Source organism: Pinus tabuliformis, chromosome X (genome assembly GCF_031772625.1).
Source record: "Pinus tabuliformis cultivar Carrire ecotype Pingquan chromosome X, CPIR1, whole genome shotgun sequence".
Taxonomy (NCBI): domain Eukaryota; kingdom Viridiplantae; phylum Streptophyta; class Pinopsida; order Pinales; family Pinaceae; genus Pinus; species Pinus tabuliformis.
This window is the reverse complement of record NC_142308.1, coordinates 529,750,998-529,823,086: the sequence shown is the minus strand read 5'-3', so window position 1 is coordinate 529,823,086 and position 72,089 is coordinate 529,750,998. Positions and strand designations below refer to the sequence as shown.

Here is a 72,089-nt window from a genome sequence, read left to right as displayed (position 1 = left end):
CTCAAGACTTCTGCTCAGGGAGTCCACCATTATAATGTATAAGAAAGGAGAGAGAGGATAGCCTTGTTGTAGCCCCCTTGAACTCTGAAAATATTCACTTGGTCTTCCATTGACCAATGGTGCAATCCAAGGACCCACAATACAGGCTTTTATTATATTTATTGCCTTTTTTGAGAAACCAAATCTCTATAGGACAATCGCAAGAAAACCCAGGCTGACCCTATCAAATGCATTGGCCATGTCAAGTTTGAAAATCATTCATTTTTCTTTTTTCATTTGGCTAGAGTGTAAAGCTTCCTGCACTATTAGAATGTTGTCCAGAATTTGTCTTTTTGGGACAAATCCTCCTTGGTTTTCTAATATTATTTCTGGAAGCAATACTTTGATTCTATTTGCCAGGTTTTTTTGTGATTTTGTAGGAGGAGTTACACAGAGAAATAGGCCTGAATCTACTAAAGGGGTTAGCATTTGACTATTTTGGAACAAGAGAAAGAAAGGAAGAGTTTGTGAATCCTCCAACCTTGAATTTCCAAAAAAAAATCTTATCATTCTTATAAAATATTTTTTAATAATGGTCCAGTTGTTTTTATAGAAGGAAATAGGGAACCCATTTGGGCCAGGAGCCTTATCTGGATGCAAATCCCAAACAACATCTGCTACTTCCTTTTCTTCAACTGTTCTTGTGAGTTCATTGTTTTCTGCTTCACTGATTTTCCTGGGTATATGTTGAAGATATTCTTCATACTCATTATTTGATGCTGGGGATGATAATATATTTTTATAGTATCTGTAAGCCTCCTTCTTTATTTCCTCTTGACCTCTGACTTCTTTGCCTTCATTATCTTTTATGCTGTCTATTTGATTTTGATTTATTCTTATCGTGGCCACATTATGGAAGAAAGTTGTGTTATTGTCTCTTGCTTTGAGCAATAGACTTTGCAATTTTAGTCGCCACTCTTCTTCCCTTTTTGTTTTGTCTATACATCTCCCAATATGATTTTTTTTCCTGCCATATGCTCTCCTGCGTTTCCTCTTACTGCTCCTTTTCCAATTGGATTCTATCTATTTTTTTCTGCTATTTCTAACTTTCTTTTTTGTGTTTCTAGATGGTTAATCCTTGCCCAATGTTTTAGCTCTCTCCTCAGGGCTTTTAATTTAGTTTCCAAAACATAGCTAGGAGAGCTAGTAATTGGTGTTGTCCACACTTCAGTTATGATTTTTTTTACTTCTTCTCTGTTGTTCCATGTGGAGCTGAATCTGAAAGGAATTGGGCCAAGATTTTCTAACTTCCCAAGGGTGATAGCCACCGGTTTGTGATCTGATGCTATATTGTGGATGATTTTGGATTTTATCTCACTGAACGCATTGGAAACTTTGTCTTGTATTAGGAATCTATCCAATCTTTCCTTTATGTTATTTTTCCCAATTCTTTTGTTGCTCCATGTGTACTTTCCATTGCTAGGAGGCATGTCCATTAATTTGCATGCTTCAATAATAGATTCTAACATTTCCCTATAAGGGTCAGCATTGTATTTTCCCCTGAATTTTTCCTCTGCGCTCAATACCAAATTGAGATCTCCTCCTATGATTATGCCTCTATTTTGGTCCTGCATAAGATGATTTTTTAGGGTGGACCAACAGACTTCCTTGTCCCTGTAATGGTTTGGGGCATAAATATTTATAATGCAATACTTCTCTTTTGTTTTTTTGTTTTCCAATTCTGTTTTTATCCAGTGCAAGTCTTTTTCCGCTGAAAGAGCTCCCAATTTTCAGTTTTCCATGTTGTACATATTCCTCCTAAGGCTCTGGTCACTGGGATTGAAGTTCCTTGATAATTTTTGGTTTTTTGTATCATTGTTTCCACTTCCTTTTGCCTTTGTTTCTTGGAGCATAAGGATATCGGGTTTCTCTGAAGTTATGATATCTTTCATTGCCTTAATTTTTGGCATACTTCCCATTCCTATACAATTCCAAGAGACTATTATCATTATCACTTGATGTTAAGGGTTGAGGGACCTTTCCCTTTGTTAGGGTGGGCGATTTTCTCCCTATTTTTTTCCAAGAAAGTGTCCAGAGGTTGTTGGATTTTCTATTTCTTCTATTTCCTGATTTTTAGTACATCTATTTGCAAAATGACCATATTCATGACATACCTTACATTTGAATGGTATTTGTTCGTAGTCTAGCTGTTGGATGTGAACCCAGTTATCCACTTTGATCTTGACTGCTTCCGGAAGTCCTTTCCCCAGATCTACTTCTACACATATTCTCGCACAGGCATGCATGTTTTCCTTTGGCTCACTTCTGTCAATATATTTCCCCACAACATTCCCTATTGCTTTAACAGATTCATCTCCCCAACAATGAAGAGGAAGATGAGGGAGCCTCACCCATACTGGCACTGCATTTGGCACATCCAACTCTGGATCGAAGTCCGGAGTCCATCTATTGAGATAAAGCCCTCTTGAATCCATGAAATATGGCATGTTTTTGAAGATTAAGTCTTTGTCCTCTTTCGTTTCAAAGTGGAAGGTAAAGTATCCTCTTCCGTAGAATCTGATGGAGATTTTCCCCATGATAGATGAGGCCCAATTTCTTTCTACCCATTTGAGGACCAAACGGGGAGAGGGCTAGAGACCAGTGAACTGACCCACCAAACCTCACTTAGAGAGAGACAGAGTTGCACGGTGAGGAAGAGCAGGAGGAAGGATTATTTCAAGAATTTCATCGATCTTCTTAACAAACTTTGATATGGACGGTTTGGGACAAGACGGTCCCAAGGAGGAAAGCAGTAAGGCAAAGACTTCCATATTTTCTCCCAGCTAAGCTGAAGTTCCTGCAGATGGGACAAGGATCGAGGCACCCTCAGGAGGAGGCTTCGCTTGATCATCACATACAAGGCGAGGGTTGAAATCCCTGGGAGCTGAAGGAAGAGGTCGCTCACAGAGTTTGAAATCATTTAGGCGGAAGCAGAGTGCGCAGGATGTGAGAAGATGACACGCAGGACTTCACATACTAGTTAATGAACAATGTGTCGTAGCAAGTTGTAACTGAAAAAAAAAAAAAAAAAAAATGAATATGTTTCCCGACACCCATTTTAATATTTTTATTAAAGAAATATATCCATTAATTGACAATAATCCAAAAGAAATATGATGCATATAAAATTACTTAAAAACTCTTTGGGTTTAGGGTTTACATGATACCACATACTTGAAAGGAAATACACTCGCCTCGATGCACAACACCTCCACTTTGTCTTTGAAAATATTGAGTAGCGCTTGCCAAAGAAAGTAAAAAAAATAACAACAAAAAAACAACTCTCGTAGTCAACCTCAAACAACTAAACAACTGATAGGATGCTCATTCTTAATGGAAAACATATGCATAAGTGGTAGGAGTACCCTATCTTTCGCACACACAATTATCTCATCCCTAGGACCGAGGGTCAATTTGAGGGGTTGTATTCCCACGAATGTCCAATTCTCCACTCATTCGCTCACAGGAAAAATCACACTGAATATAGGTAAAAAAATTTGATTGCTATCGTTGGTGGCCTGTGCCATATCAGGTTGTTACTGAAAACACACAAACTGAATATCTTGCCCAACACCCATTTTAATATTTTGATTCTAGAAATATATCCATGAATTAACAATAATCCAAAACAAATATGATACATCTAAAAGCACTTAAAACCTCTTGGGGTTTAGGGTTTATATGATACCACATCCTTGAAAGGCAATCCACCTGCCTTAGTACAAAACACCTTCACTTTGTCTCTAGTAACATCAAGTAGCCCCATAAATAAAATAAAATAAAAAAAACAAAAATATTCCCGCATTTAACCTCAAACAATAAAACAACAAATATGACGCTCACTCTTAATGGACAACATACGCAGAAGTGGTAGGAGTACCCTATCTCCTAAGCACACAGTTAACTCATCCTCGATACTGAGGGCCAATTCTGATCCGGATTTAAACAGGACAACAAATTACAGATATAACCATAAATACAAAGATGCAGTGGAAATAACTCTTCATTTCATTAATATTAAACACTGAAATATGCTTACAAGCAAAATGGAAATAAGACTAGCTCAAGCGATGGTAGCTTATCTCTAAGAGAGATGTGGTGGCTACATGCCTCTGAACTGTGTTACAATGAGGCTCAAAGGCCTATTTATTATTGAGAAATAATGGAAAACCCTAAACACCCAAAAAGCTAACCCTAGGAGATGAAGTGCCAAACTATGGGCCCCGTTTGGGTAAATTGGTACATCAACTTCCCGGGGTCGTAACTCTAGCATAGATTTCCGTTTGACACAAAAAATACCTCATTAGAAAGATCTATTTGAGGACTACAACTTATGAATGACCAATGTTGGTCTTGGTTTTCACAAAAAGCGTTGTTTAGGGCCTTAAAACGGCTCCAGAAATTCAAGACCCGAAAACTGCCAAAGATAGTAAACTGTGCTACAAATAAGGAAACTGAAAAATAGAACAAAACAATGGTGGGGGTCCAAGTGGAATAGGCGGGTGGCCACCAATATCCACTTGGATCATTCCTCCCCCCTTAGGAAGCAATGGTCCCCATTGCGTTGAGTTCCTTTATGAGATGAGGAAACTTTTGATGAACTTGGTCCCTGGTGAGCCACTTTCCTTGGTGAAGGAGTTGGACTGCTTTGACAACTCGATATAGTTGGATCCTTTGCTGTCGGGTGTTCTTGATCTGCATGTCCATGATCTGATCAGTTGTGGCTTGTTCCATGCAATATGGGTTTAACTCTGTAGGATTGAGTTGTTCTGGAATGTCTAATGTGTCTAGCAATAGTGGGAAGTATGGTCGAAGGCGGTCCACATTGAAAACTAGGTGCAGGCCAAGGAATGGGGGAATGTTGAGCTCAAATGCATTGTCTCCAACGCCCTTGGTAATGGTGTAAGGACCATATTGGAGTGGTCTGAGTTTCCTATAGGCTCTGGTAAGGCGTTCCTTTTGCAAATGCAACCAGACTTTGTTGACCACTTGAAACTTGTGTGGCACCCGATGTTGATCATGTCGCTACGTGTACTTGGCATTTGATTTCTCCCGAATGTCGTGGACCTGATGGCGGATATGTTGGATGTGCTCAATGAAGTTGTTTGCCTTATTGGCTTCGGACTGGACATGAGCTAAATCTTCCTGAGTAGCTGCAAACGATATGGCCACATCAATGGGACATAGTGGCAGGAATCCCAAGCCCATCTAAAAAGGGTTGTGGCCAGTCGAGCTGTGGAGAGACCGTTATAACTGTGTTGAACATAGGGGAGGCTCTCATCCCATGTGCATGGATGCTTTGAGTTGTACATCCGCAGAATGTGTACGATTATCCTGTTGACGACCTCTTTCTGGCCATCAATTTGGGGATGGAAATATGTGGACTTAGTGAGCTTGGTGTCCAACATCGACTAGAGACTGGACCGAAATGTACTAAGGAACCTGCTGTCCTGATCTGCGATGATAGACTATGGGATCCCAAAGTGTACCCACACTCGTTCAAAGAATAGTTTAGCAGTGGCTTCTATTGTGATATTCTTCTTGCACGCTGCCATAATGGCCATCTTTGAGAATTTGTCAACGACCACAAAAACATAGTCATTGCCATGCTTAGTAGAAGGAATGCTTGACATGTGATCCATGGAGATGGATTCCCAAGGTCGAATAGGGTAGGCAGCGAGTATAAAGGCCTTGCTTCTTGATGGTTGGTTTGGCAATGGCACAGGTAGTGTTCTGATGTACTTCTAGACATCCTCTCGAAGGTTCGACCAACAGAAATAGTTTTGGAGTACTTCCACCATTTTATCGACCCCGAAATGCCCAGTGGATCGACTGTAGTGTGCTTCTCAAATCATCTTGGCATGCTCGCTTGAAGGAACACAAAGGTGTCCTAGGTGGCATAATAGGGCATCCTGGAGGTAAGAATATGGAACTTGCTGACCTTCCAAGAGCGTTTGGTATGTGTGGCCGAATTCTGGGTCACTTTTGTAGAGAAGTGGCCAATCATAAGTCTCATGCCCATAAGAGTTGAGCATGATGCTTAACGCCATGATTGGTGGTCGGCTAAGGTAGTTTGCAACATTATTGGTGTTGCCCTTCTTATACTTGATATTCAAATGGAAATGTTGCAGGTATGTGGACCACTTCTTATGGCGATCATTCTGCAACTTCCCTTGCATCTATATGAACTGCAAGGGTCGGTGGTCTATGTGGATGACCATTTCCTTCCCCAAAACATAATGCTTCCATTGTTAGCAGCCCTGCACAATAGAATACATCTCTTTGTCATAAGTGGGATACTTCTGGACTGTGTTGGAAAGTGTCTCAGTGTGATATGCCATTGGATGCCCCTAATGAGTAAGGAACGCCCCTATAGCATAGTCAGAGGCATCTGTCTCGATCTCAAATCGTTGTTGCAAGTAATGTAATGTGAGAATTGGTGTAGAGAAGAGGCGATGTTTCAACTCTGCAAATGACTTTTGTCAAGATCCAGACCAAAAGAATTTTGCTTTCACTCCTCCCTTGGTAACTTAACTCAAGGGCCAAGTGATATGAGAGAATCCCAACACGAACCTGCGATAGAAATTGGCAACACCCAGAAAGTTGCGGAGCTCTATCAGAATGGTTGGGGCTGGCCAATCCTGAATGACTTGGATCTTGGTTGTATCCACATGCACCCCTCATTCATCAATAATGTATCCCAGATACTAAACCTGGGTCATGCCAAAAGTGCATTTCTCCAGATTGGCACACATCTTGTGTTGTCGCAGTGTTTGGAGAAGCTGTCGGATGTGGTGGAGGTGCTCTTCTCAACTCTGGCTAAAAATCAGGATGTCATCCAAGCATACCACTACAAATGAGTTGGTGAATGGCCACAAGATGTCATCCATCAACCTCATGAAGGTTGTAGAAGCATTCATCAACTTGAAAGGCATAATCAACCATTCGTAAAGGCCCTCCTTGGCTTTGAAGGCAGTCTTCCACACACTGGAGGGTTCAATTGGTACCTGGAGATATCTGGACTTCAAGTTGATCTTGCTAAAATATTTTGCCCCCTTGAGTTGGTCGAGAAGGTCATCAATCTGTGGGATCGGGTACCTATTCTAGACAGTGATCTTGTTCAGTGCCCAATAGTCAATACAGAGTCTCCAAGTCCCATATTTATTCTGTACCAACACGATTGGGCTCCCACAGGGCGATGAAATCGATTGGATGTGACCTTTCTGCAACAACTCCTGAATCTGCCTCTTGATTTCTTTGCTCTCCAGAACGGAGCGCTAATAGATTGGTCCATTGGGCAACAATGCACTTGGGGTAAAATCGATGGAGTGCTTGACGTGACAGTGCAGAGGCACCCTTGCGGGGGAGGTGAATATGTCCTCGTACTCCTCCATGACCTTGTCCATCGGTTGTTGTCTAGAGGTCGTGGCCCTGTCTAGAGGTCGTGGCCACCGTCTTCTTCTTTCCCTGAGGGCGTATCATCGGGAAAACAAATTTCCCGATTTTGGAAATGAGCTTACTGTATTGTTTTGTAGTATCCAAAGAGATGAAGGTAGGTAGTGCTACCTCCGATATCCTGTACAACTTATTTCCCAAAGTAACAGTAACAATGCGAGGCCTTGACAACACGTCACTTCCACAAGTATGGTTGGCCTAATAATACATCACAAACATTAAGGGGAGTAACATCACATAATACCTCATTCGTGAAGGGCTTGATGTCGTATGGAAGGCAACATTGCTGGGTCACGCGAATATCCCGTCCTTAGTGAAGCCACACGATAGTGTATGGTTGTGGGTGTGTTGTGGTTGGTAAGCCCATCTTCTTCATGACCTCTATCGAAACGAGGTTCTTTTGGCTCTTGTTGTCAACAATGAACTATAGCGGGTAACCATTTACCCACATCTGGGAGTGGAAGAGGAGTTCCTGCTCCTCTGGATCTTCATGGTGGCAACGGTGGTGTTGGGATCCGCATCGACAATTTGCTTCCCTTTGTCATTCCCCTTGTCGGGTTCTGACTAAGAGTGAGAACATGCATTTGATTTTGAAGCCTTCAACTTGACCACTAGTGGCTGCTTGGCCCGACACTCACTTGGGTTGTGAGTGGAGCTCTTACAGAACTCACACCACTTTCTCGTGTCCTTCTTCGGCTTCGCGGCGTTGTTCTTTGCTTGCGGCTTTGGTCGGTTATCCTGGGTTGCCCCGCTTTGCCTTTGTCCTTTGTTCTACGGTTTTGGGACACCTTTCCCTTGCTTTGGATTCGCAGATCCAAGGTCTCGCTTCTTCTGTTTAAACTTCTACTCGATCTTGACGGCGTATCGGTACGCCATGCTAAGCGAGAAGATGTCCAGGAACTCCATCTCATCCTGGATGTACTTGTGTAGGTAGCCACGGTACTTGAGTACCAAAGGTTTCTCAGAATCCTTGATACCCAACTTAATTCAAAGGGTATGAAAAACATTCGTAAACTCCGACACATCTTGGTCCCTTCCCTGTCGCAACATTGTCCACTTTATATATTTATCCTCATAGCTCCCGATAGGGTAGTACTGCTCCTTGATGGCATCCCAGAATGAATTCCAAGTGGGTGCGACTGAAAACAGTGAGGTCGTGCTTTCATCCTTCTGCTCACAGTAGGTTCCCACCAGTCCTTAACGTGGGGGGCGGCTTTGAGAAGAGCTAAAGTAATATTTTCTCGGCTGGAAAAATCATGAACAAAAAGATATCATTCTAATAGATTTAACCATTTATCTATGATGTCTCCATCTATTTGGCCCTCAAATATGGGAATGTCAAAGTTTACTTGCACCTTAAAAGGAGTGGAGCCTCCAGAGTGGTTGCTGGATGTGGATGCATCGCCTGTAGGCAACTGTTGAAGGATCTGGGCAAAGTTATCCATCATCATGTTCCTTTGTTTCTTGAGGGCCTCCTCAAGAAATATTTTGATAGGATCTCTTGCCCCCTCGTCTTTATTTTCTTCCCCCATGGGCGGTCGTCGAGGTTTGCGAGGCTGATCTTGCAAAGGTTCAACCAGTTCGAGCCCTAACTCCTTATATCCTGCCCTCGTTGGGGACATGCAACGACAAAAATAGAAAGAGAAAACCCCTCTGATACCATCGATCCAAAGTTAAACAGGAAGACAACAAATTAAAGATATAACCATAAATATAGAGATGCAATAGAAATAACTCTTCATTTCATTAATATATCAAATACTGAAATATGCTTACAAACATAATGAAAATAAGACTAGCTCGGGCGATGGTATCTTATCTCCAGGAAGAGAAGTGGCAGCTACATGCCTATGAATTGTGTTACAATGAGGCTCAAAGGCCTATTTGTTATTTAGAAACAATGGAAAATCCTAAACATCCAAAAACCTAACCCTAGGAGATGAAGCGCTAAACTATGGGCCTGTTTGGGTAAATTGGTACATGAACTTCCCGGGGTCATAACTTTGGCATACGGTCTCCGTTTGACGCACACAATACCTCGTTAGAAAGATCTATCCAAGGACTAAAACTTTTAAACGACCAATAAGGGTGTCCATCCCATGTTGGTCTCGGTTTTCCCAAAAAATGTCGTTTAGGGCCTCAAAACGGCTTCAGAAGTTCAAGACCCGAAAAACTGCGAAAGATAGTAAATTGTGCTACAAATAAGGAAACTGAAAAAATGAAAGAAACAATGGTGGGGGTCCAAGTGGAATAGTCAGATGGCCACCAATATCCACCTGGATCATTCCTCCCCCTTTAGGAATCAAAGGTCCCCATTGCATTGAGTTCCTCCATGAGATGAGGAAACTTCTGCTGAACTTGGTCCCTCGTGAGCCACTTGCCCTGGTGAAGGAGTTGGCATGCTTTGACAACTCGATATAGTTGGATCCTTTGCTGTCAGGTTTTCTTGATCTGTGTGTGCATGATCCAATCATTTATGGCTTGTTCCATGCAATTTGGATTTAACTCTGTAGGTGTTAGTTGTTCTGTAATGTCTGATGTGTCTAACAATGGTGGGAAGTATGGTCGAAGGTGGTCCACATTGAACACTGGGTGCATGCAAAGGAATGGGGGAATGATGAGCTCAAAGGCATTGTCTCCCACAACCTTGGTAATGGTGTAATGACCATATCAGAGTGGTCTAAGTTTTTGATAGGCTCTGGTAAGGCGCTCCTTCTAAAAATGCAACCAGACTTTGTCGCAAACCTGAAACTTGTGTGGCACCCAATGTTGATCATGCCGCTGCTTGTACTTGGCATTTGATTTCTCTAGAATGTCGTGGACTTGTTGGCAGATATGTTGGATGTGCTCAATAAGTTATTTGTCTTATTGGCTTTAAACTGGACATGCACCAAATCTGCTTGAGTACACAGCATGTCGCGTACACTCATACACAACATGTCACGTACACTCATACACAACATGTCGCGTACACTCATACACAACATATCACTTCCACAAGTATGGTTGGCTTGATAATACATCACAAACATTAAGGGGAGCAACATCACATAATACCTCATCAGTGAAGGGATTGATGTTGTATGAAAGGCGACATTGTTGGCTCACACTAAGATCTCGTCCTTGGTGAAGCCACCTGATGGTGTACGGTTGTGGGTGTGCTGTGGTCGGTAAGCCCAACTGCTTCATGACCTGTGCCAAAATGAGGTTCTTTTGTCTCCTGCTATCAACAATGAATTGTAGCGGGGAACCCTTTACCGACATCTGGGAGTGGAATAGGCGCTCCTCCTCCTCTGGATCTTCGGGTTCCTCCTTTTGGATCTTCATGGTGGCAACGATGGCGTTGGGCTCCACATCGATAATATGCTTCCCTTTGTCATTCCCCTTGTCGAGTTCTGACTCAGAGTCAAAACATGCATCTGATTTTGAAGCCTTCATCTCGACCACCAGTGACGGCTTGGCCCAACACTCACTTGTGTTGTGAGTGGAGCTCTTATGTAACTCACACCACTTTCCCGTGTCCTTCTTCGGCTTCGCGGTGTTGATCTTTGCTTGCAGCTTTGGTGGGTTATCTTGGGTGGCCCCGCCTTGGATTTTTCCTTTGTTCTATGGTTCGGGGTCACCTTTCCCTTGCTTCGGATTCACAGATCCAAATTCTCACTTCTTCTGTTTAAACTTCTGTTGATCTTGACGGCGTATCGTTACGCTGTGCCAAGCCAGAAGATTTCCAAGAACTCCATCTCGTCCTGGATGTACCTATGTAGGCAGCTGCGGTACTTGAGTACCAAATGTTTCTCAGAATCCTTGATACCCAACTTCGTTTGAAGGGTATGAAAAACATTCGTAAACTCCGACACATCTTGGTCCCTTCGTTGCTGCAACGTTGTCCACTTTCTGTATTTATCCTCATAGCTCCCAACACGGTAGTACTGCTCCTTGATGGTATCCTGGAATAAATTCCAAGTGGGTGCGACTGAAAATAACGATGTCGTACTTTCGTCCTTCTGCTCACAGTAGGTTTCCCACAAGTCCTTCATGTGGGGGGCAATTTTGAGAAGAGAAAATGTAATCTTTTCTCGGCTGGAAAAATCATGAATAGAAAAATATACTTCTAGAAGGTTTAACCATTTATCTACGACATCTCCATCTATTTGGCCCTCAAATATCAGAATGTCAAAGTTTACTTGTACCTTAAAAGGAGTGGAGCCTCCAAAGTGTCTGTTGGATTTGGATGCGCCGCAGGTGGGCAACCATTGAAAGATCTAGGCAAAGTTATCTAGCATTGCATTCCTTTGTTTCTCGAGGGCCTCCTCGAGCAATATTTTGAGAGGATCTCCTGCCCCTTCATCTTTCTTTTCTTCCCCCATGGATGGTCGTCGGGGTTCGCGAGGCTGTATTGATCCATTACCTAAATGATAGCTCAAATTTCAAAGTGTTCGAAAGAGTGTCGAACCTGAGCGACCATATAGATCTTGTTTTCCTGATTCCAGCGCCGCAAACGGTTCAAAAAACCGACACCGTATGAAAGAGTTATCGCAATTTGAAAAGTCCAACAAACTGTAATTTTTGGACATTTGACCAAGAATAATTTGGTTTTTGGAAATACAAAAATATATATATTCCTTGGAATATTCCCTTTTGGGGTAAGCACTAAACCTTTCCTTAAACGTATTTCTTTAAGTTCCGTATTTAGCACGTGGGTAGTATTCGGAAAGTGGGAAACAATATCTCGCGTGGACAAAAAGTTGTAAATGGTATTCTACAATTTCATGCGATTAACCTTAGCGGTCGACACATAGCACAGGAAAACTACTTTTCTTGCGCGCTCTCAACCTGATATTGGTCGTGTAAGAATCTGCGTGAGATTGCACGACAACCGTTCGATTGGACAGGTCAATCGACGGTGGAGATCGTCTGGTAGTTGGTGAGCGGAAGACGCGATATCCGTTGGATCGAGCATGATAGATCGACGGTGGAGATTCCGCTATTTGAAATGCTTCCGATGTATACGTGAGCCCATAACCTACAGGTCCACGCGATTGCAGATTAATACGACTACTAATCTTATCCCTAACGCCAAGGATTAACCGCCCCATATGCGCGCTAGAAAGTTATGGTAACGGCTCACCTCCGACGGTCAGCGTGGCGGAGCGGCTAAACTTAGGCGGATATGCCAAGTTTAACTGGAGTTAGGTGCAGTTCACCAAATTAGGTGGAGTATCCCTAGGGGATATTGAGTAAATGCACTCCAGGAGTAGTTCTCGACCAGAGAGAGTGAAACAAGAGGCTAGTTAGGCTAACTGGAACCTTCTGAAGCCAATGGAATAGTCCAGAGAATTTGATGAAGTCATCTTCATAGAGATTTTCATCCAGGGAGATTTTGGAGCTCAAGGCCACCAAGGGTTGGAGGCAGTTGTAGGAGCTACCAATACTCGTTCTTAGCAAACCAATAGTCATTTTGGATTGGAATGAGCAATCTGAATCCATTGTAGAGATTTGCAGAAGAATTTGGAGACTTCTAAAGGTGGAGATGCTACAGGGAAGTTTCAGGTAGCCTAGTGCCAACCGTGGAGGAAGGCGTAGTTTGGGGATGCAGTGCTCATTTTGAGAAAATGATCAGTCTATTTTCAGTGTCTGAGATGTGTTGGAGATAGTGGATGGAGTTTCAGTGTCAGTTAAAGAATTCTAAAGGAGTTAGTGCCATCAATAAGCTCAAGGTAGCTCAGAGCACTGATTGAAGGAATAAAGTCTAAGGGAGCTTAGATCTATTTGTAGAGTGATGACAGCCATGACAGGGATATAGATGGTATTCTAAGCCCATTGGTTTAGTTTAGTAACCTTTGGAGTTAAGTGTGGAACTTGTAAAAGAAATTTTACCATAATCCCAAAGAGCCGAGTCAAGATGACAAAAGCTCAAGGAGATGTAGCCTACGATATTCGGGTGAACTCCTAGATTAAATTTGTTGTTATGTATTGATGTTTATTTGCTACATTATATGGTTTTTATATGTGTTTAATATCAACAGAAACAAATGGACTTAAAGCACTTAAATAGTTAAAAGAAACATACACCTGTTTCAAGTATTTAATTCCACAAATGTCATATATAAGCTAGATCATTTATTTGTTTAACTGAGTGGGAGGTTCTAGTAAGCATAACAAGTTATCAAACCCCCATTTCAGATTAGGTGGTATCAGAGCAGGTTGCTTGATTGATCAGAGTAGGTTGCTTGATTGATCAGATCAGGTTGTTTGATTGACAGAGCAATAGGTTGCGTGTTTGACTTGAAAGGTGTTTAAATAGTACAAAGAATTTGACTGTTTAACTGTTTGTAAACTGTCTGTTGTTTGAGCTTGCAAAGGTGTAGGGAAATATACTAATAGCTAATTCCAGGAGAGGACAAGAAGGAAGAAGCACTGAAGGCATTCTCCTTACCCAAAGGACCTCAAGGCAACCCTTGAAGCACAAGAGGGTTTGTTTGCAAAAGGATGCTTGAATAAGAGTTTGACTCTATAGCCATTTAGTTCAGAAGTTTTGTCAATAGATTTTGAAAGCTTTGTGAATTTTGTTGAAGTTCTTTTGTTCATTTTTATAATGACAACTTCTACAAGTGAGTTTTCAAAATCCTCCTCCTTCACAAGATTCTTTGATGAAGACATGAAGCGATACTTGTTCATCATGATGGATATGGTGAAACAAATGTATGAAGATGAAAGGAAGAGTACCAAACTTCGAGATCAATTGAATTCCATGAAGGAAGAGAAGCAATTGCTTTTTGACAAATTGTAGGAAATGGAGAGACAACTTCATATTGCAAATATGAACCTAGAAAGGATGCATGAGTTGGAGACATAACTCCTTGTTGCCAAAGAAGCCTTAGTCAAGCATCAGTTTGAAGAAGAGGTAAACAATCCTAGTTTGTCTTCAATTTCCTCTAAGAATGTTTATGTTGGTTCTTTTGAAAAACATACAAGAGGCATAGGGTCCAAGTTGATGTCAAAGATGGGCTATGAAGGAAAGGATTGGGCAAACATGCACAAGGCATTGTTGAGCCAATAATGGTTGACGGAAGGCCTAAGTATTTGGGTCTTGGCTATGGACAATCTTATGGAGAAAGTTCCAAAGCAGCTATGAAGGCAATTGAAACAGTCCCTATAAGGAGTTTCATTTTAGGTTCTCTACCTCAAGTTTGTAAAGATTGTATTCATGGGTAATGCAATAGTTTGAAACATACTTTGCAAGGAGAATGTGTTCATAAGCATGCACTCGAACAAGGGAGTTGTGAAATCATTGAAGATATTGATGGTGTTCCGAAGGAAGCCAATTCTTCATTCAATTCACCTTCTCAAGAAGGCAACAAAAGTGAAAGAGGAAGGTATAAATCTGATTTCAATCACATTTCTTTTGATTATGTTAACCATGGTAAATTTCCACATAAGCATTGGAAAAAAATTGCATGTTCCTTTTGTGGTTTGGTTAACCATAATGTTTCTAGTTGTTGGAAGAAAATGGACGCATACAGGAAACTTTTGAAGAAAAGGAGGCAAGAAGCCAAAGGTCCATTGGACAAGGCAAATTATGCTGTGAAGAGGATGAACATGTGTTGCACTTATTGCCATAAGCAAGGACATATTGTTGAAAAGTGTTGGATTTTCAATCCAACAATGCTTCCACGAAATTTGAAGAAGGTGGAAAAAGAGAATGGCAAGAATGGAAAGGAAGTTTTCATAATTGATGTGTTTTAGGATGACTCACATGTTGATGTCGATGTGTAGTTAAAGGAAGCGCCTTTGATGTGGATTGGTAAGAAATGGTTAGAATTCTTATCCAGTTAAAGGTTGCATGTTTTTTGATTTGATACATTTCTTTGCCAATAGAATGCAAGTTGCAGGGTTTTACCAAAAAGGTGAATGAAAAAGTTGAGTATGAGATTTGCTTTATTGCAACAAAATTATGTTCATTTCAACTTTGAAAGAACATTTACATATGATTGAGGATCTTGTACTTATGATTGTGCTTGAGAGAAAGTTGAAGAATGGAATACATGCATGATAATGGTATGTATGAACAAAGGAATGTTCATGATTTCATTGTATTTGAACATGTATGTGTAATTGACTTGATGGTTGATTACTTTGTTTAAACATGCATGCAATGTCATATCGACTTGGAAAAGTTGATTTTTTCTCCAAGATTGAAAAAGGGAGATAATGATGAAGTGTTTCACAAGAGGTGGAATTCTTTCTACTTTGAAAAAGAATCGTCAAGTTCTTTTTGTACATGCTTGACTTGGAGAGTTAGTTGTTTGAAAAGGTATGTTTTTGTCGGCTTGTGATTTAGTCGATCATTTGTACACAAGATGAAAAAGACATGATGATGATTCACATGATGTGAAATTATGTTGTCAAGTTGCTTTTTTGCATTATGTTGTTTTTAACAAGATGTCAGAAGAAGATTTGCAGCAGAAAAAGTCACCATAGAAGTGGCTTGGTAAGAAGTGGTTTGACTTCTTGACACAGTAAAACATACTTTCATTGGTACATATGCAAATTTCAGTTAAGTATGCATATATTTATGATGTAATCTCACATTTTTTTGAGCCACCTTGGGTCGATGATCAAGGAAGCAATGTTCAGCTACCTTCTGTAAAATTCTCAACAGAAATTCTGAATGAGTTCAAGGAAGACAGTTCTTAACAGGAGGACAAGCGCATCCAAGAAGGGAAGTGTCGACTACCTTCGAGTTTTGGTTCAAAGGCACTATCCATGCAAGGCAATTGTATGGAGGTTGAAAGAAAAGGGTTCTATACTCTAATCTATTGTACAGATCAATATATTAGTCTTTTGGGGTCCAAAAGATTCCTAATGGGGAGGAGTGATCAGATATTGATCCATGACCTAAATGATAGCTCAAATTTCAAAGTGTTCGAAAGAGTGTCAAACCTAAGCGACCGGATAGATCTTGTCTTCCTGATTCTGGCACCGTAAATGGTTCGAAAAACCGACACCGTATGAAGGAGTTATCGCAATTTGAAAAGTCCAGTAAATTGCAATTTTTGGACATTTGACCAAGAATAAATTGGTTTTTGGAAATATAAAAAAAATAATATTCCTTGGAATATTCCATTTTTGGGTAAGCGCTAAACTTTTCCTTAAACATATTTCTTTAAGTTTCATATTAAGCACGTGGGTAGTATTCGAAAAGTGGGAAACAGTATCTCGCGAGGACAAAAAGCTGTAAATGGTATTCTACGATTTCACGCTATTAACCTTAACAGTCGACATGTAGCACGAGAAAACTACTTTTCTTGCACGCTCTCGACCTAATATCGGTTGTGCAAGAATCTGCGCGAGATTGCGCGACAACCGTTCAATTGGACGGGTCACATCGACGGTGGAGATCGTCCAGGTTAGTTGGTGAGCGGACGACGCGATATCCGTTGGATCGAGCGAGATAGATCGACGGTGGATATTCCGCTATTTGAAATGCTTCTGATGTATACGTGGGACCATAACCCATAGGTCCACGTGGTTGCAGATTAATATGACCTCCAGACTTATCCCTAATCGCCGGGGATTAACCGCCCCATATGCACGCCAGAAAGTTATGGTAACGGCTCACCTCTGATGGTCAGCTTGGCACAATAGCTAAACGTAGGCGGACATGCCAAGTTTAATTGGAGTTAGGTGCAGTTCACCAAATTAGGTGGAGTATCCCTAGGGGATATTGACTAAATGCACTCCAATAGCAGTTCTCGACTAGAGAGAGTGAAACAAGAGGCTAGCTAGGCTAATTGGAGCCTTTTGAAGCCAATGGAATAGTCCAGAGAAGTTGAGAAAATCATCTTCATAGAGATTTTCATCCAGGGATATTTTGGAGCTCAGGGCCACCAGGGGTTGGAGGCAGTTGTAGGAGCTACTAGTACTCGTTCTCAGCAAACCAATAGTCATTCCTAACTGTAATGAGCATTTTGAATCCATTGCAGGGATTTGCATAAGCATTTGGAGACTTCTAAAGACTGAGATACTACAGGGAAGTTTCAGGAAACCTAGTGCCAATCGTGGAGGAAGGCCTAGTTTGGTGATGCAATGCTCATTTTGAGCAAATGATCAGTCCATTTTTGGTGTGTAAGATGTGCTGGAGACATTGGATGTAGTTTTAGTGTCAATTAAAGAATTTTGAAGGAGTTAGTGCCATCAAGAAGCTCAGGGTAGCTCAGAGCATTGATTTAAGGAATCAAGTCTAAGGGAGCTTAAATTTGTTTGCAGAGTGATGACAGCCATGACAAGGATATAGATGGTATTCTAAGCCCATTGGTTCAGTTCAGTAACCTTTGGAGTTAAGTGTGGAACTTGTAAAAGAAACTTTACCATAATCCCAAAGAGCCAAGTCAAGATGACAAAAGCTCAAGGAGACGTAGCCCACGATATTCAGGTGAACTCCTAGATTAAATTTGCGGTTAAGTGTTGATGTTTATTTGCCAAATTATATGGTTGTTATATGTGTTTAATATCAACAGAAACAAATGGACTTAAAGCACTTAAACAGTTAAAAAAAACATACACCTGTTTCAAGTATTTAATTCCACAAATGTCATATATAAGCTAGATCATTTATTTGTTTAACTGAGTGGGAGGTTCTAGTAATCATAACAAGTTATCAAACCCCCATATCAAATCAGATATTGCAAAGGTTCAACCAGATTGAGCCCTAACTCCTTATATCCTGACCTCGTTGGGAACATGCAAAGAAAAACAGAGAAAGAGCAGACCGCTTTGATACCATTGATCCAGATTAAAACAAGAACGCAACAAATTACAGATATAACCATAAATACAAAGATGCAATAGAAATAACTATTCATTTCATTAATATCAAACATTGAAATATGCTTACAAACATAATGGAAATAAGACGAGCTTGGGCAATAGTAGCTTATCTATGGGAAGAGATGTGGTGGCTACATGCCTCTGAACTATGTTACAATGAGGCTCAAAGGCCTATTTATTATTGAGAAACAATGGAAAACCCTAAACATCCAAAAACCTAACCCTATGAGATGAAGCGCCAAACTATGGATCCCGTTTGGGTAAATTGGTACATGAACTTTACGGAGTTGTAACTTTGGCATACGATCTCCGTTTAATGCACACAATACTTCGTTAGAAAGATCTATCTAAGGACTACAACGTTTAAAGATGCACCTCAGTTTTCCCAAAAAATGCCGTTCAGGGCCTCAAAACGACTCCGGAAGTTCAGGACCCGAAAAACTACTAAAGATAGTAAATTGTGCTAGAAATAAGGAAACTAACAAATTGAAAGAAACAATGGTGGGGGTCCAAGTGGAATAGGTGGGTGGCCACCAATATCCACCTGGATCATTCCTCCCCCCTAGGAAGCAATGGTATCCATTGCGTTGAGTTCCTTCATGAGATGAGGAAACTTCTGCTAAACTTGGTCCTTGGTGAGCCACTTGCCCTGGTGAAGGAGTTGGCCTGCTTTGACAACTCGATATAGTTGGATCCTTTGTTGTTGGGTGTTCTTGATCTGTGTGTCCATGATCCGATCAATTGTGGCTTGTTCCATGCAGTTTGGATTTAACTCTATAGGTGTGAGTTGTTCTGCAATGTCTGATGTGTCTAGCAATGGTGGGAAGTATGGTTGAAGGCAGTCCACATTGAACATTGGGTGCAGGCAAAGGAATGGGGGAATGTTGAGCTCAAATGCATTATCTCCCATAGCCTTGATAATGGTGTAAGGATCATATCAGAGTGGTTTGAGTTTCCGATAGGCTCTGGTAAATCGCTCCTTCTGCAAATGCAACCAGACTTTATCGCCCACTTGAAACTTGTGTGGCACTCGATGTTGATCATGTCGTTGCTTGTACTTGGCATTTGATTTCTCCAGAATGTCATGGACCCATTGACGGATATGTTGGATGTGCTCAATGAAGTTGTTTGCCTTATCGGCTTCGGACTGGACATGCACTGAATCTGCCTGAGTAGCTGCGTATGGCATGGCCACATCAATGGGATGTAGTGGCTATAATCCTAAGACCACCTAAAAAGGGTTGTGGCCGGTCGAGCTGTGGAGAGCCCGGTTATAGCTGTGCTGGACATAGGGGAGGCTTTCATCCCATGTGTGTGGATGATTTGACTTGTACATGCACACAATGTTACGATCATCCTGTTGACGACCTCTGTATGGCCATCAGTTTGGGGATGGAAAGTTGTGGACTTAGTGAGATTGGTGTCTAGCATCGACTAGAGACTGGACCAAAATGTTCTAAGGAACCTGCTGTCCCAATTCGAGTAGACTGTGGGATCCCAAAGTGTACCCACACTCATTTAAAGAAGAGTTTAGCAGTGGCTTCTAATGTGATATTCTTCTTGCACACCGCTATAATGGCCATCTTCAAGAATCTGTCGACGACCACAAAAACATAGTCATTGCCATGCTTAGTAGAAGGAAGGCCCAACATGTAATCCATGGATATGGATTCCCAAGGTCGATTAGGGGCATGCAACATAGTATAAAGACCTTGCTTCTTGATTGTCAGTTTGGCAATGGCGCAAGTAGTGTAGGATCTGATGTACTTCCCGACATCTTGTTGAAGATTCAACCAATAGAATTACTTCTGTAGTACTGCCACCATTTTCTCGACCTCGAAATGCCTAGCGGCTCGACTGTAGTGTGCTTCCCAAATCATCTTGGCACGCTCGCTTTAAGGAACAAAAAGGTGTCCCAGGTGGCATAATAGGGCATCTAGAGGTGAAAATCTGGAACTTGTTGACCCTCCAAGAGAGTTTAGTATGTGTGGCCAAATTCTGGGTTGCTTTTGTATAGAAGTGGCCAATCATAAGTCTCGTTCCCACAAGGATTGAGCACGGTGGTTAACACCATGATCGATGGTCGGCTGAGGCAGTCTGCAACATTATTGGTGCTGCCCTTCTTATACTTGATATTCAAATGGAAATGTTGCAGTTATGTGGACCACTTCTGATGGTGATCATTCTGCAACTTCCCTTGCATTTGTATGAATTGCAGGGGTTGGTGGTCTGTGTGGATGACCGTTTCCTTCCCCAAAATGTAATGCTTCCATTGTCGGTAGGCCTGCACAATGGAATACGTCTATTTGTCATAAGTGAGATACTTTCGGACTGTGTTTGAAAGTGTCTCAGTGTGATATGCCACTAGATGCCCCTGTTGAGTAAGGAATGCCCCAATAGCATAGTCAGAGGCATCTGTCTTGATCTCAAATGGCTGTTGCAAGTCTGGTAATGTGAGCACTGGTGTAAAGCAGAGGCGATGTTTCAACTCTGCGAATGCCTTCTGTTGAGATTCAGACCAAAATATTTTTTCTTTTGCTCCTCCCTTGGTGACTTGACTCAAGGGCCAAGTGATATGAGAGAATCCCAACACAAACCTGCGGTAGAAATTGGAAAGACCCATAAAGCTGCAGAGCTCTGTCAGATTGGTTGGCGCTAGCCAATCCCGAATGACTTAGATCTTGGCTGGATCCACATGCACCCACCACTAGTAGAAAATGGGGAAATTAGTGACTAGGTGACTAAAAAAGTTAGTCATCACAACTTTTCCGAGTAAAATACTACAAAAAATGAGCAATCTTAAGTGACCCAACTAAAAACGACCAACATAAACGACTAATTTAGTCTCGGTTTAAAATATACGACTAGCTAATAAGTAATACAACTAAAAATGACTAACATGAATGACTAATTTAGTCTAGGAACAAAAATACGACTACTTAACAAGTACTACAATAATATGAATTAGTCATTTATGTTAGTCATTTTAATTATGTCACTTCAACAATCTAAACTTACAAGTGATAGGAGATTCAAATGCTATTATAGATTGGTTGAAAGGTTATACTTCCTTAAACACTTACTTTTGATAGCCTAACTTTGCAGTTGAGCTTCAACATTCTACAAACTAATATTGACTTTAAAAATTCATATGTTCGAATCTTAAAAAACAAAGCAAAACACTACTAAAATGACATAGAAGTTAACCTCAACACATATTAACATGGTCATTATCCTTGTGTTTATTCCACATTGATACACATCCCTTCTCATTCTATGTATACTTATATATTCAATTATTAAAAACTAAATCAGGGTGAAAATGTGGTCGTGGTGATAATTGTTTAGAAGAACCATATATATATATATATATATAGAGGTGATATAGCGAAAAATGACCACTTCACTATTACCTCCTTTTTCGCTATTAACATTTGGTGTTGGTGAATAGGTCATAGAGCCCTCCATACATTACTAATTTAGTTATATTTTACTATGTTTTAATAATTAATCTAAATCTTGAAATCTTCTTCTAATATTATTAATTTAAACATCTTATTTTTGTTTTAATAATTAATTCAAATTTAAAATAATATATATAATGTATATATATATATATATATATTTATTTTAACTATATAATCATATTACCATATTGAAAAATTCTCCAAAAAAATTCTTATGTATTAATTTAATATTCAAATAAATCATAATTTAAAATTAAGTAATTAATATTATTTATATTTCATCTTAAAAAATAAAGTAACTTATCACTCATTTATTAAAAATTATAATAATTTTTATATCCAAAAATCAAATTAGATTTTTTTTTTTTTTAAATAAAACATTGACTTTATAAAATTATAATATGCCAAACGATACAATGCTAGAATAGTCATAAACCTAACATATTATTCAATTATCTATGCAATTCACGAGTTTGTTTTATTTTCCTTTTAAATTTCCCTCTAAACATTTATTAATTTGGAGGGAGCTTTAAATTTCAGAGTTTCAAAGGACTCTGTCCTACCTGACCCGGCCCTAACGTAAAACTTGTAATCCCAAATGTCTATTGCTAGATTTCGATTTTAGGCTTTTCATTTTGAATGTGGTGGAAATATCCATTTAGGGTCACTTTCTGTTGTTTTAATGAAATCTGTGTGAGTTTCCCGTTTATGTGATGTTCAGGTGAATTTTGGAGATGTTTGGAATGACATTGTCCATATATGATGTATGTTCAAATACCCAACTATTATTATATCTAGGATTGATTTTCACTTATATAGATTAACTTAAATCTTATAATGGATTCAATATGTGATTGGTTTAATGGCTTTCATCCGGGTTACTATATGATTGGCTGTTTGAAATAAACTTGTAACCACGGGCATGGTTTTTTCATTTTGGCGAAGCAGTGTTGTGAAGTGGAGCAGTATGGAAAATTGGGGGTTGAAAACTTATGGAAGGGACAAAACCTCAAGTGAGTGAATCTCCTCAGTCTTAGATCTCAGATAGTGAATGCTGGAAAGGAGTAGGGATGTTGCAGGAGAATGAACACTCAAAGAGTCCATTTGCTTCAAATGTCGATGGAGTGGTGAGTCATCATTTGATGAGCCATCATTCAACGAGCAGTACTTCTAGTACCATCCCTACTTTACTTCTGCTCGGCTTCCTTTCTCTTGGGCCTTCGTCCTTATCGCTTGGAAGGTTTCAAGAGAAGGAGGTGTTGTCTTATGCCAACATATTGCGATTGGGGAATACGTTTGCAGATGTAATTGGTCTCTATGAAACTGTTTTCGAAATAGATCCTACCAATGTCAATGCTCAGATTGGAAAAGGAATTTGTCTCCCAATGCAAGGTCTCATTCCATAGAAATTTGAATGCTTTGTAGAAGCTATTGCGCTCAATCCCCAGAATGCTTGTGCTCTCATGCACTGTGGAGTTTTGTACAAGGATGAAGGGAACTTGCTAGATGCAACAGAGGTTCGTTTCTCACATCTGACACTATTTGGATTTTTTATTTTTTTATTTTATTTTTATTTATTTATTTATTATTATTTATTTATTTTTTTCTTCTGTGTACTTATTTTTTGCATTACTGGTCTGTTTGAACTTTTGTATAGTAGTAGTTGTTTTATAATGGATTCTGAAACTGAATGCATATGAATATTATTGGGATGACCAAAATATATCTACGACAATCATGGCATGAATATGGAAATGTGAAAATTACATGATCTCTATTTAAAAAAAAAACAAACAAAGCAAACTATCTCAGTCCATATACATTCTATGTCAGTCCATATACATTTGATTGGCACAATTTTTTGGATGGCACCGTTGGAACTGTGAAGTTTCAACCAAATTCAACTTGTCAAAAATGTATTCTTAATGTACCAAGCCTTTTTTAAGGAATCCCTACCTATTATCATGTCAGTCATTGATGATGACATGGCATAGACATCTACTAACTCATGGGTCACACTTCTACACACGTATGCTACAAGAAAAACCTGGAATATAAATGATAGGAGTATAAACTTGCCGCCCTTCCATCAAATAGGCATTCTTGACTCTTTGGCATGGCATCCTGACAACATTCATAGGCTGGATTATTTTAGACAAAGATATTTCTTGTAAAGTAGCGGTACTCTTTAGAACTGCCCAAATGAATCATTTTGTTTCAAGGGTACCAGATAAAATAAAATAAATAATGATGATAAACTACCAAGAAAATTAATCCAATGTGATCTATTGGTAGTTGATGCTAAAGTTAGTATAGAGTCCATAGTCAAGCAATTGAGTTGCTTTGTCAATTTCTTGAGATTGATTACTATTTGTCGTTGTTGTGCATGTGTCTCAATAACCTTGCAATAATTTTCACAAATCTAGAGTTAGTATTATTAATTTTAGGATAACAATGGTATGTTCTATGCTTAGAGCAATTTTACTTCAATTTTCTTTATTAGTCCAATATCATATAGTATAGCAATCACATCAACATGATAGTAAAATGCAGATAGAACATAAACAATAACAGTAGAAGACAAACCAACACAAGAGGACACAGGATATGGAACCAGCCAGGGACAAACCCCAATGTGGGGAAACCGTTTATAATTCTTCAAAAGTTCAGCAGAGAGAGAGTACAATTTACAATATTCACCTGCCCAAACTGATCAATCAAAACAACAGAAACAGAAGCCCTGACCAGAAAGTCAATGCGGGTCAATAGGGCTGAAATTGACCTCCAAAAAAACTCGGTCAACCTTGGTCAACTCAGCCTCCAACAACAAGATAATGCAGCCCAAAATAGTCTGAAAATAACCAGTCAAATCTGGTCAACAAAAGTCAGCGCAACAACCTGAATTAGGGCAGTCAGCGCTGGTCAACGCAGGGGTCAAACTGCCTCAGTTTTTGTGCCCAGAACAACGGCCTGTCCAAATAAAAGTCTCCCACTCAAAATTGAAGTCAAACAGGGTCAATGCTCGTCAAAGTTAGCCTCCTGAAATTTCGGTCAAATCTGGTCAATGCAGCAGCTAGAAAATACAGTCTTCCTTTCGCACGTGTGGAGAGAGAGAGGCTCAGAAATTCGTACCCAATCAAGATGAGAGAGAGAAATATGAATGATATGAGATGCCAAAATGAGGAGGAGGCACATTGTATTTATATGCAACGTTGAACGCTGGAGGAGGCTAATTTGATGGTTGGCCGACCTTGACAATTTGTCAATAATCAAAATAAATTCATAACTTCATTTGTACATGTCATAATGGGATGATCTTTAGATCAATCTTACACCTCTCGAAAAGAGGAATCCAAAAAAAATATCAGTTGCCTCATAAGAGCTGTCCAAAGTTATTTTTTTGCCCTAGTTTTTACCTTTAACACCCTCTCAACTAGGGAGAACATCACCTGCCAAAATGTCTGACAATTTGTACCATCCTTGTCGCTGCATTGCTCTGCTCTGCTGAACCATGAAGAAAGAAGAAATGATTGAGAATGTATCATACCATTCTCCACTGACCCTAAGTCAGTTTCCATTGATCCCAGATCAATATCAACATCCTAGCATAGGGAGTACGGTAGTACACGATGCGTCCATCGGTAGTACTATGGTCCCTATCCTCATTTCCCTACTCATTGGCCAGATGAGAGGTACTTCCCATGAGTCCTAGACTACATGGGTAGGATGTGCCAGTAGGAGAAGGTGAACCATTCATCCTACTCATATGTCATAGGGGAGGGTGAACCACTTAGCCTATGCATATGCCACCATGGGGTATCACAGGGGAAGGTGAACCATTCACCCTATACACAGCGCACCACTAGGGGAGGGTGAGTCACCCTATGGTCGCTCATCGCTCCAAGAAGTACCCCAAGCCCCCTGGAGCTCCTAGAGCTCACTATCCATCTCATACAAGACCCTCATAAGAGGGTCTCTCCACGACTCCAAGTGGTTCACGGAAGGTTAAGAATTTTACCTTCCCGAGGGGCTTCGTAAGAATATTGGCGACCTACTCATCGGTCCCAATATGATGGAGCCTTATTTCTCCCCGTTGTACCATATCCCGGATAAAGTGGTACCTGATATCAATATGCTTGGGGCGATCATGAAACATGGGATTCTCAAAAAGACGAATCCCACTTTGGTTGTCACAGAAGATCACGGTGGTATGCAGCACATGTCCAAACAACTCACTAAATAGCTTCCTCAACCAGACAGCTTCATAGGAGGCCAAATTAGCAGCAATGTATTCAGCCTCAGCGGTGCTTAAAGCAGCCGACTTTTGCTTCCTGCTCATCCATGATATTGAAGCGAAACCTAGAGAGAGGCAACATCCTGATGTGCTTTTGTAATCCACCACACTACCAACCCAGTCTGCATCAGAGTAACCATGGAGCCTGACATTCCCGACAATGTATCTCAGTCCATAAGTGATTGTGCCTCGGAGATATATCAAGAGATTCTTGGCGGCAATCCAATGTATATGATGACGCTCAACCATAAATGACTCAATGTGTTCACTGCAAAACATATGGCTGGACGGGAGTTCACCTAGAACATCAGGGCCCCTATGAGTTGATGACACTTAGAAGGATTTCCCGAATCGGGCTCGACAACACTTCCGCATAACTTCTTGAAGTTAAGTTCAATCGGAGTAGTCATGGACTTGCAGTCCACCATCCCAAATCTTTCAAGTAGCTTCACAACATATTTTCCTTGAGAAGGGAAAATCTCCCCTGGATTTTGCCAGACCTCCAACCCTAGGAAGTAATGCATTAGTCCTAGGTCCTTCATATCAAATTTGGAAGCCAACTCTCTCTTACATTGATGAATAAGAGGGTTTGCACCTGTCAGAAAGAGATCATCCACATAGAGTACCAAGATGAGAGGTCTATCATTCTCAACCTTAAAGTAAAGGTTCAGATCAACTTCACTTCTTGTAAATCCCAGCTTCATCAGATAGCTATCGATCCTCTCATACCAAGCCCGGGGTGCTTGCTTCAACCCATAGAGGGCTTTCTTCAACTTGCATGCATGTGTATGACGATCTTGAACTTCAAACCCCTTAGGTTGTTCCACATAGACTTCCTCCTTAAGTGAACCATGCAAGAAGGTAGTCTTGACATCCATCTGGTGTAGATTCCATCCTTGTGAGGCAACAAGGGCTATAATCGAACGGATGGTGGTGTAGCGAGCAACGGGTGAAAATATCTCATCATAATCTACACCTTCCTTTTGAGAGAAGCCTCGAGCAACAAATCTGGCCTTGAACTTCTCAACACTTCCATTAGCGCCATGCTTGATCTTGTAGATTCATTTAGAGGTGACAACAGATTTGTCTTGGGGTCTAGGGACCACATCCTAGACATCATTCTTCATAATTGACTTGTACTCTTCGTTCATAGCATCCTTCCATACTTGTTGCTTCCCAGTTTCTTCAAATGAGCAGGGTTCAGACTAAATAATGGTGCTCATAGCAGTTAAGTACCCTTGGTACCTATTAGGCTTCTTGCTTTCACGAAATGTCCCCCTCGGTGCAACTTGTCTCTCGGCATCTTTGAGAGTTTCCCTCAGCCATGAAGGTCTCCTTTTGGAGGAGGAGGGCTCATGAGGAGGAGGATCAATGAGATCCATCGGTTCTTCAACATCGGGCATTGACTCATCCTACAAATCTCCGTAATTTCCTGCATTTGCTTCTTTGTCCTTCCATTTTTTAATCTCGGTCTTCCTTGACTTTGCTTCTTTGAACTTGCATTGTTCTTCCTCTTGGCATGAGTGGAGAATGCAGTAGGATTATTCCTATTTGAAGGCATCTCCAATTCCATCATCCCTATTTCTCCTTGAGAACATCTAGTTAGCGATTATTCAAAACCTGGAATTTTGTTGTTATTGAGAATAGTAGTGTTGAACACATGCCATTCGGGAGGAAGACCTCCAAGGGCAATGAGAGTGAGCTCCCTGTTAGCTATGTTGCAGGAAACGTGGTACAAAGGTCTGTTTCCGTACGAAAACTGGTATGAAACACGCAAACGCGTTTGGTACGGTCGTGAAACGCGTTTCCGGCCGTACTACCATGTTTCCCGAAACGGAAACATGGCCAGTACGGATGGAAATGCGTTTCATGGCCGTACGACCCACGTTTCCTCATTAACTAGTGTTTTGTTTAAATTATATATATATATATATATATATATATATATATATATATATAATATTTTTTTTAGGGTATGTTAGTGACTTCTAGTTGCTTCTAGATGCGTGTCTAAAGTTATAAAAGTGAATTTTTGTCCTAGTGTTGATATGCAATTCATCAGGAAGTTTGAGGCATATGCAGTTCATGGTAATGTTAAATTCTTAAAGTAAAAGTTATTCTCCTTTATTTTTCATTTTCATCCTTTTACTTAAATTTTTAACATTACCATGAAATGACTCAGGGTGTTTGAGAGTGGTTTCGCCCTCATTAGATTTCATATGGAGAAAGTAGAATTTTAGATCTCACTCAAAATCCAACAGACTTATCTGTTTTTCAGGATTTCAGGATTTGGGGGATTGCAATGTTTCCATTGGATTTTATCATGTACTAGGGTATGGAACTTGTATTTAATCAAGAGAACCAAGCCCTCTATGCAGGGGAAACTGCCAATAATCAAGATCATGTAGGGTACTAGGGTATGAAACTTGTATTTAATAAAGAGCACTAAGGTCATTTGACTATGTAGGAGGAGACTCCCAATCAACAGTGGTCCTTCTAAAGAATGGGATGTGGATGCAGAAAATCCTGATTTGGATCTCCCTCTTGCAACCTTATAGTATTTATTGTACTTGCAGCCTCATATATTAATATAAATAAAGGCTGATTTTGAGATTTGGATATATAATAAAGGTTGCTTTTGGATATTCCGATATTTTTATTTTCATTATGTGATCATTCATGAGTAAATGTGATGTAAATTAAATCTTAATGTTTAAGTGTAATAAATTATAATGTATCATTTATGCTTTATGATTGCACACACACACACACACACATATATATTCGCATTTCCCCGTTTCCAAAATTTGGGGAGGTCGCGTTTCGTATTGCTTCCCGTTTCGGAAACTCGTACTCGTTTCGTGCAACCTAGCCTGTTAGAAATAGCTTCACCAATCGAAAGAAGATCATTTTTGATCTCAGTAATCCTCATGAAGTAGGATTGAATATCGTCACTTTTTCCCTTCTTTATATCCTTTGGCTTGTTCTTGAGGAAAAGAATTTGATTTGCAGTGCTAGATTTGAACATCCCAACAAACCTGTCATATATCTCCTTTGATGTATTCAAACCGAAGATGTAAGAAACTAAGTGCTTATGAATAGAATCCCTGATGATCTTCTTGGATTTGAATTCACCTTTCTTGTACTTTGTCTTAGCAGCAGCCGGTGCATTTGAAAGGGGTTCCGTAATCTTTCCCTGCACATGATCCATGACATCTTGCTCTTCTAAAGTCAAACCAAGAGACATCTTCCATGCATGATGATTAGAATTATCATGAAGCTTATCATCAGACTTGAAGTAGGATGTGGAGGCCATTGAGACTTGTGCTTGATCAGTGATCGCTCTTCTTAGTGATTGCTTGGGCTTTGTCTTCACCTGAGCTCTGATACCATGTTAATTTTAGGATAACAATGGTACGTTCTATGCTTAGAGCAATTTTACTTCAATTTTCTTTATTAGCCCAATATCATATCTAGTATAGCAATCACAACAACATGATAGTAAAATGCAAATAGAACATAAAAAATAACAGTAGAAGACAAGCCAACACAAGAGGACACAAGATATGGCACCAGCCAGGGACAAACCCCATTGTGTGGAAACCCTTGATCAATTCTTCTTATAATTATTCAAAAATTCAACAAAGAGAGAGTACAATTACAATATTCACTTGCCCAAACTAATCAGTCAAAACAAAAGAAATAGAAAGCCCTAACCAGAAAGTCAACAGCGCTGAAATTGACCTCCAAAACAACTCGGTCAACCTTGGTCAACTCGGCCTCCAACAACAGATATTGCAACCCAAAATAGTCTGAAAATAACTAGTCAAATCTGATCAAAATACGTCAACGCAACACCCTGAATTAGGGTAGCCAACGCTGGTCAATGCAGGGGTCAAATTGCCTCGGCTTTTGTGCCCAAAACAACGACATGCCCAAACAGAAGTCTCCCACTCAAAACCGAAGTCAATTAGGGTCAATGCTGGTTAAAGTCAGCCTCCTGAAATTTCAGCCTCTTGAAATTTCGGTCTCTTGAAATTTCGGTCAAATCTGGTCAACACAGTAGCTAGAAAAGATAGTCTTCCTTTCGCACGTGTGGAGAGAGAGAGAAAGATGAATGAGATGAGATGCCAAAATGAGGAGGAGGCACATTGTATTTATATGCAATGTTGAATGCTGGAGGAGGCTAATTTGATTGTTGGCTGACCTTGACAATTTGTCCATAATCAAAATAAATTCATAACTTCATTTGTACATGTCAGAATGGGATGATCTTTAGATCAATCCTACACCTATCGGAAAGAGGAATCCAAGAAAAATATCAGCTGCCTCATAAGAGCTGTCCAAAGTGATGTTTGGCCCTAGTTGCCAAATTTAACAAGTATTGTGCAATTTTTATTTAGCAAGTTTAGAGATTGTGTTGCACAATCCTTTTCTAGTTTGGTTAATTTGTTCTATTTGTTGTAGTGTCATGGTGGAAAATCTTGCAAGGAAATCTTTGTTTTACTAAGAGTTTGATTGCCTTTTGCATGAATTGTTTTATTTTCAATTTCAAACATCGTTGGATTGCCTCCTCCCATCACATTGTTTCTTTGTTCACTTGAAATGTTGCAAATGATAATTTATTTCTCTTTGTAAATTTCATGATATTCTTGATGGTGGTTCTCACATTGTCTGTTAGTAGTTGAACCTTTATGAATGGATTTTTTGATGTCTACCTTTTGTGGTTCTATTTCTCATGTAGCACCTTGATGTCTTCAATGTTTCATAGTAGGTCAAAAGATGTTATGGCATGTTCCACCCATTGGAGAAGTTAAAACATGTCACTTGTGGCCATTTGGTTCTAGTCATATAGATTTCTCCTTGATTTTGATTATTTGGGCCCAAAGTAGAATAATTGAGATACATCGACCTTGTTCTACATTATGGTCTTCCTTCATTTTGGATGCATACATTTGAATCACGATAGCGAGTAACTCTCTTTTGTTGCTACATCATGCTAATTCCTTTGAATTATGTTGTTTTTTCTTAGATGAATTGTTCCCACAATTGTTGATTCTTGACCTCTTTGAGTGCAAGAGACATGGAAGCACCTTTTCTAGCACACTCTTGTAATGAACCTATTTGGGAGCACTCTTTGGGGTATGAAGGAGCACTCCATGCCTCCATGGGAGGCACTCTTGGAAGTGTGCTTCTCTAGTGATTTTGGAGTGAACATGAGGAACTTAGATCACTCCCTAAGTGAGCCTAGAGGTTTCCTTGGGTGACCAAGAGTGCTCTCGCCATTAAAAAAATTCTCATTAGGCATTCTTGTGCTTAGTAAAATTGCTTTTACAAAATTTCACATTTGTATGGTTTTTTTCATGAGAGGCCCAAGGGAGGGTCTTAATAGCCCTGCAACTCATGATTAGGGTTTATGGATAGCTCGAAGGGGAGTTTAAAGGATACCATAGTCATTATTGTTGAATATATGAGAGGCAAGGTCTATGTCTGCTCTTGCTTTTCTTTTTTTTTCTTTGTGTTGAATGCTCTATTTTCATACTCTTCTCATTCCTTTTCCTTCATTCTGTTGCAGGGTTTTATCAAGAAGCATGTGGGGTATATGGTGTATTCTTCCATCTTGTAATGATGGTGTCAATTGGAAATACCAATGATGGGAATAGATTTGAGAATCTTTGTGGTGAGGATGGTCCATTTCGTGGAGAGGGAATTTTGGCTTTGTGATATATTTAATTCCATCATAGAGGTATTTTATTTGGTGTTGACCATGGAATGGAGGAAACTCCTCCTGGAATATGCTTGAGTTCATTGTTGGCCAAATGGCTCTAAGTGCAATCAGATAAAGAGATCTATGTTTTGATAGATTTATCTTCAAACCATTTCTTTTTACAGTCTAACTAGGATGCCTCTTGCCAATATTCTTGACCCTAATCCAGTGGAAGAATAGCCTTTGAGACCTCCTTATTAAAGGAAAATGATCTATTGTCTCCACCTCTCTCCAACAAGGTGTGCATCTCCTTGGATCTTGTTGTGCCCTTCTTTGGATGACCTCCTAGTTCAAGGATTTGTTACCTAATGCATCACATAAAAATTCTAGACTTCATAGGAGATTTGGATTTACAAAATATCCCTCACCACAAAGTTTCTTATGTTCCCTCTTCTTCATATGTAGCATTATCCAAGACTTGTCATGAATTTACCCAAAGAAGGGTTTTTAGAGGACCTCCTAATTCAAGGATTTATCACCTAATGCTAATCACATAAAAATTTTAGACTTCATAGGAGCTTTGACTTTCCAAAATCTCCCCCACCATGGAGTTGGTTATGTTCCTTCTTCTTCACACATAACATTTTTTATTTGTAAATTTATGTAATTCTCTGAAATTGTTTCCTGATTCTTTCAAGCATATGTGGAGACTGATGAGGTATCATGCACAGATGACTCTTCAACCTGTAAATATAGTAAGTCATGATGTTTGCATGACTCCTGCTAATTTTGGGATTTGCTGGGAGGTTTATTACCATTTTTCATTTTCAATGTTTACTACGGGAAATTGGCCTTTGTGTAGTTTACTCTCTGTGTTCACATGGAGAAAACTAGAATCATTGGCAGCTGCAGCTTTGTAGTAGGACCCACACATGTTTCTCTTGCTTCTACACATTGCTTGCACATATGAGCTTTCATAGCATGGACAAATGCAATTTTTATTTTGTTTCAGGTGACTGAGTCAAAGAATGTTATTGATCATCTATGACATTTCATCGTAAACTTTGCTATTGCATATACACATAATTGGTGACATTCTATAATGCACAGATGGCTAGAGTGCATACATGGAAGTCACTAATGTGGGGAGTGGAACTATCTTCCCATGAGTACAGTTGTCATGGATGAATCTTAGCACAACCACTTTGCAATAGTCATGGATAATTTCATCATTGTATCATCTTCTTGTTATTTGAATTGTTGATCACAGGTTTTCAGTAGGCCGCTCCCCGATGATTTCACAAATCTGGAGTCAATTCAAAGTTTTATTGTTGAGGAAAATCTTCTGACAGGACCCCTTCCATCCTGGCTTGGTGGATGGAGAAGAGTAACTTCTATAAGGTTATCCAAAAACCAGTTTGAAGGTCATTTACCTTGGGAACTGGGCAACTGTTCATCTCTCAGAACATTGTGAATTAATGCTAACAGGCTCTATGGATCAATAACATCAGAGCTTTTTCATGCCAAGAGCCTAGCCTCTCTCTTTGTCACTGAATCAGTTTACAACTAGCATAGAGGACACTTTCTGAGTGTGCATGAATTTGATAGACTTGTTATTGGATGGGAACAATTTTTCTGGTGGAATCCCTGGCTATCTTTCAAGTCTGCCTTTGGTCACCTTAGACATGGCACACAATAATTTCTCTGGAAAATTACCAGATGAGCTTTGGAGTTCACAAACTTTGCTTGGAATATCACTCAGCAATAACTTCCTTATGGGTGGGTTGTCTCTGTCCATGTCTACTGCCAGAAATCTCCAGAGGTTGCACCTTGATAACAATTATTTACAAGGATTTATTCCTAAAGAGGTTGGAAAAATGAAGAATTTAACAAATTTATCACTACATGGAAACAAGATCAGGCAAAATTCCTCCTCAACTTTTTGACTGTGTCAATCTTGTGGTTGTTGATTTGGGAAGTAATGATTTGTCTGGCACAATCCAAGAAAGATTGGGCAGCTAGAAATGTTGGATAACCTTGTCCTTTCTCATAACAAGCTTTCTGGTTCCATTCCAGGTGAAATTTGTGCTGGATACAAGGAAATATTCCCATTACTTGATTCTGAGTTTACACAACACCATGGACTGTTGGACCTTTCATGGAACAATTTGACTGGTAACATTCTTGAGCAGATTGGGAATTGCAGCGTTATATTTGAGTTAAATTTACAGGGAAACCTACTTACTGGTCATGTTCCTTGGCAACTTTCTTGGCTTGCAAATCTGACTTTTCTAGATTTGTCCTTCAATTTTCGTAGTGGGTCCATTTTACCTAATTTCGAGAGACTCCAAAACCTTCAAGGTCTGATTTTGTCTTATAACTAGTTTTCTGGTAGTATTCCTATGGGGTTAGGAAGGATTTCAGGCCTTGTGAAGCTTAATCTAACAAATAATAAATTGATGGGCACCCTTCCTACAACGCTTGGAAATCCAAAAAGGCTCACTCATTTAGATTTGAGCAACAACAATCTCGTTGGCAGTCTCTTACCATCGTCTTTTCATCCTTCATTTTTTTTTGGATTTGAGCAATAACAGATTTACTATAGGAAATCTATCTTCACTAGTGTTTTTTGTTGTTCATAATAATAGTATTAGTGGAAGCATTCCTGTAGAGATGGCTAACCTAGCCTTGCTGATGTACTTGGACCTGTCCTCGAATCATCTTGAAGGTATCATTCCTCCCAATTTGTGTAAAATATTTGGCCTCGAGTTCATAAACTTCTCAGAAAATGCATTACTGGGAGAGATTCCCGAGAGATGCGAGAGTTTTAATTTGTCATTGCTTGCCAACCTGGGACTATGTGGGCAGCCAATTGGTATTGTGTGTCCCTCAGGATCCTTCTTGAGCAAAGGTGTTGTGTGGGGCATAGCAATAGGGAGTACATTTTCATTGCTTTGCTTGATTTTGGTTGTTATTAGGTGGAGTATGTTGAGATAGGAGGCTTTGGTGAAAAATCCAGAGAAAACAATGCTCACAGTTCCTCTTGACCCAATGACTATGGCTCTATGCTTCTTGAGCCTTTATCATCCTGACATTGAGACTTCTCACAGTCTCTGCTAAGTAGACATGTACTACTTTGTGTTTCCATTTGAATTGTCTTTCACATCTGCAGTATTGATCTCTTGCACATGTCTACTTTATGTTTCCATTTGATTTCTCTTTCACATCTGCAGTATTGATCTCTTGCACATTCTAATCACATGCATTAAATGAGTCCACCTTTTTAGTTCACTTTTAACATGTGTTAGAGTGGGGACTCATATTTTATTTTGGAAAATCGACCATGCCTTTAACTTGACAATTTGCCATCATTAAGCTATTGGATTATGCTGCCTTCACTGACCATGCTTTGCTTCCTTCACAGACTCTGTCTCCTTTGCCTACAGTTGCTTCCAAGTGAAGCTTTCCACACATAGGATTCCACCTTCTCAAGGTGTTCGACTTTTGTCCAGCCCATAACTCCATGCTTTCTGAAAGTTCTATTATACGTTTGAAGTCTTAAATTCTTTCTTACCTACAATAAGAGTTTGTAGAAATAAATCATGAGATAATGGAAAGAGATCACAAATTTAAAATTGAAGTTTCATTTCTCTTATTTGTCAAGAAGACAATGATTCAAAGAAATCACAGAGGAAACATCATCTAGAATAGTATAGTTATAGAGAAAACCACCCAAAGAGGGGGTGCCGAAAACAAATACTACTGCGTACATACTATTAAGAGCTAAAACCTTAGGAGAAATTTCATGTACAAGGGTACAAGGAAGAGAAGATCATGAATTCTTGGAGCTATTATCTTGGATTTTGGAGGAATACTGAGAAAGATATTCCTCCTCCAAGTCAACAATCATTGTATATAGTATATACATCTCTACTAACATCCAAAGTTGTATAAAAGAAATCCTATATAGATGGCTGACTAGATGAACTTGTGAAATTTGTTGTTTCCTGGAAGAGGCATCTCACTAATGGTGTCTAGAGGAACTTGAATTCCTGTTGGTATGACATGAACTATCTCAGGCTCTGAGATGAAATTTCTACGGGGCCCCTCAAGAGGGTGGGGAAACTCATTGATGAAGAGCATATGATCCAATGAGGTCTCATGGATCTAGAATCAAAGAAGGTGTTGCACTTGGCTTGCCACATGGTGCCTCCAGTAGATGGGAGCATCGAGAAAAAATATGTGATTGTCCTAAGGGTCTCCCACATGAACAAAGATAGGCATATCTAATTTAAATATTGGAAGAAGGTGAAGACTGAGTTTTGTAATCCTTGAATAGACAGTAGAACCCCCTTTTGATCACATAATGAATGGGATGATGGAGTATGAAATGTCCTTAGTCTTAGTCTCTTGTAGATGTGTAATAACCTAAGTGGGTGTTACCCAAATAACCACCTGAGCTAGACATCCAATTGACAAACTGACTTGTGAGAGGTTAGCCTATGAATATACTATATTTCTTGTTGTTACAATTTTTTGGTGTCATATTATTAGTTATTTGAAAAATTCTTTTTTTTCTTTGATTCATGATAAAATTCTTGATAAACTTACTGCATTTGTCTTGTTTCAAAGGAGTTGCATCTTTGGTAGTCATTAATGTATTTCCATGCATCTGTAACCTTAAAAAAATAAATCTAATTAGAAGAGACTTTTTGGCTCACAATGTGCATGATTATTACTGCAGGGGTATATAAATGTTGGTGTTGTAGTGAAAAAGCCAAAAACGAAAGATGATTTTGAGCCAAAGCTGAAGCTTTCAAAAGAGAGTATGCAGACAAAAAATTGTGGCAACAAAGTGATTGATGGAGAAGAGGAGGTTTCTTTCATTCTTGGTCAGATTAAGGTAGAAGGTGAAAACCAAACAATATTGCTTAATGTGGAATATGTGAAGAGAAACAAACTTGCAGAGAACTGCTTTGGGTCAACAGAATCAGATAAAATGGATTATGAAGAATGTGGTATTTCTCTTATGAAAATAGACAGAGCCCTAGTGGTTGCACCCAATACAACATGGAATTTAACTTTGGAGGCTGTAAGAAGTTCTCTTGTGAAAAATGAGGTGGAAATTTGATCCAGACTTAAATAGGAACGCAATAAAATACAGAAATAACCATAAAGACAAATATGCAGCGGAAATAATACTTCATTTCATTACTGTAAAATACTGAAATATGCTTACAAATAGAAATGGAAATAACCCAGCTAGGGCGATGGTAGCTTATCTCTGAGAAGAGATGTGTCGACTACATGCCTCTGAACTGTTCTCCCAAAAACTGTGTTACAATGAGGCTCGAGGGCCTATTTATTGTTGAGAAACAATGGAAAACCCTTCACATTCCAAAACCTAACCCTAGAAGATGAAACGCCAAATTGTGGGCCCCATTTTTGGGTAAGTTGGTAAATCAACTTCCCGGGGTCGCGAATTGGTCGTACTATCTCCGTTTGACGCGCATGATAGCCCATTGGAAAGATCTCTCCGAGGACTACGACGGAAAAGGCGATTTTTAAACAGAAAAATCGCTGCTGGTGGATTTCCAAAAAAACGTCGTTTAGGGCCTCAAAACGGCTCCGGAAGTTTAGGACCCGAAAAACTGCTAAAAATAGTAAACTGTGCTATAATTAAGGAAACAGAAAAACTGAAAGAGACAGTTGTGGGGGTCCAAATGGGATAGGTGGGTGGCCACCAACATCCAGCTAGATCATTCCTCCCCCCTTAGGAAGCAATGGTCCCCATTGCGTTGAGTTCCTCCCTGAGATGAGGAAGCTTCTGCAGAGCTGGGTCTCTGGTGAGCTGTTCTGCAATCTCTGATGTGTCCCGAAATGGTGGGGAGCATGGTCGGCGACGGTCCACATTGAACACTCAGTGCAAGCAAAGGAATGGAGGAATGATGTGCTTCAAAGCATTATTTCCCGTAGCCTTGTTACTGGTGTAAGGACCATGTCGAAGTGGTCTGAGTTTCTGATGGGTTTTGGTAAGGCGCTCCCTCTGCAAATGTAACCAAACTTTGTCGCCCACCTGAAACTTGTGTGGTACCCCTCCGGGTAAGGAGAAGTTGTTCCTGTGTTCTGTCACGACTGTATCCCTCTGTTGCTGCTGCTGTGTGGAGGAACCCTTCGCGGGGGTCATGGATGTAGCAACGATCTTCCCCTTACTTTGGGAGCGAACCAGACAGAAAATAAATTTCCTAGTCTGTGAGATGAGCTTGCTGCCTTTCTTAGCAGTGATCAAAGAGGTGGCGGTAGGTGGGGCTACCTCCGGTATCCTGTATAATGAATTATCCAAAGAAATGATGACAGCGCGAGGCCTTGACTCATACACAGCATGTCGCCTCCACAAGTATGGCTGGCCTAATAGTACATCACAAACATCCAGAGGTGTAACATCACACAATACCTCGTCTGTGAAGGGCTTGATGCTGTAGGGAAGGCGGCACTGCTGGCGAACTTTGAGATCTCGTCCTTCGTGAAGCCAATCGATACTGTACGACTGTGGGTGTGGTGTAGTTGGTAGGCCCAATCGCTTCACGACCTCTGCTGAAATAAGGTTCTTTTGGTTGCCACTGTCGACAATGAATTGCAGCGGCGAACCCTTCACCCACATCTGTGAATGGAAAAGACGTTCCCCCTCCTCTGGATCTTCGGGCTCATTTTTCTGGATCTTGGCAGTAACAATAGTGGCGCTGGGATCCGCATCAATGATCTGCTTCCCTTTGTCATTCCCCTTGTCGGGTTCTGACTCAGAGTCGGAACATGCATCTGATTCGGAAGCCTTCAACTCGGCCACCAGCGACTGCTTGGTCTGACACTCACTTGTGTTATGAGTGGGACTCTTGTGGAACTCAGACCACTTTCCTGTGTCCTTCTTCGGCTTCGTGGTGTTGTTCTTTTCTTGTGGCTTCGACGGGTTGTCTTGGGTCACCCCGCCTTGGCTTTGTCCTTTGGGCTTTGGATTTGCAGATCCAAAGTCTCGCTTCTTCTGTTTGAACTTTTGCTCGATTTTGATAGCGTATCGGTATGCTGTGCCGAGTGAGGAGATGTTCAAGAACTCCATCTCTTCCTGGATGTATCTGTGTAGGCAGCCGCGGTATTTGAGTACCAGATGCAGCTCAGAATCTTTGGTACCCAATTGTGTGCGAAGGGTATGAAAAATGTTTGTGAACTCTGGCACATCTTGGTCTCGTCCCTGCCGCAGTGTGGTCCATTTGATGTATTTGTCCTCATAGCTTTTGACAGGGTAGTACTGCTCCTTGATGGCATCCCGGAAGTCATTCCAAGTGGGTGCGGCTGAAAACAGTGAGCCTGTACTTTCATCCTTCTGTTCGCAGCAGGTTTCCCACCAGTCCTTGACGTGGGGCGCTGCTTTGAGATGAGCGAAAACAATCTTTTCCCGACTTGAAAATTCATGAACAAAAAAATACCCATCGAGTAGATTTAATCATTTATCTACGACATCTGCGTCTATTTGACCCTTGAAGACGGGGATTTCAAAATTAACTTGTACCTTAAACGGTGTGGCATTTCCAGAGTAGCTGTTGGAAGCCGATGCGTCGCCTCTAGGTAGCCGCTGAAGGATTTGGGCAAAGCTGTCCATCATCGCGTTCCTTTGTCGCTCGAGGGCTTCTTCGAGCAAGATTTTGATAGGATCTCTTGCCCCCTCGTTTTTCTTCTCATCCGCCATGGGAGGTCGTCGAGATTTGCAAGGCTAGTCTTGCAAAGGTTCGACCAGTTCCAGACCTAACTCCTTATATCCCGACCTCGTTGGGGACATGCAAAGAAAAACAGAGAAAAAGCAGACCGCTTTGATACCACTGATCCAGACTTAAATAGGAACGCAATAAAATACAGAGATAACCATAAAGACAAATATGCAGCGGAAATAATACTTCATTTCATTACTGTAAAATACTGAAATATGCTTACAAATAGAAATGGAAATAACCCAGCTAGGGCGATGGTAGCTTATCTTTGAGAAGAGATGTGTTAGCTACATGCCTCTGAATTGTTCTCCCAAAAACTGTGTTACAATGAGGCTCGAGGGCCTATTTATTGTTTAGAAACAATGGAAAACCCTTCACATTCCAAAACCTAACCCTAGAAGATGAAACGCCAAATTGTGGGCCCCATTTTTGGGTAAGTTGGTACATCAACTTCCCGGGGTCGCTAATTGGTCGTAGTATCTCCGTTTGACGCGCATGATAGCCCGTTGGAAAGATCTCTCTGAGGATTACGACGGAAAAGACGATTTTTAGTCAAAAAAATCGTTGGCGGTGGATTTCCCAAAAAACGTCGTTTAGGGCCTCAAAACGGCTCCGGAAGTTTAGGACCTGAAAAACTGCTAAAAATAGTAAACTGTGCTATAATTAAGGAAACAGAAAAACTGAAAGAGACAGTTGTGGGGGTCCAAATGGGATAGGTGGGTGGCCACCAACATCCACCTGGATCAAAATTGAATCTGTTATTCCCCACAAAGATGATAAGCTAGGAACAAGAGACATTTCTGGCTGGGACTGAAAATGAAGTTTTTTTAGGAAAGGATCATGGAGTAAAAATTGAAGTGGATCCATTACTCAAAGTTCATTATGCTTTAGACCAGATAAAAAATTCTTATGGTGAAGATGAGTTTAATGATATTGACAGAGAAAAAGTTTTTCATAATTTTGCAAGTGGACTAACAAATTGATAAACAAGAATCCAAGTGAAATGCAACATCAGAGGCCAATGATGGAAATTCTATTTCAGAAAGTCGGAAAAGGATAATTGTTATTGGTGCAGGGCCTTCTGAGCTAGCAGTTGCTAGGAATTTGCAGTGGCTAAATTGTCATGTAACTGTTTTGGAAGCATGAGATAGGGTAGGTGGAAGAGTTTATATAGATTGTTCAGCACTTTCAGTGCCAATGGATCTAGGTGTTAGCATTATTACTGGCGTTGAGGCAGATGTGGCAACAGAAAGAAAACTAGATCCATCTGCATTGCTTTGTACACAGCTTGGCCTAGAGTTGACAGTGCTAAATAGTTACTGCCCTCTATATGATTCTGTGACTGGTCAAAAGTTCCTGCCACCTTAGATGAGGCACTTGAAGCAGAGTATAACATCCCACTTGATGATATGGTGATTCTTATTGCTCAGAATGGAGATGTAGCAATGCACATTTCTCTGGATGAGGGGTTAGAATATGCTCTAAAAAAAGCGACGCATTGCTCGATCAAGCTCAACTGGTTCAGAGTTGGCAAGCAGTAAAGGTCTTCTTAACAATTCTGACTGTCAAAGCACAATTCTGGATTCCTCAGCGGGAGACTTAGAGGCATTGAGTGCAACAATTGATTCTAGCATAAAGGCAGTTTCTGAAAGTAACATTTTAATAGTTGCAGGTATGGAAAATGGAATTAACATGGAATCTCAACCTGATAAACTAAATTTATCTGACAATTCCAGCATGGAATAGCAGAGCCTCAATCCACTTGAGAGATGAGTTATGGATTGGCATTTTTCTAATTTGTAGTATGGATGTGCAGCAGAACTTAGTTGGGTTTCACTCCCTTATGGAATCAGGATGATACTTACAGAGGTTTTGGAGGAGCTCATTGTATGATTAAAGGAGGTTATAGCACTATTATGGAGGCATTAACTGAAGGTCTTAATATTCAGCTAGGTCATGTTGTAACAAAGATTTCATACTCTACAAAGGACCCAAAGTCAAAAGGTGGAATAGAGAGAGAGGTCAAAGTTTTCACTGAGAATAATCAGGAGTTGTTGGTGATGTAGTTCTAATAACTACACCCCTTAGCTGCTTGAAAGCAAATACAATAGATTTTTCACTAGCTCTTCTAGATTGGAAATTAACCTCCATTCAACAACTTGGATTTGGTGTCTTGAACAAGGTAGTTATGGGATTTCCGAAGGTCTTTTTGGATGAGAGTGTGGATTATTTTGGGGAAACTCCAAAGAGCACAGAGTTATGTGGCTGATGTTTTATGTTTTGGAATCTGAAGAAAATAGTTGGTGCGCTAGTTATGATTGCTATTGTAGTTGGAAAGGTTCCAATAGATGGCTAGGATTTTAGAAACCTCCGATCATGTTAAACATGCAGTCATGATCCTTCGAAAGTTGTTTGGAGAAACTACTATACCAGACCCCATTGCATTTGTTGCTACAAACTAAGGTGGTGACCGATTCAGTAGGGGTGCTTATTATTATGTTGTCTTTGGTGCTTCTGGAGAGGACTACGATGTTTTGGGCAGGCCTGTAGAAAATTGTTTATTCTTTGTTGGGGAGGCAACCTATAAAGAGCATCCAGATACTGTTGGTGGTGCACTGATGAGTGGTCTTCGAGAAGCTGTCTGAAGCATTGCCATTCTAGAAAACATGGAGGACTCCATGGCAGAGGCTGAGGCTATGGTTGTTGCACAAAGGCAGTCTGATAGTGAAAGAAGTGAAGTGAGGGACATGGTTAAGAGGCTTGATGCAGGAGAGCTTTCCAGTGTTCTTTGAAAAGGATCTCTTAATGGGGAACAAATGACTTTGAGAAAATATGCTTTACTTCAAGACATGTTTGGAAATGCAAAGACAACAACTAGGTGTCTATGTTTAGAAAAGAAGATGTTGTAGCTACTTGCTGCTGCTATGAAGGCTTTTGCTGGCACAAAAGAAAGGCTTGGCATTCTCAACATATGGATCCTGGTATGTTAAATGCATTTTCCTAAATTTTTTTGCAAGTTCATATAATGGATTTGAAATCAATTATCAAGGATTACCTTATCATTTCATTTTGCAAGGAGATTGTAATACTTTGAGTTTATTTCAAATTTAATTAGTGGCATTCCATTATTTATAGATAAATAAATTGTGTGTCTCTTTAGAATTTGTTATGCATCGATTTTCCTCTAATCAACTCAGAGGGAAGTGTTGGATGGCTATTGTCATGTGGCATTAAATTGCTCTCATTCCCTCTCCAGAAATTTCCAATTTTCTAATTGAGTTGATAGTTCATATTAAACTGGAATGGTTTGTGAATTTAGGAACTTTTGATTTATTATCTCTATATTCTTCAAGTTTAAAAGTGTAATGAAGCCTCGTGCACCTTATTATTATAAATTTGTTTTCAGTTTGTACTCGGTTACTCTATATTTGAGTACTTCTACATCCTAAACAAGTCAAACTTTAATATAATTGTAATTGTATTTAGTTCTTGATTTGCAAATGACATTAAAGGTGTTGTTGAAAAAATATTAGAAAGAAACATGGGTGAAGAATGCAACTTTATGTTATAGTGGACTAAGGGAATATCTATTTTTTCCTTTTGCATGGGGAAAACAAGATTCCATGGGCAAATATGGGACACAACTCTTGTGCCACTGTGTACGGTTGCTACTGATTGCTTCAGCTGATATGATTGCAGTACAACAATCTGGTAAAGACACTGAAACTTCACCACATCTTGTCATTCTTTTTTGCTCTTTTTTTCTTATGCTATTGTTTTAATGATATAGTTGATCCTATATCCCTTGAATGTTTTAAATGAACAGATCAATTTTTTCATGTTCCAACAATGCTTTTTTGATAAATAACAAAGGAAATTTGCTGCTTGATTTTACAGTTAAGAGGAAAGTTTGTATTTGATTCATTATATATTTGCAAAAGTTGCTAGTCCAGTTCAAAAAAGAAGATACTCAAAGTTCTATGGTATGTTTAGTTAGTAAGAAGTCCTCTTTTCTAGTTCACCACGTAATATTTCAATCAAAAGTGTCTAGAGTTCACTTCTATCAGGGAGCCACGAAGAATCCATGGTTGGGAAAGCATAGTTATGTAGTAGAAATACATCAGGTGAGAAAGACACACTCTGGAAAATTATCTGACAAGGGAATAAATATTGCTTGAGGGGATAACATTCAAAGGTTGATACTTGATACCAAGACTTCCTAACCCATCTCGAAGCCCTACTAGAAGTGTAAATTGTGGATTGAATGCAGATAAAGAAATTCCTGGGAACCATGTGATTTCTCCTGGATAGAAAGAGAAACATGATGTGCACTATGGGAAGATAAAAGAACAATAATATTATTTTTTTATGGTAATTCCTCTCCAAAGGTTAATATAGAGGATTGCTATAGAAATAAAACCAAATCCGTAAGTGCTATACCTATTGAGGAGTGCAATATTAATGGTGAAAATAGTGAAAAAATGTTGGAAATGTGCAATACAACTCAAATTTTATCTTCAAACCTTGGTGAAAGGGAAGAGCGAAAGGAAGACTTGGCAGAGGGGACTGTTGAGATAGAAAGAAGAAAATACTGTGAACCTAGTGAGAACTCAGAAGGTACTAGTGAAGGATTCTCTATCCATTCTCAAGCAAAAACAATAACATGGATGAACGTGGGATGAATTTACTAGCAAGCATAGTTGTGACTGAAATCTCAAAAGATGAGAATGAAAATGTCGTAGGCAATTCTGTAACAAATTTCATGAGAACATGAGAGAATTTAGGGCAGGATGGTTTATCAGGTTATGGATCCAAACTCAATTCACCTCGGAGTGATGATGTAGTAGGTCAAAATGTGTTGAATATGAAGAAAGACAAGAATGATCACTATTCCATGGATCATCAAGATGCTTCTAGAACCAACTTGGATACATTTCAAAATGTGGAATTTACTGGTAAAAAGGAGGATGCTTTGAATTCCTCTATGAGGGCTTTGGAAACTGGAAATGTTGCTATGGTAGGGGATGGTATAAAGGGCCTTATTGAAGATATAATACAAGAGAACTCATGTTCAAACAGGGGTGGGGAACAACCAAGGGATGAGTTCTGTTATGATGTTGTAGAACTATACATCAGAGGAAAAGATGGATTGGATTCAGACTGTGAAAAACAATCTGAACTAGAGAGAAGAGACGAACAAGAGGGACTTGGTGGACACCAAATACAGGATGCAGTTAATTTACAACAAGAAAAGGTACATGTCAGGGACATTAGTGTATAAGGAGACAACCAAGGAAGTAGTGAACACTACTTGGAAAAGGAAAAAGAGGTTGGAAATGAAAACCAAGAAAATCCAAGTGAAGGATATGTTCCATGCACAGGGGCCTCTGATTCTGATGTTAGGGAGCCAAATAATTGTCATTCAGGCCTTTCTGACAACAATTTTGTGCAAATTACACATCAAGTGGCAAACAAGGTTGGCAAAAGAAGAGGGCCATGACAAGCAGTCTGGCTATAATAAGCTACCTGATAAAGATGTAGAGGATATAAGTTTGTCTTATGAAGAAAATAAAAGTACTGATGTGCTTGATGCCAAGAAACATCATTCTACCTATGGACTTGAACATGAATACCAAGGGAAGGGTGAACACCTAAGTCACCTGACACGGGGATTCGGGACACGTAGGATTCGGGATTCGTGGTGTCGGATTCGGGACACGCTGACCCCCGGAACAAGACACGTTAGGACACGTTATATATTATTTTATTAAAAAATATATATATATATATATATATATATATATATATTTAAACTATATATATATATATATATATATATATATATATATATATATATATATATATATATATATATATATATATATCTTAAAAATTAGTTATTAGCATATTTCTTACACAAATTTTAATTAATGATACAAATTGTAAATTTAAGTTCTTTAGAAGTGATCACTGCCCAGTGCCATCCTTTTACAAGTTTCTCCCACCACTCTGTATCTGGTGTACCTAGTTATGAGAAACTGGATTATCCTTGTAAGCAGATTGATTCTCCTTTTAACAGTGTGATAACCACTTTCTTACCTAACGCATGCTTTGCTAAGCTTTAGGTCATGCTCTCTTTGGCAGTCACAGAAACACTTGTTTTTAATAAAATTTTTGCAACATGAGTTTTGAGGTCGTACTCAATAGTGCTAAGTTTAATGAATATCTCATCTAAATACCCAGAACTTCAAACTTTTAAGTTTTTGTTGATAAGGTATTTACAGCATAACAAAACAATCAGCAAAAATCATTGCCGTAATCAGACATTTCAGAAAATTTTGTTTTAGTATAAAATAGTCGTTCTTTGTGATCTAAATTTTGCTGCACATCCCTATTGCTTGAGATGAGCTCGCCATACAATAAAGCATCGTGTCAAAGATAGCTCCCAGCACTGAATACCATACTCTGTTTATTAAAATATCCGTTTATGTAACCTTTATTATAAAACACAGTGGGCCGTGGCGTATACCTTTGTTCTGTCTATTTATTAATTTAACTATGGTTCAAACTTCATATATGTATCATGGCGTTGCTCCATACGTTGTGGTGACTGGTTCTATATACCCGTAACCCAACATTACAGTGGTTCAACCGTTCATTGATACAGTGATAAGGCGTGCCTAGTGGTTACTAACCTTGGTCCTTAAACCTGCAAATTGCAATGCGGTCCGCCGCTGCTCCAAATCGCTGTTACTCGCTCCAAATTGCAAATGCGGTCAAATGGGAATGAAAACAGCGAACTTAAACCCCGAAAAACGAATCCGAAACCAAAAATCGTTCCAAAAATCGTGACACGTTCTTCATTTTTTTGACACGCTCATGACACGACGTACCCGGATATGACACGACGAGTCATTGAAAGATGACACGTGTCAGGACAGAATCGTGTCCGATTCGTCCGATTCGGGATTCGTCCAGGGGTTTGGACGAATCCGGTTTCATAGATAAACACAAAGGTAATGAACATCTTCCTGTTGCCAGGAGCATCACATATAAGGATTCTAGTCAGGAAACTATGATCCAAAAAAGAGAGTGCATGGAACCAGAGCAGATTGCGACATCTGGAGAAGTAGAAAATAAAGGAATCGGTGTGACTACTAGTTATGACAAGAAAAATGTTACTACAAATATGGGATCTTGTACTATTCTTGATATTTGTGACATTGAAAGGAAAGTTCAAATCAAACATAATGAGATTTTAGAGGTATCTTCTAATATTAGTTATGAAGGTCCACAAAGCATTACAGTTGTATCTTCAACATTTGTAGAACATCAAGAATTATGTTTGAAAACAACAGTACAAAGTGTGTGGTGAGATGAACTGCATTCTTTTGACCAAATTATGGCAATAATCGTCCCTCTGGAAAAGTATGATGGAAGCAATGATTCATCAAAAATACCTTCTTTTGACTTAAATGAATCTATTAAACTGGATGAAGCAGGTCATTATGACACAACACTATCCACATCAGCATCTCGTTTATCAGTTGTGCCTTACACAAGTGCTTTTGTTCCCCTTACTGTATCGTGCACTGGCTTAGCAACACCAATTGTAGTGGTTGCTAGGTCAAATGGACCTTTCATTCCTTCAATAAATCCAGTGAAAATCATAGGAGAACTAGGCTGGAAAGGATCTGGAGAAACAAGTGCTTTTCGACCAGTATAACCTAGAGAAATAATTGATCTACAACATCCTGTCTCCAAAATACCAATTTCAAATTCTGATGCATTTAATTCAATTGGAAAAGGAAATAGAGCTTCATTATATATTGATCTTAATGTGGCTTATGAGAAAACATCTGAAGATGGGGTAATAACAATGCATTTATCTTCTCAAATATGTGAACCATCAATAAGCTTTGGATGCAGAGATATGATTGGAAAAGATTTTATATCTTCAATCGTTGAAACTTTTTCTCTTACCAAGCCTTGTAGTCCTTTGAAGTCGTATTTAGAATTGAATCGCATTGATGATAGTGGGGAGAATGAACTGATAAAAATGCTTCTTGGTATCAGTGCTGAAAATTTTGGATTGACTTTGAAGACTGACACCAGTGCATAGTCCCTTGGAGCTTCATGTGTTCTGACTCCTGAGAGATTTTGACTTGATTGATGGGCCCACTTTTGATGACAGTCGAGATGAATTGCTGCCTTGGAATTTCAGCTCATCTTCCGAGCCTGTAGCTGACCTGAGAATGAAGGTCGAGCTATTCAAATCATCATCTTGTTTTTCTGCTAGAGATGCCTTTCAGTCATTTACAATACCTTTGCATTTTAATTACAGGACAGATCATCAAGTTATCACTACAGTTGCATCTGCATCTCAGTCTAATTGGAGTTCATTACCTAGTCCTAATTTGTTCAGTGGTGATATACATATAAAGGGAAGACAATATTCTCTTCAGATCCTATTATTTCCTTTTCAAATGCCACTAGTAAATCATACCCATTTACTGGATTTCGTTTTGGGTCAAGTTTTCATCTTAACTCTGCTTCTTTTTCAAGTGACTCACCTTCCTATCCAGAATCATTAGGACTAGGATATTTTCCATGCACTACTCAGCCTCATCCATCCTCTCTATGTCTATTCACACACTAGTAGAAAAATGGATAAACCTTGAGACAAATGTGTCAGAAAGTATTCCAGAAAAATATTTCATTGAAATTAAATGCTTTTGAGTTCCAACTGAAGGAATGCAGATATTTTTCACAGAGGTGGTGTATCCAAGTGTTCAAATATAGAGCATGCAATGCAATGTAAGCAACCTCCAAAGGACTGGACCCCAAATCATGTCGTGTAAAAATCCCATGCATTCCTGTACTGCAGTGCGGGCACTCTAAATTTCACAGGCCTATGGTTTTCTGCATTTACACAAAACCAAAAATCCCTGTAAGATTATGACTTTCCAGTGGCAGACCTGGAATTTACCCATCATTAATGCCCACATCACACTGGTTGTTTTCCATGGAAGGGTTTACTGACATATTTTTGATTGGAATCCAGTGAGAATTTCAAGGATTGAAACAACATGATCCGTATACTCTACAGATTTATTATTTGTGAATCCATCTATAAAATCAAAATGAACAATTTTGACTCATTTTTTACTGCATGCATCATTGGAAAAAGATCTGAAATCCAAGTACCTTGGCATGGTTCAGTCCCAAATTTTTAATCCTCTGAAAATGCCACATAGGCACATTCCTACAACTAAATTATAGTAGACACCCATAAAAATTGACTCTTTAAATTTAGTTTCAGACATCATCTCTAACATCTTTTAGATGCCAATTGTGATGATAATATCACATGTAAAATATATCACATGTCAAATATCTAATATCACATGTTTTTGGAGACTGAACCTTTGGAGTTGGGGAAAGGGTTTCTGAATACTTGAATCTATACCATTGGAAAAGGGATTGTTCACGGATACTTGAATCTATACCGTTGGAAAAGGGATTGTTCACCAAACCACTCGAGCTAGATATACACAACTAGCTATTTATTTTCTTTAAAAACCATCTATATATTTAGATAAATGAATATTGTTTCCTTCAGGAAGCTAGAAACTACCATCTCTTTAGAAAACATTTATGTATTATGTATTCATGTAGATGGATGATCAACACCATATATAAATTAGAGATAGTTGCAGATTGTCAAATATTATCTAGCTTTTAACTACTTATTTCGATGGTTGAGTTGTTGATGACTGGTTCTCTGTTCTTGCTTTTGTGTACTATCCTTCCATTTCTTGCACCAGAACCCTTACGAGTAGTAAATTCTTTAATCTAATTAGAAGCTTTGCTTTGTCATGGTGTAGATTTGATGTCGTGATACATTTTTCTAGATTGAAGGTTGTTGGTGAAAGTGTAGAAATTCAATTTGGTGAAAGTGTAGCAATTCCATTACGTTATTATAAGAACAATCTAGTTGGCACTTCAAACCTATATGAGATTATGGCCAAACATGGTTGCAAAAAGGTAATTCTAAACCTTGCAACTGTTAATGATATTTATAATTATGTATATTATAGAATTGTGCCAATGTAGAGGCATTATAGTAGAGTTATCAAATGATATCAGCATAGTGCTCCTTAAGTTTATTTTGCATATACCTACCAGTTTCTGCAATGTAAATCTTTCCAAAAGAACATGTTATAGTGTGGATGCCTTTCTGCATTTTAGGATTGATTAGGCCTTTTACATAGTCTAACTTGCCTGGTATGGTATTTGGGGGGAGATGGTGACTTTTGCGCTACCCCTTTTCATAGTTTTTGTGATTTTATGTCACTCCCCTGATGTAAGGCAATGTTATTTTTGATATTGCATTCTCTTCTTCCTGCCTTCTTTGGGGATCATCCTTGCCTTTAGGAGAGCATTGTTATATTATCTCTCACTATAACCATTTATTTTGAATACCTTTGCCAAGTTTTTTAGTTCTTGCTTTGTGCTCATCTTCAAAGATCCTATTGGCTCATTACTAGAGTGTTGATTGCAACTTGTTTTTGCACTGGATAATGAGGAGAATCTACGTGCAAGTATCTAGTGGTATGGGTTTTATTCTGGTAAACTTGATGGGATAAGCCAATAAGGATCCATATTTTATGAGAACTTCAATGAAGGGAATGATCCTATTATTTTCCACCTCCATCATGAATCTGATGCTTTCATTTTGGTTGTTGAGATGATTGAGAAATTCATTCAGGATTTTCATTCCATGAGAGCATTCGATATTCATACATCTATGAATTGGTCCCTTTGATATGGTTTTAGTGGAAGGGATCCTAATACCTACTTTTCAAAGTACTTGATGTACATATTAGTGGACATTGATGACAATGGTGATCCCATGGCTATTTCTTCATTCTATTCATATCTGATTCCTTGAAGGCTGAAGTATGTGGATTTGAAATATCCTTGATTTTCCTGATTTCTTTTTTAGCTTCATTTTTTAGTAGATACTTTCTTATCTTGTAAGAATTGGATCAATTTTAGAAACAATTCCGAAAGAACTAATAAACTTGTGCAACCACAAAATGCAGTGGCTCATACAATTTGTTATCCTGGTGGTTATTTGTGGTGCCAGTTCAAGCTACTTCACGAGTTCGAATGACAGTATAGTTATCAAGGCATTATTTGAGGTATTTTAGTTGATCAAATAATCATTGTGATATTCTATCTGATTTATTACAAGTACATAAATTAGTTCCCAAATATTTTGCAAAGAGGGCATTATAAAACCAATTTGACTTGAGAATATTTTTCAAAAATTTACATTGTTTCACTTAGATCTAAATAAGTCATCCATTTGGTTAAAATGGAATCATTTTTTGTAATACTTGATTCACTATGATTACAGATATGAAATATGCAATGGTATGGATTTCCAGAATACTTGTGTTTCATAACATACAAGCACAAAAATTCTTGATTTTAAGCAAATTTCTCATTTGTTTTGATTGTGTGAAAGTTACATGTTTAATTTGATGTAGAATCTCAGAATATATTTTGTTATTTTTTCTAATTAAGATGTGTATCATCTTGATGCTTCCAATTCCTCCCTAGTGGCATAATAAATGGGTCAATAGAGAAAAAATGAAAATTATAAGGAAGAATAACATCTCTATTCAGTGTTGCTCTGAGATCAATATATAAAATGTTTTCATTGAAGCTGATGCAAGTGAGTAAGATAGTTGGGGATTATTGTGATCCATTTTAGTATGCATACAAGGATATGCGTATCGGTGTTGTTTGCTGCTCATTTATGGATTATTGTGATCCATTTTAGTAAGCCCATTGCATATAAGGATATGTGTATCAATGTGGTGTGCTGCTAAGTTATGACACTACTAGATGTTAATTTCATAAATTATTTTTATTAATTTGACTTGAAGCGTAATCATATTTTACTCAAATATGTTTATCAAATGGTTTTTTCATCATCAACTACAATTTATGGACAACCCAAGGTGATTCCTTGTGTAGAAGACTTCCAACTTTCTGCAATGAATCCCTATGGATGCACTAAGGTTTGATGTTCAACTTCATGTGTGCACCAATAGTTATATCTCCATATTGTAGTTTTTAGTTGTTGAGTGCCATTTCTATTTTAATAACTATTAATATTTTCTGAGTAGATTCTTACATTTTTTTTGCTTAAAATAATTTCATTATTAGTGGTTAGATGGACCATGTAGCTACATAAATTAATGCCTTTTCCATATGTTTCTTCAACTCTTCCTTGAAGATATAGCCCATGATATTTATAAGGTAGATCTAGAGCGGAGAATGATTTTACAGAGCTACTTCAACACAGTTGGAGCTCACCCAAGTAGCCAGATTGGAGAAGATCTAAAGGGAATTCCAAATAACCTCATGCCTTTCATCCAACAAGTGGTTGTGAGTAGGATGGCACAGCGGTAGATAGAATACTATCTTCAATATTTGATGCTATTATAAATTTTTAAAGAGATGTCAGTTTAGTTTTTATATCATATAGAAATTTGTGGTTTTGAATCTACACACATGAACTTACTAGCAACATAAGATCTTTCCCAAAATGTCATATTAGTATGCGACAGATTTAGTCTCTTAGGATAATTTATGAGACTATTATAAATTAGAACATATTGATTTCGAACTGCAATACTTGCTACTTATTGAACATTGATACTTGGACAACTTTAAGAGACCATTTTATAGGTCATAGATATTTGAACCTATTGCTTTTGAAGCTTGCATATGTTTCTGACTCTTGTCAATTCTTTTTATTATGCTACTTTAACTCACTCATTTATATGTTTATGCATTTTAGATTGTCTATTTGAAACTATTTATTTTCTTTCTATTGTACTTGCAATGGTATTAGGTTCGAGACTAATTCATGTAGTAGACTTATGGTCATTTGCGCTCCATAAGCTATTTAATGCAAGTGACATAGGTAAATTTCCCTCGAGTTTCATGATTGATATTTTTGCCATAAATTTAGATCACATGATAAGGAGATCTCAAAACTATTTTAAGTGACAATGTATCTTTTCTATGCCTAAAATAAGGCTTGTAGAGCTTTTGTGTATTGATTCCTTCATTTTTTTAATATAGTCCTTAAGTTTAGTTGTCTGATATGAAGAATTCATTGATATTTTGACATTTCAATATGTTAAGGGTCTTAGCTTAAGAAGACATTATGCCTACATTTCACATTTTCAGTAAATATATGCCCTTTTCTACTACAAGTACATATTAGTATTCAATGATCAATTAATATATGGGATTTATTTTTTTTTTTTTCATTATTGGATGTGAATTTTTCAGGTGTTCTTTTCTATGGTGACATTTTATTTGCTTTGTTTATGCAGGTCATCTGGCGACATAGTGGCTACTATCGCCCAATTGAATAAAACTAGTTTGAGTTTCTTGCATTTCTGGGGAAAAATGGCATTGACATAGTTGATGTTGAGGTATATGTTGTATAAATCTTTTATAGTCTACTTCAGTTTATATTTCAACATTCATCATATTTCATGTCTTATACTCTGTATTGTATCTTCTTTCATTTTTAGAAGATGAACTAAGTATTGATGGTAAGAAGTAGGAGTTGAAGAAAGAGGAGAGCAATAACACTAGAGCGACAAATGCAGAAAGCGAGAGAGAAGAGAACTGGTCTAGTGATACCCTTAAAGCCAATATCTCGCAAGAGACACACACATAGAGACTGATTGTCAAGTTTTTAGAGTTGGTGAATTCACCTACAATGCCTTGGAAAGACAATGATAATATTTTGAAGTGATGAAACAATATTTTATGTATAAATTGTAGTCCAACCAATATTAAGTTGGAAACTCATATTGTAATATTTGACATTTCATATAATATAATTTATGTGGTTGAAATTATTTATAGTTGTACTTGATATTATTTAGTATTGTAATTAACATATGTAATTTTGTTTTTTCATATTAGATGAACATGTACATTGTATAATTTATTTATTTATTAATTTAATTTAGTTGCAAAATCATATTAATATATTGATTAATAATGAACACACATAATCAATCTAAATCTACTAAATAAGTAGTTTATATTGATTAAAAAAACAAAAATAAAATGAATATACAATTAAATTAGTCATTTATAGTTTTATTAATGAAAGTAAATGAAATGAATATAAACTACTAAATTAATCATTTATATAATGAATATGAAACTACAAAAAAATATAAATGACTACCATAAATGATAAATTTGTGTATGAAATGACGACTAAATTTTGCATATATACGACTATTAGTAGCTAATTTACAATGTCTTATAACACGACCAAAATTTAGTAATATTTCTTTGGTCATTAATTGGTTTCAAACGATGACTAAAATTTGCATATATATGACTAGTAGTAGTTAATTTACAGTATCTTATAACACGACCAACATTTTGGTCATATTTCTTTGGTCATTAATTGGTTTTATTGTGTGATCATATAATATTATATTTTGTTGTGTATTTAGTCATTAATTGTGAAAAATTAATGACTAAATCAATGACTAAATTAATAACCAAATTTATGACTACATATACTACTATACGATAAAATTGAGACAACCAATTAATGACTAAGCTAAAAACGACTAAAAGTTGGCCGCATTATAAGATACTGTAAATTAGCTACTATTGGTCACCGACTAAAAAATGGTCATTTATATGCAAATTTTAGTCATTTTTTAGTAACTAATTAGCCATTTTGTACTAGTGCACCGTTCATCAGTAATGTATCCCGGATACTGAACGTGGGTCATGCCAAAAGTGCATTTCTCCAAATTGGCACACAACTTGTGTTGTCGTAGTCTTTGGAGAGCCTGTCAGGTGTGGTGGAGGTGTTCTTCCCAACTGTGGCTGAAGATCAGGATGTCATCTAAGTATACCACTACAAATGAGTTGGTGAATGGCCGCAAGATTTCATCCATCAACCTCATGAAGGTTGCAGGATAATTCGTCAACGCGAAAGGCATAACCAACCATTCGAAAAGGCCCTCCTTGGCTTTGAAGGAAGCCTTCCACACATCAAAGGGTTTGATTGGTAACTGGTGATATGAGAACTTCAAGTCGATCTTGCTGAAATATTTTTCCCCCTTGAGTTGGTCCAGAAGGTCATCAATCCATGGCATCAGATACCTATTCCGAACAGTGTCTTGTTTAGCGTCTGATAGTCAATACAAAGTCTCCAAGTCCCATCTTTCTTCTGTACCAACACGATCGGGCTCCCACAGGGCGATGAACTCAGATGAATGTGACCTTTCTGTGATAGCTCCTGAATTTGCCTCTTGATTTCGTCATTCTCCAAAATGTAGTGCTGATAGATTGGTCCATTGGCCAACGACACATTCGGGGTCAGATCGATGGAGTGCTTGATCTGACAGTGCAGAGGCACCCTTGCAAGTGAGGTGAAGATGTCCTCGTACTCCTCCATGATCTTGTCGATCTGTTGTTGTCATGTGGAGGGGCCATGTCTGGAGGTCGTGGCCACCATGTTCTTCTTTCCCTGAGGGTGTATAATCAATAAAACAACTTTCTCGGTTTTGGAAATGAGCTTACTACATTGTTTTGTAGTAACCAAAGAGATGGCGGTAGGCGGTGATACCTCTGGTATCTTGTACAACTTATTTCCCAAAGTAACAATAACAACGCAAGGCCTTGACTCATACACAACATGTCGCTTCCACAATTATGGTTGGCTTATTAATACATCACAAACATCAAGGGAAGCAATGTCACATAATACCTCATCTGTGAAGGGCTTGATGATGTATGGAAGGTGGCCCTGCTGGCTAACACAAAGATCTCGTCTTTGGTGAAGCCAGCCGATGGTGTACGGTTGTGGGTGTGACGTGGTCGGTAAGACCAACTGCTTCATGACTTCTACTGAAATGAGGTTCTTTTGGCTCCCAATGTCGACAATGAAATGTAGAGGGGGACCTTTACCAACATATGGGAGTGGAAGAGGTGCTCGTCCTCCTCTGGATCTTCGAGTTCCTGCTTCTGGATCTTTGTGGTGGAAATGGTGGCATTGGGATCCGCATCGATAATCTGCTTCCCTTTGTCATTCCCCATTTTTGGGTTCAGACTCAGAGTTGAAACATGAATTTGATTGTGAAGCCTTTAGCTCGACCACTGGTGACTGCTTGGCCCGACACTCACTTGTGTTGTGAGAGGAGCTCTTATGGAACTCACACCAGTTTCCCATGTCCTTCGGATTCGCGGTGTTGTTCTTAGTTTACGGATTTGGTGGGTTATCCTGGGTTGCCTCGCCTTGGATTTGTCCTTTGTTTTGCGGTTTGGGGGCACCTTTCCCTTGCTTCGGATTCACAGATCCAAAGTCTCGTTTTTTCTATTTAAATTTCTGCTTGATTTTGACGGTGTATCGGTACGTTGTGCCGAGTGAAGAGATGTCCAGGAACTCCATCTCATCCTGGATTTACCTGTGTAGGAAGTTGTGGTACTTGAGTACCAAATGTTTCATAGAATCCTTGATACCTAACTTCGTTCAAAGGGTATGAAAATCATTCGTAAAATCCGACACATCTTGGTCCCTTCCCTGCCGTACCATTGTCCACTTTATGTATTTATCCTCATAGCTTTCAACAGGGTAGTAGTATTCCTTGATGGCATCCTGGAATGAATTCCAAGTGGGTGCAGCTGAAAACAGTGAGGTCATACTTTCATCCTTCTGCTCACAGTAGGTTTCCCACCAGTCCTTGACTTGGCGGCCGACTTTGAGAAGAGCAAAAGTAATTTTTCGGCTGGAAAAAACATGAATAGAAAAATATCCTTCTAGTAGATTTAACCATATATCTATGGCGTATGCATCTATTTGGCCCTCAAATATGGGAATGTAAAAGTTTACTTGTACCTTAAAAGGAGTGGAGCCTCCAAAGTGGCTGCTGGATGTGGATGCGCCGCCAGTGGGCAACCGTTGAAGGATCTAGGCAAAGTTATCCATCATCACGTTCCTTTGTTTCTCAAGGGCCTCTTCGAGCAATATTTTGATAGGATCTCCTGCCCCCTCGTCTTTCTTTTCTTCCCCAATGGGTGACCATTGGGGTTTGCGAGGTTGATCTTGCAAAGGTTCAACCAAATCGAGCCCTAACTCCGTATATCCCAACCTCGTTGGGGACATGCAAAGAAAAACAGAGAAATAGCAGACCACTCTGGTACCACTGATCCAGATTTAAACATGAGCACAAAAAATTACAGATATAACCATAAACACAGAGACGCAGTAGAAATAACTCTTCATTTCATTAATATCAAACACTGAAATATGCTTACAAACAGAATGGAAATAAGACTAGCTCGGGTGATGGTAGCTTATCTCCGATAAGAGATGTGGCGGATACATGCCTCTTAACTATGTTACAATGAGGCTCAAAGGCCTATTTATTATTGAGAAACATTGGAAAACCCCAAACATCCAAAAACCTAACCCTAGGAGATGAAGCGCTAAAACTATGGGCCCCGTTTGGGTAAATTGGTACATCAACTTCCAGGGGTCGTAACTTTGACATACAATCTTCATTTAATGCGCACAATACCTCGTTAGAAAGATATATCCGAGGAATAGGGCATCAAATGGCTCCAGAAGTTCAGGACCGGAAAAATTTCCAAAGATAGTAAATTGTTCTACAAATAAGGAAACTGAAAAACTGAAAGAACAATGGTGGGGTCCAAGTGGAATTGGCGGGTGGTCACCAATATCCACCTAGATCAAATTCGAGGGGTCGTACGCCCATGAACATCTAGTTCTCCACCTGTTCGATGCCTGATTGGTCAACCCAGATGCATTTGATTCATCTGTCAACACACCCAGTGAAAAATGTTCTCCCTTCCTCGTCAACAACTAAATATTCTCCACCGGGGATAAGCACATACCCTATTTTTCCAGCATTGTTCAGCCTCAAGTTGGGAGCGTAAACGTCTACCGCAGGGGGGAGGAAGGAGGTTAGCAGGGAGTGGATGAATTGGGGATGTTTTGAGAAACGCCTAGCAGGCCACCATCGAGACCAAGCATATAATAATGACCTAGATTGCATTCTAAATTAGCACTCCTTCTCCCATCTTAGGTTTTCTATATCATAGGGTATTATTTCCGCATATACAGATACAAGTATAAGTGGAAATGGAATGTCTTGACTGAAATAGTGGTGCAATGCAGAAAAACAAATCAGTGTGAAAGTGAGTTTTTCCTACAATGGCTCATCCTTCTAATGGCAACCGATCAGTGGAATATCCAACAACATTTTGGGATAGGCTTTATGGAATTTAGTTCTTTGATTACCAGAAAACATGATTCAACCTGCTCATATTCCAGGCGGTTGGATTTCGTAGAAGGCAGTGCCAAAGCCAAAAAATAATGAATTAGTTAGTTAAAGCGATGGATCCAACGGTGGAGGACATTTGAATAGTCTAACATCAAATCAGATGAAGCATATCAAAGACAATGAAGATGAGAGGGGAGTTCATCCCAAACGAGACTTAAAAATTTAAATATGTTATATAAGTTTTAAACCACAACTTAAGAATACAAAATTAAATGTGTTAATGAGAATAAGCATAAGAAAGTCATGTTTTTTATTAATATAATGGTTGATTGGTTGTAATGAGTATACTTGTTACTTGGCATTTTCACTTTTTTGGAAAGGTTTTAAAAACTTCTCTCATATCTTTCTAAAAATGCCCATTACTAAGTTGGATATGACTAACATGTATGCAATTTAGAGTTGTTTATATGACATGAATTACTTCTTTTTATATATTTGAATTGTTATTCAACATAAATACATCTCTTTACAACATATGTGCAACTTGGAATTGTTTCTAGAAAAAATATTATCTCACTTTGGTCGAGAGAAGCGATTACAATATATAGGCCCCAATATTCTATCATCCTTATGCTAGTGAGGGAAACCATAAGGTAGCAATGTTTCCTACTAACTTGGTAGTTAATTGGTTGCAACTTGAGTATACTTGTTGCTTGGCCTTCCCACCACCTTGTACAAAAAAGATAAAAGTCTCTTACTAGTAGTATTCCACGATACTCATTTCACATGCTTTTCTAAAAATGCTCATTACTAAGTCGAGTATGACTAAGGCCTCTCCATCTTGGAACTCCTTCTATGACATGAAAATATTTTTGCAACATAAATACTTCTATGTACATAAATTAATAACCTATAATGGTTAAGAAAAGTGGTCCACATCAACATTTAAAATCAATACACCATGATGCATATGTCACAGCCACAAGGGATTGGTGCCTCATATTGACATATCAGTTGATTTGATTGGTTAAATATATGTTTGTTCCTTAAGTTACCCCCTTAATTTATGAAAAAAACTAAAAAAATATTTAACTATCAATATTAAGCCACACCCCTTTCACATAAATTTATTAAAATACCTATTACTAAGTCGAATCGTTGCAAAATACATGTATTTGAGAATTGTTTTTGTAACATAAATAACACACACTCTCTATGAAAAATCAACATAAGCCTACACCTAAAAAAACATGTTATTTTCAACAACTTTAGTGTGTTAATTTTACTGATGAGGTGTAAATTATTTGGTTTGTGTGGAGTTTAGTCCCTATCAAGTCATTAGTTCAAATATCACGAGGGTTTGAGGACGGAAATCACTTGTGGGAATAAAAGTTGTCCCATGAAACATCAAGACTTTATCAAACCTAATAAAATCTCAATAACAACATCTCAAAAGTAGATGAATCTATCTTCCCTACAATGTTAGGATTGACCCAAACCAAAACTCAATCTAATTGAAAAATACATATAATTCTAATTAATCATAAATACTATTTCTTTTATTATTTAACAATTATATATATATATATATATATATATATATATATATTTTAAACTATCACCTATTTCTATTATAATTAACATGTTATTTTCACTACCTTTACATTTCCCATGAGAGTTACGGATCTTAATATTTTCATTTTGGATTATGATTTGTGCACATTAACCCATACACATTTTTCTTCTTTCATTGATATTATGTATTTTGATTCTAAAATACTCATATATTTTATGGTTTTAAAGGATTGAACAATATTAATGTTCATAACATTATTAGGGTTGGATATAGGGGAGGTATTATGATTTGGTGTAAATTGTTAAGATTAACTTCAGCGTTTTTCCTTAGTTTCATATTTGTCGATCTAATCTAAATAAATTGTAATCTTTATTTCAAAGTAATAGGGAAGTCTCTATTGTGTTCAATTTTTTATCATTAGTCCTTGTCATAACAAGGAGAATAAAGATTGGATTTAAGTGAAAATGATTTGATTTTTATTTATGATAACAAGTTTGAAATGTTTTTTTTAATTAAAATTATTTTTTAGAATTTTTAAAAATGAGTAAATTATTTTTGATTGGTTATTAAGTTTGATCGGAGTGAATATTACTTATGATTGGATGTGAAATTTGTTTAAAAAAATTAACAATAAAATGAAATAAAATTTTAAAATAACACATAATTTTTGCATTGATTGATGGTATTGAATATTGACCATGCATCTATTAAATCATTAAGGAAAATCATAGTTTCAGAGAGAGATTTTGATTCAAAGGTATGGCCTATTGAAGAGCTTTTATTTATCTATATTTTCTCTTGTAATCTGTCCTTGTATTCTTTCGACTCTGCCTTATTTTTCCAGGGTTTCGCGTTTTTTTTGGATACATTTTCTACTCTTAGGTTTTGGACCTCAATATCTTTATGTTTTCATTAATAATTTATGGGTAGTTGTTGATTTTGAAGGATTTATGTGGTCCATAAATGCTTCGGCAGGCCTTTGTAGATTTATTGCATTGTATTTACCTTTTAATGGATGTCACTCTTTCGTCATCAGTTAAAAGTTTTTTGTTAGCAGTTGTGTAAAGTCTTGACAATTTAAAGTTCTTTTTCCTATTTGAGATTTTAATAAATGACTTTTGGTTGTTACATACAAGAAGAGGGTTCACTATTAATAGTAAGATTTTACTTTCTCAACTTTTATTGGTGTACATTTATCAAATTTGATTTGAGTTAGGGTTTTTGGGATTTTCAACTATTTCTAGGCTGTTATTGACATTCTTATATCGTTTCTATAACATAAATTTCGTTGTCTCTGTGCTATTAGGGTTTCTAGGTTTTTCTTATGTGTTTCTAATTATAGGTATTTTGTTTTCTTTTTTCAAGCCTTTATGATATCTTGTAATTGTTCCTTTGATTGTTTTCCTATTAAAAAGAATTATTTTACCTTTTTGAATGTTTTCAGATCTTAGAAATTGTCCGGTGTTGTCTGTATTTGAGCCATGAATTATAAATATCATGTAGGGTAGAGAGGGGATTTTCATTTTTCTAGTGGAATTTTGTACTGTTCATTTCTTTATGTTGTATATTATCTTAGATTTTATATGATGTCTCTATTGTTCCTGCTAGTGTGTGCTTTGACAACTAAATTGCGTTGTGATGATTTTTAGGTATATCCTCGAGGTGGATAGAGTTGAAGGAGTAGATAAATCTATTCAACTACTTAGGTTCTGAAGTAAGTTTCTCGTTGCAATCGTGTAATATGGTGGGAGAACACTATGATTAGGGTTTATTGTCAAAAATGTTGATTTATGAAGGTTTTATTGGGGTTTTGCTTATGATTTTTAATGTTTGGCCCTTGTTGTTTCTAAAGAATTTATGTGGTATGCTTTTTGGCCCTATTTTCATCCAACTTAAGATACTATATTTCAAGAGTTATAGTGTACTATGTATTGTCTATGATTGTTATCCTTTTGTTTTTTTCTTTTTTATTAGTCTGCCTTTTTTTTTATCCTTTTCAAGAGATGCCTTTTGATATTCTTGCATTGCCGTTGTTGTTTGTTGTACCTTTTTTTGAGTCCCATTACCTGGTTTTGTCATTTGTGGAAATTTAGAGAACTTTTTTCATTTACTCCATACTTTGTATCATTTTTATACATAAACGATGTTGTGTGCTCCTAGATAGTCTGCTTATCTGATACTTTTTCTCTGTCCTATCTTTTTCGAATATTTACAAGACAAAAATTTGTTGCTTCAATGGTGCAAATATCTACCTTGGCAAGGGTATTAGGTTTATTAGATCTGATCCTCAGGTTGGTAGATATTCTAAACCTGTGCATGTGGTTCCGTTAAGACTCAATAGTGTATCACTCAAGAAATGTTGCATGTCTAAAGTAAGTGATTTGAGGTTGTTTGCAAACTATATATAGTAGATTAGGTATGCTTTGCAACCTTTGTTAGTTTACACATTCCTAAAAGTCGGTGATGGGTATTAAACATGTTGAATCTGTATATAGAGGGTAATGTCTAAGTCCTTCGTGTTTAAAAGGCCATCTTCCTATGCTTATTCTCAAATCTGGTGGAACATGTAATAATTTCAATGTTCAATTATTCTTGCTTGGAAATTCACAGGTATTCATGTTCTCCAATTCCAAATGTAACTGATATTTCCGTAATTGCCTAAAGCCATCCAAGCTCACATGGATTGCTATGTACCAGAAACAATAGGAATATGGTTATAGTACCTTTAAAATTTAAATGAAGTGATTAACATTACTTATAAAATGGAGAGCAACACCATGGTGATTTAAAGAAAAACATCTACTTCAAATCTTGCAAATGTCATTATACACCATGGAGTTGATCAAATATACTTACTGTCTCAAAGTGTGCTTCAATTGAACTCGATATTAGACATGACCCTAGTGTTTTCATTTAATCTAAAGACTTAGTAAGTCGGTATAAAACTTAAATTTCTTATTCTAGTTCTTCATACTCACGTGAATGTTGATGGAGTTTGAAGATGGAAATTATCATTGTTCTATTATTTTGGAAATGTTTTAGATTGTTCTTTATTCTTTTTGGGATGTATCATTACTTGATCTTGTAGTTTTTTGTAAAGTTTCAGTAGTCAAAACCTAGAATTTCTGAATTTTAGGTAATTGTCTAATTGTTTTAATTTTTAGATCTATTATTTTTGTATATTCATTGATTTTACTCATAATTTGATATTTTTTTGTCTGTTGTATATTGGTCTGAAAAGTAGATCTGTTAGATTATGAATTTTAGTATTCATTGTTCTTGGTTTCTTGTCTCAAATCCCCAAGTTTGTTGCAGGTTAGTAGTAGGAGTTGTGGATAAGCTAAGGTTTTATTTGTGTAAAGATTTTAACAAATTCATAAATTTGAGGATTATCTGTACAACATTTCCACCAAGCTTTTGAACTACTTATATGATGAATTTGTCTTTGATTAAATTTCATAACTCTTACATAAAGATGATGGCAATTTACAATAATTGTAAAATGACAATTTTCTTTTCTTTTTCTTTAGTAGAAAGAAAGAGAAATTTGAATATATGGGTTTGTAGTAAGAGTAAGAGGAAAGAGAGGAAAGGTTATGGATTTTAATATTGTTAATACACATGAATTAGTTAGACATGTTGATTTCTTTTATCTCAACCAATTTTCTAGGTTTTGTGTGTATTTATCAACATGAATATATCTCTCCTCCTATATTTGAGACTCTTAGCAAATTGAACAATTGTTTGGCTGTCATGGCATGTTTAAATTTGTAGAGATTTATATTTCAATGGAAATTTTTTGATTACTTCATACTATTGATAATTTTCCATGAAGGGACTCTTTCCATTGAGATTTTGTTTTTTTAAATGATATTCATAAAACCTAGTTTCAAATATTCCATGATGCCTAAAATCAAAGCTTACAAATTCAACTTGTTTAGTTGTTTTACAACACAATTTTTGTTCTCTAAAACGTCTTGTATGTGAGATCTATGTGTCACAGTTAGAAGTTATGCTTAAATGTTTGGCTGAGATTTATGGTTTATGGTCAGGTTTCACTATAATAATCAAGTTTTTGTCCTTAAGATTGTAAAACTACTTTGTGTTGAAGCTTAATGGTTTGAGAAGATTGACGTGTTATGTTTATTTTCATTCACAAACTCTTTCAATAAAAATTTCTCACACATACTCGCTCTTCTGCACATCCTTTATCACACACACATCCTCGATTCCCCACACTTCTTGTTCAACACATCTAGTTCTTCTGCATTCATCACTTCTCACATGTTCTCTCTCTCTGCACTATTGATTGCTTACACGCCACTTGTGATTATCAAAAGATTTCGAGGTACAATATTTATCTTGCTTCATCAAATTTCCTTGTCATTCAATGATACTTATATCAAGGGTGTTAAAAGTGAATCAATGTGCAAATTAAATGGACACGATGGTTTTAAAACTTTGAGGTTTATAGCCACCATATCCCATAAACAACTACCTTCATCTATTAAGTTTATATTTATTACTGTGTCTCGCCCAACAAAAGTCACACGCAAGAGTAACCACTGGTAATTATATAGGGAAATGAGGAATTTACAACTAAATGGCATTGAAAATTCAACTTTGAATTGTTTTGTTGGCAAATAATTTAATATTGAGTTTTTGAAATTTTGGGTCATTTCAAGATTGGGAAAAATTTGAAAAACATTATATTGCATAAATTTTATCCATTACAAAATTCTAATGATACTTAAAATTATTACCCATTTCTTGGTAGGTTCAAACCAAAATTTAATTAAAAAAACTTGAATTCAGTTGGATTTACATTGTGAGTAAGGGCACTTCACTTCAAGCTTGAGAGTGAAGATCAAATTTTAATAAAAAATTGTATTGTAGCCATTTAAGAACATTTATGATAAAATCCCACTATTTATTTGCAAAAATATTTACGCTTTTAGAAAGTGGCAAAGTGTAAAGGGCACTTCACTTCAGGCCCAAGTCACAATGTAGTAAGAAATAAGATAAATAATTATTTAGTGCCTCTTCTTAATTTATTTACCACAACTTTATATTTATCATTTACATCCAAATTTAAATACCTGGTGTTACACAACATTTTGTCATCGTCCCTGTACTCCCCATTCCTTGATCCTGGAGGACCTCTAAAATGAACCCCGCATGCTTTGACTTCATGAAGAAACTCCCATTGTGTCCCTCTTCATGAGCAGATCAATTCCCTTTTGCACCATTTCCCCTGAAACTTCTGTTTTGCCCAGTTTACAAGACCGACGCTAATGACCTTTGTCTCCCCCGCACTGATGTGCAGAGATTAGCACTATCCCTCGCGCTGACCGGAGCGACTAAGCTGTGTTCTAGTCACGCCGATCATGTTATGGAAAGTTTTTTAAATTAGGAGCCGAAGCTTCCAACTCTAGAAGCTTCGTAATGGAAGTCTGGTAAATGGTTTGGCCGGATGGGGTCGAGGATGTCAGTTTGGGCTCCTTTTCCATATAATGATGGAACTACCTCAAGGGATAAGCCCTTCTCCCATGAGAAGAGGAACCATCTCTCATCCATTCATCCTATATAAACTTCCCTTCTTCCCAAGCACAAGCTATTGTTGATATTGGTGTGCTAATGCTATTTTGGTTTGGAGTAGACAACAAGCTATTACTAGTTCTAGCTATCTAGTTGTGTGAGGGAGAAGTGTGATTTGGTTTGGAGTGAAGCCTAAAGGGAAGAGCCTTAAAACTATTGTTGATTGAGGCCATCATGGAATGCCAGCAAAAGTGTGTGGGAACCTGGTCTCATAAGAGGAGGACTGCAACGTCAAAACAAATGATTGTAATCTCTCTTTGATATTAATATATGAAACTATCGATTGATTTACTACATGATTTGTCATCTTACATATTCATGGCTTAATGTTTCTTTACTTGCTAAGTAGGTTGAATTACAATTTGTCTATTATCATGTTTGTTGTCTGATGTTGTTTACTTGTTTTAGGTGCTTGAAGAAGGAAGTGAGAGATAGCTGGAGCGAGCAAGCAAGGACATCATCAAATAGGATAAGAAGATTAAGAGGTAGGCCCTGTTAATTGGTTCTAACCTAGGAAAATCTTCCATAGAATGTATTGTTGTGGCTAGACCAGTTATCGGGCTAGAGGAATTCGTTTGTGTCCGCACTTATAATTTTACTTCACCACAAACAACAACCTTTTAACCTGTACACTACTTATCAGCAACCTATGGCCGGATAGTTTCCAAGTATTCAAGGTGAAAATCCTCCCCATGGTCAAGGTAATCCGCAATGGGGGCAACCTCAAATGCCATATGGCCAAAATCCCCCACTGTGGGGCCAAAATCCTTACCAGCAGGGATGGGCTCCTCCCTATGGGCCCGCTTATCGACCTCCCATGCCTTTTAACACCCAATTGCCTTTCTTGGCTACACTCAAGTTGCCAGATGTATCTCACCTTATGAATGATCCGATCCTTCATTCGCCGTACTAGCCTCTGGTGCCGTCCAAGATACCAAGCGATTGTCCAAAGTTCGATGGGAAAGCTAAAGAAGATCCTCAGGCCCATGTGATGACATATCACCTCTAGTGCTCATCGAACACGTACGTGGATGATTCCATTCGTCTTCGCCTTTTCCAACGAACCCTCATGGGTGCTGCAACGAAGTGGTACATCGAGTTATCTCGAAGTACTTACCATGACTTTAACTCTTTAGCCATGGCTTTCCTCATGCATTTTTAGTTGTCGGTTCGCTATGAAACTGACACCTATTTGCTCACATCGCTTAAGCAAGATACTGCGACACACATCTCTGATCACATCCATGAATGGAGATGTAGATGTCGCCTGATCAAATTCGAGATTGCTGATCAGTTTCTCACTGAATGGTTCACCAAATCATTCATGGCCCCAATTTCTCGCAATATAGCTATGGGTGGATGCGTCATTGAAGAGCAGGCCATCGCTCATGCCCAGTACTTGGATCTAGTTTACTCTCAGTCTGGCACTTTGTACGAGTTATTACCCAATGCTCGATGACCATCATCTGATGCCACAACATCAAAGTCACCAGCTGTACCTCCCATTGATGGAGTTATTGGTTCAGTATCCTAGACCCCTGCTAAAACTTCTTCCAAACAGAAGCCGGTCTCAAATGTTGTCCCTAACAGTTCATCCCAGAATCCACCTGGCCCTAGTAAAACCCCGGAGGTCCACACTGTCTAGTCTACCACAGTAGACAAATCCTCGAAAGGAAATAAGAAAGGAAAAGGCAAAGCTAAAGCCGATGCACCGAAACGGGGTCCTCCCAAATCATCTGTTGGCGAATCTTCACAACGGAAACCTAAGTATCCCTGCCTCATTTGCGAGGAATACCAATACACTAAGGATTGTCCTCGACGTTCCGAAGTTAGTCGCGACCCCCGTTGTCATCAAAGAGCCATTTCCGTCTCAACAGACCCAAATGGTAGACCAACACCAATCTACTTCCTCCGGATCTGAAGTGTTCATGATGAGTATGCCTATTAATGTGGCTACTAGATCGAAAGACTATCAAACTCCTGCTTCAGCAGCTGGGAAAGAGAAAGAAGCCACACCTTCTTCTTCTACCCGAGTTCTAGCCCTCTTCATATTGAGCACCCTAACCCTAATTCCGCTATGCGGCCACCCTCTCGAGGTGTGCTGCGGAAATCCTCGTATAATCCCAACGCCCGAGCTGCTCAACACTACAATATTGTTGAGGATTTGGCTCAAGTACCGTTAGCCATGTCAGCTCTTGAGGTACTCCAAAGTTGCTCATCGAAGCAGAAATCTTTGCTGTCAGCTATCGGGGGCATTGATCCCACCAATTCCAATTTGATATGTTTTTATCCGGAGAACCATGTTCCGCGGCTCCCTTATCAGATTTCCTTTCTTATTCAGGTAATCATCAATGAGAAGACCATCCACCGGGCTGTCATCGATGAAGGCACTTCCACTTGCATCATGTCGACCACATGTTAGAAGGTTATTGGTTCTCCTGCACTGAACCAATCACCGAACACTTTGGAAGCTTTCGATGGGTACGATTCACAACCCTTCGATGTATTACCTAACCTTGCCATCACCCTGGAAGGCAAGACAGTGCAAGTCGAAGTAGAAATTGTTGACGCCAATCTCAATTATAATCTTCTACTCGGCCAAAGTTGGACCCATGCCATGCATGCCATGGCCTCCTCTTTATTTCGCGTGATTCATTTTCCCCATCAAGGGAAGATTGTCACTGTCGACTAGCTGTATTTATTTGCCTCTTCCTCCTCAGATGACAATGTTCTGTACATTAAACACACTGGTGCTCCCTATGAGAGTGTGGGGGCAGGTATTTTCAAATATTCTACCTTAATGAGAATTTCTCCACTCCCACCTCCTCATGTTGCCTCTGTCAACATGATATCGGTCAGATTTGATCCTTGGGTCATACCTTCACTAGATCTTGTTGATACCTAGGGCGAGGTTAAGCCACTTAGTCCTGCCGAAGTCAATTACGTGGAAATTGTTTCGGCTTCAAACTCTGCATCCTCTAATTCTTTTATGTTGAAGACCTCTTTCGATACGTACTCTCAATCCCCATGGCTTGGCACTTTGGAATCGTCTGACCCTTAGCTGAGACCTTCCTTGCTGATGAAGGTACCATGGAAGTCATGTCTCTCAAGGAATGACCTTGGATCGATACTCATCATCGCTGCTTGTTCCTGCCTTACCTGGTGGTCATGTCTACCGTTTTGAAGAGTCCTCTTCTCCGTTTCCGCCACCGATTGTTACATCTGGGTAATATTACCCAAACAATGCTCACTGGCATTTCTGTCAACCCGATATCATTGAACACGTTCATATTGGGGTATTTTGTTCTTCGGATGAGATCAAGACATATACTCGTCTATTTCAAGAATTCCGTGATGTGTTTGCATGGTCCTATGAAGAAATGCCCGACATTGATCCTAACATTGTGGTGCACGAAATACCAATGTATCTGCATGCAAAGCCCGTTCGCCAATGGGTTCGCCCAATGCACCCTAGGAAGGTTGTCGCTATTAAGGGTGAAGTTGAAAAGCTTCTCAAAGTTGGGTTCATCTATCCCATCCCCCTTATAGACTGGGTGTCCAATATTGTCTCAGTGACTAAAAAACAAGGCACGATCTGTGTTTGCGTTGATTATCGAGATCTCAATCGTGCCTATCCTAAAGACAACTATCCTACTTCGTTCATTGATCAAATCATTGATGAATGTGCCAGGAGCAAGATCTTTTCCTTTATGGACGGTTTTCTGGTTACAACCAGATCAACATCGCACTGGCCAATCAAGAAAAGACAACCTTTATCTGTCTATGGGGTACGTTTGCGTACAAGAAGCTCCCTTTCGGCCTCAAAAATGCTGGAGCCACGTTTCAACAGGCAATGTCCTATGTGTTTCATGATATTCATAACATTGTCCAACCTTACTTGGATGACCTTCCCGCTCATTCTCGTAAGCGCCAAGATCACCCAAACCATCTTCGACAGATTTTTCTGCGCTGCAAACACTATAACATTCGGTTAAACCCGTACAAATGTGTTTTCTACGTAGAATCAGGACGACTCCTCAGATTCATCGTTTCCAAGGATGGTATTCGCCTGGATCCGCTAAAAGTCGAGGCCATTGTAAATTTACCCCCTCCATCCTCACTGCACCAACTCTAGAGCTTGTAAGGAAAGGCCAACTTTCTTCGTCGTTTTATACCCAACTATGCCGGGCTAGCCACAAGATTTACCTGGTTGCTCAAACAAGGAACGCCCTTTGTATGGGACGAGGTGGCCCAAAAATCTTTTGACGATCTCAAGGTCGTCCTCGTAAATGCTCCTTTGTTGCACCCACCAGACTATTATCGAGATTACTTCCTTTACCTAGCCGCGACCCCTAGCACCATTGCTATGGTCTTGGTCCAAGACGACGATGAAGGCAATGAACATGTAATCTACTACCTTAGTCAGAATCTCCTCGACACTGAAACACATTATGCACATGTCAAGAAGTTGGCTTTGGCTGCCGTCCAGGCTGTTCAACACTTTCGGCACTATATCCTTTTGCGCACGACTACAATGATTTCTGAATGCAACCCCATGACCTATATCCTGACTCGTCAGTTTCTGGGGGGCAAATATTCTAAATGGATCATGATCCTGCAAGAATTCGATTTGGTATTCACTACAACCAAATCTAAGAAGTCACTTGTTTTCGCCAAATTTATTTGTTCCCTTCCCTCCAAGTCTCTCCCGCTGGTGCAAATGAACAGCTTCTGGATGAGACCCTCTTTCTGATTAGCACCTTGATCCGTGGTACGGTGATATCATAATGTATCTCCAGACGTCCATGTTCTGGTCCACATTGACCAAGGATGAGCGCCGAAGGATTCGGCATCACTCCCAACCCTACCGTATTATTGGTGATACTTTATGCCGTGTCGATGTCGATTCAGTTCTTTGTCGATCCCTTATAATCGAGGAAGCTGAAAGAGTTCTCAATGATTGTGTTATGAAACTAGCTCACAAAAAGATAGAAAAGATAGATCAACGCCTTAGAATTCAGCCTCTTCGAGGGGCCAACCTCCTTTACATTACACAAATGAATGATTCCTTGATGATTCAAATGACAAAACCTCCTTTCTATATATAGGAGTCTAAGGAGTCACAATATAACCCAGCCGACCTAACAATAATAATATAAAGGCACAAAAATAACAATAGAGGGATTCTATGGGACACAATAATAACAATATGGGGACAATAGGGGCACAACAATATTAATAAGAGATACAACTACAATAGTAATGGGGTAATCACTAGTATTATAGGGACCTAACATGCCCCTCTCCTTCAAAAAAGTGTTGTCCTCAACATTTGAGTAGTTATGGATGCTTCTGTATAAAATTCTCATCCTCCCGTGTGGAATCTTTAGCGGATAAGTTCTTCCACTTGATGAGATACTCCGAAATTGATCGATTTCGTAGCTGTCGAGTTCTTGTTTCTGTGACTGCTTCTGGTTCCAATATAATTTTTCCTTCCCCGTCAAGTTCTGGTAATATTGTTTGAATTGGGAGCTTGTCGCCTATAACCATCTTTAAACATGAAACATGGAAAACTGGGTGCACTTGAGAAGCTACAGGAAGCTCCAATTTGTATGCCATAGTACCAATCTTTTGCAACACCTTGTACGAACCATAATACTTTGGTGATAATTTATTATCCTTCTTAGCTTGCTTGAGGGACATTTGTTTATATGGTTGTAGCCGTAGGAATACCCAATCACCTACATCAAAACTTCTTTCGCTGTGATGTTGATCTGCCTATTGTTTTATTCTATTCTACGCCAACACGAGGTTATCCTTTAAGAGTTGGAGGACTTGTTGTTGATGCTCGATGTGATGTTCCATTGCTTGAACCTTAGAATTTTCTCTTAAATATGATGTGATGGATGGTGGCTGATATCCATAAAGTGCCATAAATGGGGTCATTTTTGTCGTTGTATGGAAGGAAGTGTTATACCACCATTCAGCTAGAGGCAACCATTTGACCCATTGTGTCTGTTTATCAGATACAAAGCAACGAAGATATCCTTCCAAACATTTGTTTACTATCTCAGTTTTCCCATCAGATTGAGGATGATAAGATGAGCTATGAGCTAACTAAGTACCGAGACAAGAAAATAATTCTGTCAAAAAAATTCTAGTGAAAATGGGATCTCTGTCACTTACAATAATCTTTGGGTTTTGTTAAGATTAGGTATGTTCTATGCCAGAGCAATTTATTTAAAATTTCACAGTTAGCAATCACATCAGCATTACGATAAACTGCAGATAGAACATAAATATAAAACGCAGAAGACAAGCCAAGGAAAGAGGACACAAGATATGGCGCGAGCTAGGGACAAACCCCACAATGAGTGGGGAAACCCTTTGATCAAATCTTCTTTTATCTTCAAAGTTCAACAGAGAAAGAGAGAGAGAGAGAGAGAGAGAGAGAGTACAATTACAACAGAAGTCAACACTTTGACTTGCCAAAATAAGAGATCAGACATCAGAGATATTTCATCATGAAGATGACAGGATAGTTCCGATGACAAGGACTACAGATCTGAACTCAGGTGAAGGCACACTTCTCAGTCCTCATACTTCAACTGATTCACCATGCTGCATCCAACCATGCTGTTGGGATCATCATCCTTGCAGCACCTCAGAGATCATCACTACAACATCAAGAACTTCATTACGCAAGGTTCTTGAGAGCATCATTGCTGCACCATGACTTCTCCTTGAGATTATTACAGAGATGATCTCTGCACCTATGAATATCACAACTGTACATTATTGTAGGATGAGATCATTGTGAGATCATGATCCTATACACTGCTCCAAGCCAAAGCTGACTCTCCTTGACTTGATGATTATTGCTTCTTTCATCATGCTGAGACTGTAATGATCATACTACTTATGATCCTTATCATCTTGACTGCCTTTGAGATACTTATTCATATCAAGAATACTAGATCTGA

General features: G+C 38.5%; 1 long non-coding RNA gene and 2 pseudogenes across 3 annotated transcripts; all 3 read left to right on the top strand.

Moving 5' to 3' along the window:
- The first annotated feature begins 22,361 nt into the window (after positions 1-22,361).
- On the top strand, positions 22,362-53,434 carry LOC149141051 (uncharacterized). Of its 3 annotated transcripts, XR_016264555.1 has the most exons (5): positions 22,362-22,555; positions 22,740-23,308; positions 43,168-43,260; positions 50,658-50,756; positions 53,178-53,434. It is a non-coding gene; the product is annotated as an uncharacterized LOC149141051 (long non-coding RNA). The 3 variants fall into 3 exon arrangements; XR_016264554.1 differs by lacking the exon at positions 22,362-22,555 and having other exon boundaries at positions 22,651-23,308; XR_016264553.1 differs by lacking the exons at positions 22,362-22,555; positions 22,740-23,308 and adding an exon at positions 31,472-31,831.
- LOC149141053 (lysine-specific histone demethylase 1 homolog 3 pseudogene) lies at positions 34,466-43,155 on the top strand (annotated as a pseudogene).
- Positions 46,952-48,208, top strand: LOC149141052 (uncharacterized; annotated as a pseudogene).
- Positions 53,435-72,089: the final 18,655 nt, after the last annotated feature.